This window comes from Ursus maritimus, unplaced genomic scaffold (genome assembly GCF_017311325.1).
Source record: "Ursus maritimus isolate PB19 unplaced genomic scaffold, ASM1731132v1 scaffold_9, whole genome shotgun sequence".
Lineage (NCBI taxonomy): Eukaryota > Metazoa > Chordata > Mammalia > Carnivora > Ursidae > Ursus > Ursus maritimus.
This window is the reverse complement of record NW_024427107.1, coordinates 37,041,428-37,113,516: the sequence shown is the minus strand read 5'-3', so window position 1 is coordinate 37,113,516 and position 72,089 is coordinate 37,041,428. Positions and strand designations below refer to the sequence as shown.

Genomic DNA, 72,089 nt, shown 5'->3' with positions numbered 1-72,089 from the left:
TCTGCTTCATGGAGGAACTGTTATCTTAAACCATTTCAGACAGCCAGGAATCGGTCTTATTTATATTTTAAAAATTCTACAGAAGGTTATTCTCTGGAGCAATGATTCAGAACGCTTTCAGTCAGTTTAGTGGACCTTTTCATTGCTTTGGCAGCCTAAGATCCAAACCTTCCTTATTTAGGGACATGTCCCCAAGGTGAGGATCCTGATTAGGGGCAGGATTCCTGTCTTTGGAGGTGGGAAGATGGCCCCAGGAGACAGGGACAGATCACAGACCTGTCAGAGTGCAGAGACAGATCTAGGCTCACTTGACAGGACACTTTGCTTGGGACTTGAAATCTGGATCTGGAAGGGACTGGAAGGGAACTTTATTAATGGCAATTTATTTACATTTATTACATTTATTAAAAGCAACAGACTGTTGAGGGGCCACAGTGTCAGCAGAGCCCCTGAAGACAACTTGACCATATGGTAAGAGAGCTCTGGCTGTGGTTTCGGCAGCCTTGTCCTCTAAGCGTGATCTCTAGCTTTCCTATCCACTTCCCGATTGACCAGGCATCCTTCAGAGTTTTGTGTTTTTTTTTTTTCTGTTTTACATTGGTCAGTTAGTGTGTAGATGTGAACATTTAAGTTCTAGTCTCAGAAAATTTCAATTATATAGTACAGTGTTATCCACTGTCGTGACTTTGTTTTACGTTAGATCTTCTCTTATTCATCTTGTACACCAGCCTCTCCCTTGCCCCCACTCCCAGGCCACCTTTGTTGCCCATTCTTCTACTGTCCGTTTCTGTGAGTTCAACATTTTTCCTTTTAAAGACTCCAGTATGAGTGATCCTGTGCAGGATTATCTTTCTCTGTCTGGTTTATTTCATTTAGCATAATGCCCTCAAGGCCCAGCTACATTGTCACAAGCGGCAGGGTTTCCTTCTTCTCATGGTGACTAGATCACATCTTCTTTATCCATTCATCCATCAGTGGACACTTAGGTTGTTTCCACATCTTGGCTACTGTGAAAAATGCTGCAATGAACATGGGAGTGCAGATATTTCTTCAAGATCCTATTTTCATTTCTTTTGGATATATACCCAGACGTAGGATGACTGGATCTTTTGGTAGTTCTATTTTTAGTAGTTTGAGCAAGCTCCATACTATTTTCCATAGTAGCTGCACTATGGAAAAGTTTATTAGAAAACTCTGAAAAGGGGCACCTGGGTGGCTCAGTCGTTAAGCGTCTGCCTTTGGCTCAGGGCATGATCCCAGGGTCCTGGGATCGAGCCCCACATCAGGCTCCTCCGCTGGGAGGCTGCTTCTTCCTCTCCTGCCCCCCTGCCTGTGTTCCCTCTCTCGCTGGCTGTCTCTCCATCAAATAAACAAAATCTTTAAAAAAAAAAAAAAAGAAAGAAAGAAAACTCTGAAAAGCTAGTAAGGGTTCATCTTTGATGCTTGAACTATGATAAGTTCAATCTAAATTCCTTCTGTTAAAGAGAGCGAGTTGTTAAGTCCTTGGGGGAAAAATGGTTAGAAAAAATAATTCTATTCAGACATTTGTTTAGTGTCTGCTTCATGCTAAGCAACGACAGGCACAGCTGGGAAAATGTTGAGAAAAACTGGCCCTTGCCCTTGCAAAACATATGCAACTTAAAGAGACACTATTTCAATAGATAATTTTAATGCAGTGAGACAAGAGTTAACACCAGAGGTTTGCCGTGAGCTCAGAGAGAGGACAGTGGAGGGCACAGCTCCCCATTAGTATCTATTCTGCATGGCCATTTATGTAACTAGATGGTCAAATTAGGACTCAGAAATAGTAAGTGCCATGGGCCAAAATGATTAACAAATAATGGCTATTTTCCTACGAGCTATTTTACCCTGGGGATAATTTTTTTTCTGTTATACCATTGTGTGAGTAAAATAAAGTTGCTGTCCAGTGGTTCAGTTGACATACAGCTCTATGATCTTGTAATATCAAGCCTCAAACACCCAGTATCATCCATCAGCCCTATACAGTCCTATAGTCATCTTTTCACGGGCCAGCTTTCTCGTCTGTAAAAACAAGGTTGAGGTATTGTGTGCAAAGGAAATTCCATGTTGACTGTTGAAGGTCACGTTCCCTGGGGGATTCCCTGCAGTTAGATCAGGTATTCAGTCTTGCTTTACTGACACCATTTGAGGCCTGTGGTTTTTTTTTAAACAGGATTCTGGTAAGCAGCGGTGGTCACTGTTTTGAGATTCTTATCTATAGCCTTGGACACCACCCATTGCCCCCTCCTTGAAACTCTTATCCTGGCTTTCTGATCCTGTTCTTCATCCTCTATTTAGTCTTCTTCATGGGATCTTCTAATTCTTCCAAATGTTAATATTTTCTAAATAGTGTCCCTGATTTACATTTTTCTTTCTTGCTCGCTTGCATTCTCACTCCCTTTCTCTCCTCTACTCATTGATATTACCCAATCCCATTGTTCCCACTGGTCTTTATAGGCCGATGACTTTGTAACCAGCAGAACTTTCCCCTCCTGTAGATTCTTATTTCAGTCTGTCTGGTGCACATCTCCTTATGAATGTTTGTTCGGCATTTTGAATTGAACATGTCTAAAAATGAATTCATCATTTTCTCTTCCATATCTTGTTGAAGAATGTCATCCTTCATCAATTCATCCAAAAAAGAAACCTGGGAATAAACTTCAGACTCCTTCCAAAACTGCCTCTCACCCTGCCTCCCTCTTATCCTCACCCCTATCCAATCAGTTGAAAAGGTTTATCTTGGAATCCATCCTCTCCCTCCATCCCCACTGATGAGGGAACAGAAGGCAAGCTGAGGACAAAGCAGAAACTGACACCCGCAACCCCCCCCCCACACACACCATGAGATGTATGTGACATTCCTCAGGCACTCCTGGCTGCCCTAAAGGACAAAGAAATAGTTAACCTATAGATACCACAATCCTGCGAGACTTAAGTCTCCCTCAGTTTGCAAATGTCTTAGCAGTTTACAAGAACGAAGCATTTCTACCAATAACCTAGCTTCCGGAAGGGAACGGTAGATACGATTAAATGTCCTTATAATCTGCAGCCTCCAGGAAGTTCCCAACCATCTTAATGTTAATGCCTTGCTAGAGGGAAAAACAACCTTAACTTGACAATGGCAAGGCCTCTGGTATCTCGTGAGTCTTCTTTAACATATGAAAGTATTTTCTCAACCTCCCTTTTTCCTTACCTCCCCCCAACCCCATGGTATATAATCAGCCACCCCTCACAACCCGGTGCAGCAGCTCTTTCTGCCCGTGGGTCCTGTCCCCTGTCCCCGTGCTTTAATAAACCACCAATTTTGCACCAAAGACACCTCAAGAATTCTTTCTTGGTTGTCAGCTCTGGACTCCACCCCACTGAACCTCACCTATATTCCCCAACCTCATCACCCACTGCCATCACATGAGACCAGGTAACTGGAGCAGTGCCCCAGCCACCAGGTTTCCCTGCCTCCAACCTGTCCTCATGCTTTCCACCTTCTACAGAGCCAGCTGTCTAAAACTCACATATCAGAATAGCACATACCTGCTTAAAATCCTTCAGAGGCGCACTGGAGCCTTCAAGATAAAATCAGCTTTGCCTCAGTCACCTCTTGCCATTCTCCCTCTGCCTCCTCCCCAGCCTCAACATTCTAAGCACGCAGGTTTACTGGAGTGGAATGGAGCGCTTAAGCAGACAAATTCTTATCTAGAAGACCTGGGCTCAAATCCCAGCCTACCTTCTTATTACCGTTGGATCATACTAAGGCACTCAACAGAGCCTCTCTTTTTCTCAACTCATAAATAGAAATAAGAATGCTACCTACTGAGCACAGTTTAGATGAAGATTCAGTTAAATAATGCATGTAAAACACTTAGCATGGTACCTTGCACAAAAATAATGGCACTACTATGTGGCTATTTATCATTACTTGTAGGTCCTTGGATACATATTGCTCTCCCATGCTCCTGGGCTGTTGCCCTTGGCATTCTCTGCCTAGAATAAACATCTTTCTTAATTGGCCCGCCCATCATTTAGTCGGGTTTTAAGAATTAGCTCAGGCATCTTTTCCTCTCTCATCCTTTCCCCCCACCCCACTCCCCAGAGCTGGGGGTTTCCCTCCTCCTTGTTTCCATAGCACTCTCTACATGCCCATGTCATGTCATGTCCCTTATCACATTTTTAAAAAAGCAATTCCTCAGTATCCTCTTTGTTTGCCTCCCTGCCTAAACTCTGAGATGCTAGAGCATAAGGACTGCATTTTTCATCTGTATCTTGTGTCTGATAAATTGCTAGACACATGGCGGGCACTCAATACATGTGGAATGAATGAATAAAAGAAAGAAAGTTTAAATAAATCTTATACTCAACATAGGAATTAGAATAAGAGAATGAAGGATGTTACCTGCTTCCTTGTCATAATATCCAATTACATGAATTGATGATAAAAAGATACAGAGACAAAGCAGAGGGACTCCAAGACCTGGCGGAGGAGGTACCAGCATTGACTGCTAAGCTGGCTGAAGCTGTGCTGAGTCATTAAGTGGCAGAAGAAGGGAAACATAGCAGGGGCTCCCCCACTCCTCAAAATGTTAAATGTTCATGAACTTAGCAACTGTTTCACAAATAGAAAATACAGGAAATAGCTATTATAATGTCATTTCTTTTTATTAAAATTTTAGTTAACATACACTGCAATATTGGTTTCTAGAGTAGAATTCAGTGATTCATCACTTACATACAACACCCAGTGCTCATCACAATAAATGCCCTCTTTAATACCCATCACCCATCCAGCCCATCCCGCACCTGCCTCCCTCCATTAACCCTCAGTTTGTTCTCTATGGTTAAGTCTTTTATGGTTTGACTCCCTCTCCTTTTTCCCCCTTCCCGTATGTTCATCTGTTTTCTTTCTTAAATTCCACATATGAGTGAGATCATATGGTATTTGTCTTTCTCTGACTGATTTTGGCTTGGCACAATACACTCTAGCTCCATCCACATCACTGCAAATGTCAAGATGTCATTTTTTGATGGCTGAGTAGTATTCCATTGTGTGTATATATATACACACCACATCTTCTTTATCCATTCATCAGTCAATGGATATTCGGGCTCTCTCCATAGTTTGGCCATTGTTGATAATGCTGCTATGAACATTGGGGTGCAGGTACCCCTTCGAATCTGTATTTTTGTATCCTTTGCATAAATACCTAGTAGTGCAATTGCTGGATCACAGGGTAGTTCTAATGTTTTGAGGAACGTCCAAACTGCTCTCCAGAGCAGCTGCACCAGTTTGCATTCCCACCAACAGTGCAAGAGGGTTCCCCTTTCTCTGCATCCTCGCCAAAATCTGTTGTTTCTTGTGTTAATCTTGGCCATTCTGACACATGTGAGGTGGTGTTTCGTTGTGGTTTTGACTTGTATTTCCCTGATGATGAGTGATGCTGAGCATCTTTTCATGTGTCTGTTAGCCATCTGGATGTCTTCTTTGGAAAAGTGTCTATTCATGTCTTCTGTCCATTTCTGAACTGGGTTGTTTTTTGGGTGTTGAGTTTGGTAAGTTCTTTATAGATTTGGGTACTAACCCTTTATCTGATAGGTCATTTGCAAGTATCTTCTCCCATTCTGTAGGCTGCCTTTTAGTTTTCTTGATTGTTCCCTTGCTGTGCAGAAGCTTTTTATCTTGATGAAGTCCCAGAAGTTCATTTTTGCTTTTGTTTCCCTTGCCTCCTGCAACATGCTGAGTAAGAAGCTGCTATAGCCAAGGTCGAAGAGGTTTCTGCCTGTGTTCTCCTCTAAAATTTTGATGATCTCCTGTCTCACATTTAGGTCTTTCATCCATTTTGAATTTATTTTTGTGTATGGTGTAAGAAAGTGGTCCAGTTTCATTCTTCTGCAGATTGTTGTCCAGTTTTCCCAACACCATTTGTCGAAGAGACTGTTTTCCATTGGATATTCTTTCCTGCTTTGTCAAAGACTAGTTGACCATATAGTTGTAGCTATTATAATTTTAATAAGCATCTACATTTAAAAACATTCAGGCTTGTAGAGAGGTGGGAGAGGGGACCCAACAACCCTGTGTAGATGCCCCAAGCGTTTTATCCAGGGCCTAGAAATAGGCTTCCTTTCTTCCTAAGGCTCTTCATATAAATGCAGACATTTGGGGATCTCACAATGAGGTCCTGGGGATGTGTCACTGAATTCTGAGGACCCAAGATGCAGGAGGGTGGGATTAGGGGAGCCAGATCAAGCTTTGGAGTTGTGAGCAAGTCACTTAATCTGTCTGAACCTTAACAGCCACTTCGTTAGATTTTTGTGAGGTTATGAGAATGGACATAAATTTGACTGTGAGCACTTTGTGTGGGCAGGCTCCGAATATTCTGCTCATCCCTGTGCCCCCAGCACTTAATGCAGAGGAAGCTTTCATTGATACTGTCTGAATAAGTCAGAAACCAGTGCACGCACGGTCATCATTACATGTGCAATACTATGGATTTTACCAAACTCAAAGAGCTGTTAAGAGATAATGTGAACGTGCCTACACTCTACTCTGGCTAATATGTCCTAGAAAAGACTTTCTCACGTGCTTGAAATTATGGAGAGTCTGAAGTGCCCACTTTCACCCCACTTAGCATTTTCCCCTCTTGGTTGCTCCTTTATGGAAGAAAAGTTGTAACATTTCCTTTAAAAGTGCAGATTAACCTCTAATTAGGGAAATATTAAAAACAGACTACTTGTTTTCTCCAAAACTGAAATGTTTCCTGGTTTGTGAGTGAGCCAATGTTATTAAAAACAGTTTTTCAAAAGTGATTTTCTATTAAATGTATTAAGCTACTTTTCACTGTAGAAGAGTTGGAAACCATAATCTAATCATATAGTTGTTCTAGCGGACATTTCAGAACCTGCAACATACACTTACCATATTTTGTTATGAAACAACGAGTCCGTTTGGGCTATAGCACATTCTTGAGGTGAGCAGACTCAAAGTATTAAGAACCATATAAAATTCAACATTTTATTTACATCTTAGGGAAAGTTTTTGAAAGTGTCTAATTTACTAAAGTAATTTACAGACTGAATTACATTTGGGAAAATTCTCAGAATTTAACAACTGCAATGACTTCCTCCTTCCCATTTTCTTCCCAGGTTCAAATATGCGTGTTAGAAAAAATAGAAGGGCGAGGTTTTGGGTTAAAGGGATAACACTTTTTAAAATGGGAAATATCATTCATATTTCAAGAAGGGAAAATAAAAACAAAAACTGATAAGCAATTATGACATTCTTCCCACTAGCCTTTAATCGACACCTACTTCCTAAGAAACTGGGCTTTAAGAAAATCTTCTGAATAAACTGCTGAGCAAAATTGCTTTAGGTTTAAAAGAATTTCCTAACTTCACTGGGTTCTCTTTCATTTTTGCTAATGGAAGTCATCATAATAATGTTGAGAGAGAAAGAGAGAGAGAAACAGCTTGCACACTGGGTCGTGCACAGGCTCTTCCACTTTTGACCTGTGTGTTCTTAGGCACATATTTAACCTACCTGTGCCTCAGTTTCTTCATCTAAAAATGGGAATGATAATAGCACTCATCTCATGGAGGGTTGTGAGGATTAAGTGAACTATTCCATGTCTGGCTCAAGATAGTTGCTCAATAAAGCTAAATATCATTGATTTATACAACAAGCAGTTACATAAATCTCCTCAAGCTCCTTGTGAATATGAGCAAAAGAGCAGGACATGCTTTGATGGAAATTTTTAATCTTTTTTTAAGAAGAGTGGAACCATCTTAACTCCCTTGACCCCTCACAAATCCAGTCATTCCACCAAGTCTTATGAATTCTGACGTCAGTAGTTCTGACTCCATAGCCCTTCATTTGTCTGCATTCTGCCCTCCACTTCTGAAGCACCTCGCCCCTGAAGCTAGAGCCTCTTCCCAAAACTCCTTGTCTCTTACACATCCTTCCCCTCTTAGTTCTCCAACCCATAGAGCAATGAGCTTAGAAACCTATGATTCCAGTTTCTCTCTGCTCACACAGTGGCCACCACTGACCTTGGGATTGAGTGCAAATGAACCTTTGTGTCCCTTGTGTTGTTCTCAAGACCCTGCAAAATCCAGTTTCATCTCTGCCCATGAGCCCACCATGAGCTCCCTGTGCCCATATCCTTGCATTTACACACACATGTATTGTGTACAAGCACACACACGCACACACAGAGTTCCTTCAGTTCCTGACCTTCATGCTTTTGCCTCCCCAACCCCTATTCATTCTTTAGGTTTCACTTAAGAGTTCACTTCCCCTGAGAAGCCTTAGGGCATTTCCATGACTCCATACTCTTTCTGCCAAAACACTCAAACTGTGCAAGCTGTCCATTGTCATGTCTGTGGACAGGAAACTCAAAAAAGGCAGAGGCCAGTGTATCTTGCGTTCTTTCCACTGTGTATTAAGCACCTGATGCATTGCAGTATATTAGCAAGTATTGTTGAATAAAAATCTGTTACATGATAAATTGCCATGTTTATTCTGCTTTCTTAAAATTTAAAATTCAGCAAATCAGTACCTCATATAAAAAAGGAATATTTAAATTAGATGAGTTTTATATTAGTTTCTTTCATGGGAGCAATGCCTGAGAACAAATGGTAAACAAGAAAAAAAAAATGTTAAAATGTACCATTAAACACTTTTCCCTAGGCTGACCTGCTTTGAGCTATTGAATTTTTCTTTCAGAAACAGCATGAATTTAATGTTCATTTTAGCAAAAGACAAAAAAAGATTAAAGGTGAGAAAAAGAATTCATTTCACAGTCCATCATTTTCAGCCTCAAAAAGAAATTAGCATCCAGTTGATGGGAGGGAGGTAAACTAATTCAGTCTCTGTGGAGGGTAGTTAGGCAACTCTTATTCAAGTTAAAATTGTTTATGCCCTTCAACCCAGTGGTTTACTTCCAGGCATTTTTCTCTAAGGGGATAAGCAGACAACGTCACAAAGAAGATGGCTTCACCCAGGCTGCCCAGAAAAGAGAGTCTGAAGCAAAATTTACATGGTCAAGCTTTGTGGAGAGGTTCAATCCTAGGGCAGTAAAAGTGATGGAAAAGGAAAGTCAGGCAAGAAAGGAAGAAGAAGAAAAAAGTGGTACTTAGTGAGGTGGCCACAATTTCACAAGAAAATAAAGCCAGTCGCTAGCTCGGGCCACATTTCTCTGGGCTGGTTATATAGACCCACTGCACCTGGAAACCCTCTTGGCGTTGAAGAGGGAGGGGAAAAATCCATCTGTCATCTTTCCATCTTCTGTCTCTCCCTGGTCAGTTTAACCTCCCCTCCTACTCACCTGATCCCTCTGGTTATTAGGTATTCCTGCTACTTGGTTCATCCAGGCAGCCCTGGGAAGTCAGTCCCTCCTCCTCCCACGAAACAGAACCCCAGCACTCTGTCTGAGTTGGGAAGTGGTGGGAGGAATCAGAACCATGAGTCCTTTCGAATTTGGCTGGGGCTGGGTCAAAGCTCTCCCACAGGATGCTCATCTTCGGGGGAGCATGAGACAGCCCCCAGAGCTACGAGAGTGGGCCTGCGCAAAGACAGTACAGCTCTCCACTGCGCTTCACTGAGCAGCTGCACGCCTGGCAGGCAGGTGGGGCCAGGAACATTTGGGGAAGCATATAAATTGGATCAATATAGATGTACACTGTACATTCATTGTAACATGGTTTATGAGCCCCAAGTTGTATACAACTCAAATTTTCATGAATAGAGGATTAGTCCAATAAATTTTAATGTATCCAAAATTGTATTAAATCTAGTTAAAAACAATATTTAACATATGATAGAATGTATGCAATTATGTAAAGAGAATGTGATTATGTGTGTGTATGTGTGTGTATAAGCCTAGAGATAGGAGGAAAGATTTCTAAAACATAAAATAGTAGTGGCCATTTTATCTGGGTGGTACTATTTCAAAAGGCTTTAGTTCTTACCTTAATATTTTCTTGTACTTAAAAATTTATAACGATTACATACTGTTTTATAATCAGAAATATTTCAAAGTTATTTATAGTGTTTAAACATTTTACAACAAGAGCAATGTTTAAATGATGCTATCACGGCACTCATTATAAATAAGAGCAGAGGAATTTCCATTCTGGGTCTGCCAGGCTCTGGTCGGTTCACTGTGACTCTAACCTAGAAAGGATTAAGGGGTATATCAATAATCCATAATATTACTTACGGCATTATTGCCATGTATGATGAATTCACTTAATGAAGACTTAACTCTCGAGCAACAAGACAGAAGCAAAGATACATTGAAAGCCCACCATTCAAGGACTTCTATAGATGTGCTTCCTCACTATCCTTATAGTCACGTATTTGGACCATGTTGCAAACTGGACAGTAGGTCCTCACACTAACCCCGCCCTTCCCTTTTCCACACGTTTGCTTGTGTCATCCCCATCTTTGCTCCACATGCAGCTCTCTGCTCGTTCCCAACCCTCGTCTCCACCGGGAGGGAAGTGAAGTCATCCTTCAGGTCCCAGGGCATGTGCTTCCTCTTCTTGGTTACCTCCTTGGAGTAACAAACCCATTTTGCAAATTACTGTGATTCTTAAAATTCTTCTTCAACATCTCAACAGAATTCATAATATTAGATATTGTCAATAATCCCAAGGAAAAAATTTAATTTGCTTACATAAAGCATGAATAACTAGATTTGCAGTTCTAAATGTACAAATTTATCATTTCATGTGACAGGAACAAATCCTGCTTGAAAACGATACTCAGTTGCAAAATGAGACAGCGAAGCAATACAAATATATTCCAAAGCACTGAAGTTGAATAAATGAAATGACAGTGGTTTTGAAGATTCGTACAATCTCAGGCTGGCTCTGGCTTCATAAAGCTATTAGTTCCAAAGCACAGAGAGCCGGTACACTCCATTGCACTCCCTCCAGAGGCAGGTGCACCGCCTGCCAGTGCAGAGTGAGTAGGAGTGAGAAGCAGACAAGACGTGCCTCTGGGAGTGGAGGCCAGTGAGTGGGTCCTAGCATCTAGGAAGTACGACAAGTGGCCCATGTCAGAGGAGACCCTTATGAGGGAGGTTTGTAGGAGAAAACATTGGTTCTCGGCATGCAGACTGAGTAAAGCAGTGGGGAATTTAGTGTTAAAAAGAGACCACAGGCTTAAAATGGTGTTGCTTAGGTTAAGGCCCCAAGTCAGTAAACCAAGACTTAATACCTAAGCTAACTGCAATTTTAACAGACACTCCACGCCCGAAATCTAATGTTTAACCAGTCAACACGGGACTCTCCTGGTCAGCACTAGGAAATAGATTTCCCTTCTCTTCCCCTAAGGAGGGCAACCCTGTCTACAATGGATTTTTTGCTTATTTCCTTCTTTTCCCACTCTCTGTACTTTTAAAAACCTTTCCTTTTCTGTGGCCCTTTGGAGCTCCCCTCTACTTGCTAATCATTCAATAAAGCCAATTAGATCTTTAAAATTTACTTCAAATATCTACAAAGATAACTCATAAAAACAATGTTCTCACAGGCAAAATATATGGGTAGCCTATATATATATGTGTGTATATGTATATATACATATATACACATACATACATACATATATACATATGCAAACACACACAAACTGCCCAATAGACAGGCATGATCCCTTTTCCAATTTTCATTTAGACTTGAATCTGTTCTCAGAACTCTTCAATAAAAAGAGAAGCTACTAAGTCCCCTTGCATAAAGACCTCTGCAGTACCACAGCAAACTATAATTCCTCAGTCCTTTCCCAGATCGACCCACAGATATTTCCTGGTTAATTGTACACTGGGATGCCTCTGGATACAAAGTCTGAGTTGACACTAAACTCGGACACTGAGTGCCTTCATGAGCTCCTCCCCCTATTACAGCTGCATTTAATGGAAGTCAGGTAATGAGTAGAGAACTGTCTTGTGTATATTACATGGTCAGTTCACTAGGTCCACAGACCCATCCAGTGGTCATTTCCCCAGTTCTCAAATGTAAAGTAAGAATGAACATATATGATAAGAGGCAGAATCTTCACATTAATCTCTTAAACTGTGGAAGAAGAGCTACCACAGTAGGAAAGGCCAAGTGAAATCCCATGAAGCTTCCCTTTCCAAGCTAAAATAATAAACCAAAGCCAATATCACAACCTGAGTGGGATAGCAGAGATTAGTGGCACTTTCAAAAACAAAGGATATAGGAGTGGTGGACTCTATCACATACCCATTTAATTCATCAGGCTGGCCCCTGCAAAAACTGAGTAGATTATGGTAGGTAAAATAGACACTATAAATTTAGCCCAACAGCCATCGGTGCCAAATGTTGTCATTAATAAAAGAGATCAGTATAGATTTGGTACGTGGCATGTGGCTATTGATCTAGTAAATGCATCCTTCTCCAGCTATCAAAAAGAAGGAACAAAAACTGTTCACACTCACATGTGATGTGAGTGGGATGCGTGTGGGTATGTATTCATAGCTTTGCTCCACTGCTAGTTAACTGTTCTGATATCTGTTACAATATTGTTCAAGGGAGCCTGGATCATTTGGATATCCCATGGAACATAACATTGGTTTGTTATATTGCTGATATCACTTTATTTGAACCTAATGAGCAGGAAAGGCAAGTATTCCAGATGCCCTGGTAAAACCCATGTTTAAGGATAAGAGCAAAACTCTAAAATATATCAGGAGGCTCTTACAAAGGCAAGTATTCCAGATGCCCTGGTAAAACCCATGTTTAAGGATAAGAGCAAAACTCTAAAATATATCAGGAGGCTCTTACATTGGAAAAACTTTGAGGAGTCAGTGATATAGGGGCATATCAGTCATCTTCTTCATGGTAAAGGACAAGTTATCTTACCCTGTCCCTCCTGCAGCTAAGAAAGCAGCACAACACTAAATTGGATTTTTGCGTTTGGGAAACAGCATATATTGACTTTGTAAATGCTGTTTCAACTCATTCACCAAGTTATATGAAGGCTATCAGTTTTGAGTGGGATTCAGAGCAAGAAAGGGTTTTGTAGCAGATCTAGGCTGTAGTACAAACAACCCTACCAACTGGGCCATGGGGCTCAGCAGATTCCATGGTACCATAGCTATCTGTATGGAGTTTCTAGCAAGTTCCAATAGGAGAATTATGGTATAGACATCTGGGGTTCTGGAAAAAGGCCATGATATCTGGAGCAGATAAGTGTATGGAAAATTGAAAAGCAACTTTTGGTATGCATCATGGGCCCTAGTAAATACTGGCTTCTGATCATGGAACATTAAGTGACCATCCAGCCAGAATTATCTATCATAAGCTGAGACCTTTCAGACTCACTATGTCATACGATCAGCAGAAATCCGTCATAAAGTGAAGGTGAAATATCTGAGACTGGACTTAATCACGCCCAGGAGGCAAGAGCAATATACAAGAATAGGTGATCCATATCCCACACATTCAGAGCTATGGCCTCATGGGGCTCCCTGAGATCAGATGATGGAGGAGGAAAATGCCTAGGCTTGGTTCACAGATAGTTTAGCTCAGTATGTTCTACAAGTTGAAAAGGGACTGATGAGGCAGGGGTGCTCTAGAAGCCAGTGGTGAGAGAAGATCTCCCCAAGGGATAGAGCTTCTGTGCAGAGAACCTCATACTGTATTTGTGTGGAAAGAAAAAATGGCCTGAATTAAGAATGTACATAAAATCATAGGCAGTGGTGAATGGCTTGGCTGATTGGTCAGAGTCCCAGAAGGAGCAGGATGAGAAGATTGAAGAGAAGGAGGCCCAGGAAAGAGGTATGTGAATGTACCTAGGGGAAGGGGCACAAAGTGTCAGTATCCTTGTATTCTACATTAATGTCCACTGGAAAGCATCCAGTGCAGAAGTACCAAGTGCACAGGATTACTTGCCTATCAACTTCTGTCCTTGTCTACTTCTGTGCTTATGCAATGGGCCCATAAAAGAAGGCTATGCATGGTGCAGAAAGTTTAGGTACCCTCTCACCAGCTTGATCTAGCTAATACCACTGCTGAATATCTGACTTCCCAATAAGAAAGAGCAATCCTGAACATCTGATATGACATAATCTCTTAAGGAGACCAATCAGACAGTTGTAACGAGTTGATTACAAAAAACCTTTCTACCCTAAAAAGGACAGAAATTCATCCTGAGGTAGCATAGGGGTTTACTTTTCCTTCCCATGGAGTCTCAACTAGTTTCATAACCAAAGAATGGGATTTTTCTTTACAGGATCCTATATCACACTGACTTGGGACAAGAGACTCACTTCACAGCAAAGGAGGTGCACCAGGGGGCACATGATGATGGGATCCACTGTACCACATTACATGCCAGCTTACGAAAACAAAAAAAAAAAAAAACAAAAAACAAAAAAAAAACCCTTGTGAGTGTGGGACACTCTCCTTTAAGACGCCATATGTACCCTATATCAGCATCTATTACATGGTATTGTACTTCCAATAGACAGAATGCATGGGTCTTGGAACTAAGGTGCAGCAGTAGAAATGACCCAGTCACCATTATTCCCAGTCACCCTCTTGGGAAATCTGTGTTTCCCTCCTCTGTAACTTTAGGCCATGTGGAAGAGAGATCCTGGTTCCCAGAAAGGGAATACTCCACCCAAGGACACAGTAAAAGTCTCACTGAACAAAAGGAATGGCCACCACCTGTTTATTTTGTGGTCATTGTTCCAATAGACCAGCAGACAAAGAAATAAGATACTGTACAAATCATTTCAAGGAAGTATTAGAGAGGCAAAGAGAAATATGCTTGGCACACGTTATCCACTGCGCATCTCTAGGCATACTCCTGTGCCTGATTGTAATTGAAATGGGCAAACACAACAACTATGATCTGATAAGGACATGGTAATCAGAGGCTTAGAGCCTTTGGGACTGTGGGTCTAGGCCAGTTACCAGTCAAGCCACCTAGACCATCAAAAGTATGAACTGAGGATGAGAGAAGCACTGAATAGTGATAAAAGAAGGTGATAATGAGTTTCAGTTTTTTCATCGGGACTGAAAGCAGGAGGGCTATAGTTTGTTGTACTAAGGCTCCTTTTGTTAGTTTACACAGAAATTATGACTAAATAGAAGCCAGAAAAAGCTGTGAGTGTATCATAAAAACTCAATGTAAGAAATAAGTGGATCGGAATGATACAAGGAGGGCTGCTGCAGATGTTGGTAGTGCTCTGCCCAGATGCCTTTCACCACACCAGTTTACCTATCCCCCAGGTACTGTAGGTGTTGACTGCTGAAAAACTTTTTGTAAGGCTAATGAGGGCCACCTCACCTAGAGATGTCCCAGTTATGGACCTGGTCCCTCTTTGAGGGTGACTCGTATCCAATGACTGACTTCTATGGCCATGTACTAGTCTCGCTCCCTTGCCTCTGGAATGAGAATTGCACTCCAGTGGTAAGTAGATCAGGCTGAAACCAGACCTGTTAAACCATATCTTGCACTCATGCTGTCCTGATTTTCTCATTCCCTGTCTCGTTTCTCCTGAAAGCATTCCCTCTATAAATCATTTGCACCAGTGTTCCCTTTCAAAGTCTGTTTCTAAGGAACCTCATCTAAGACACAAGCCTACTTTTCAAGAAGTGTTACTAGACTAACATTCAGTGCTTTACTCAAGAAGATTGAATACTGAACTCAGATTTCTGGGCTAGGGATGCTGAATTATTTCCAGACTGTGGTTGAGAGGAGTGCTAGAGAACAGAACAGGACTGGAAAAGAAGCAGTGAGCAGTGTTACCAGCTATGATGACTAAGACATGCAAACACTGGAGGCTCCATGACAAGTTCAAGGCAATCCATGTTCTGTAGCCAAACCAGAAATCAACTCTGTAGGGTAAAAATGTGAAAAGAAGGAAGAGGAAGCCTCTGCACTTGGATAAACTGCCCTCATGAGACCACTTCTATATCTGGGGCAAAGAGGTCAAGAGGGATTTGTTGTCTGTTCTAAAGAGAACATCACACCCTCATAATCTCTACTGCATTCCACAAGGCAGACATTATCTTACCTCCTGGGGACATCAGCCCCGCAGTTATGGATTTCTAGTAATGACACTAAATAAACATTTGCTTAGTGAATGAGTGAATCCTAATATCCTCAATGTCAGCTTGTGTGTATTTGAAGTGCCTAGAGCCTGCTTATCACAGTATATAATATTCATAAAGCATTTTCAGTCCCATGACAAAGACTCTTTGCAGACAGAGTAGTTATCTCTCACTAAAGGATATGGTAAAGATTAATTAGTTAATTTCATAAAATGCTTCAGGGATGAAAATTGCTTTATAAGAACTAATTATGAATATCACACTGTGTGCATGCCTTACATTTATACCTCTGAAGTGGAATGAAACTTTTTTTTATTGCTATAAGTAAGTTATTGGAATTCATATACCATTACTTTCTTATACTAAGGCTATTTCGTAAGGTTATTTTGCAGTTCAAAATGTAGGTTTTCTGTATCGTACTGCAGAGATAGCTGAGTCTGGTTGTGCAGTCAGGGAATTAACACTAACTACTTGTTTTGGGCTCATTTAAAACTGCAGACAGAGCCCATTATAATTTAAAATACATAAAATGTAGCAGAGTTCATATTCTTCCTCTACTGTATCCAGCTAGGAGACTTTGGGAAAACGAGTAAAACTCTCTGTGCCACAGCTAATCGGTCAAATAGAAGGACATACCCCGTGGAACTAAATGATACAGTTCAGGTAAAGACTTAGCAGTGCAGGTACAGACTTACTTAGTACTCAGTAATTGCTGGTGCAAATACTAAGTTGAACAGTTATGACTATTAAGTATGAAACCAAAATATTTGATTTGTGTCTCTTATTGTCCCTTCAAATAAATTTATTCAGTAGAAGCATTTTCTTAAACTGTGCCACTGCATAAAAACTCTTGGCAAGCCTCATAATTTTTCTGCTTATTGTTGGGTTATGTCACAAGACAGTCTCAACTTGGCAAGTAGAATGGCCGTTGCTGGAATAATAAATTTGAAGGTAAATCCTCTTTTCCAGCTAGAGCACAGTTAGGACTGGACTGCCTATTTTTGGAGCACGGACTCTGGCCTTCCAGTTGTGCAACCAGACTATCTAGGCTTTGGACTGGTCTTTAGGCTTGGAAAAGCATGTATTTTCTATTCATAGGAACCTGGGTCTTAAAGCATGGAATCTGGCCTTGCAAGCATGGAATGAGGCCTTTCCTTCCTTTTACCCCCAGGCATGAAACTTGGCCCCATGCATTGAATGTGTCCCTCTAGTGTGGAAGTGAACCTTCTTTTTTTTTTTTTTTTTTAAGATTTTATTTATTTATTTTGATAGAGACAGTGAGAAAGGTAACACAAGCAGGGGGAGTGGGAGAGGAAGATGCAGGCTCCTAGAGGAGAAGCCTGATGTGGGGCTCGATCCCAGAACGCAGGGATCACGCCCTGAGCCGAAGGCAGATGCTTAACGACTGCGCCACCCAGGCATCCCAGAAGTGAACCTTCTAGGCATGGAAAGTTGCATGGACTTTACAAACATGGACTCAGCCTTTCCAGGCAAGAATTCCATCCCACAATGTATGAAATCTGGTCTTCCAGATATGGTCCTGCAGCCATGTAACCTGCCTTTTTACCACAGAACTATATATAGTATGTGTGGGGAGGTTGGCATACTTAAGGCGTGGGGCCTGGACTTCCAGGCACATAACCCCGCCTTCCTGGCATGAACCATGGACATCCAGTTGTGAAACCTAGCCCTAAACATAGAATTTAACCCTAAAATAAGGAGTTTCGACCTCTCTGTGTAGAACATGCGCCTAGGGAAGGGAAACTCATTTACCTGGTCTTTTTTTTTTTTTTTTTTTAGATTTTGTTGATTTATTTGACAGAAAGAGAAAGAGTACAAGCAGGGCGAGCAGCAGCAGGCAGAGGGAGAGGGAGAAGCTTTCTGAGCAGAGAGCCCAATGTGGGGCTCGGTCCGAGGACCCTGGGACCATGACCTGAGCTGGAGGCAGACGCTTAACCAGCTGAGCCACCCAGGCACCCCTCACCTGGTCTTAATAGTGTGGAACCAAGCACTCCATATACATATTTTCAAACTGCAAGCACAGAACAGTTTTATATGGGTGAAACTTGGCATTTCAGACATTGGTCATGGGTGTGAGTTATACCTATTGGCTTTCTAAGGCAAGGAAACTTTACCCCCAGGCATGGAACATTAAATACACGTAGGTATTCCCAGTATGCAAACATATACTTGGCTCTAAAAACATGGAAAATAACATTTTGTACCTGGAATTTCTATCTCCAAACATGGAGCCAGGCCTTACAAGCATGGAAGCTAGAACCTTGCATGTGGATTATCAATCTCTAGACATGGAATCTCGCCCCCAAAAGAATGGGACCTGATGTTCCATCTGTGGAATTTCAATCTTGAAGCTGGACCTGTCCCTAAAAGCTTTCAACATGGCATTCAATGTTTGGAATCTTAGTCTCCAAATATATAACTTGGCTTCAACTATTTGAAATCTGTGAGTCCTTTCAAGGAACATGGGCTTTCACTATTAGAATTTGTATTTCTGAGACAGGCAAACTTGACTCCCAGCATGGAACTTGTTATTGCTCAAATGGATTTTAAAGATCTATATCTTTAGATGGAATATGGACCTAAAGCATGAGATCTTTCTCATTGTGTGTGGAATATAACATTCATGTATGGAACATGGACCAACAATGATGGAATGTGGCACTCCATGTGTGGATATTTAATTTCCAAATATACAGCTTGGCCACAGAAGTATGGGTTATCGTATCTAAAGTTGCTTGTCACTAATTGACATGTACTCTGTAAATCATGGAACCTGGTCTTCCAGGCATGAAATCTGGAGCTCCAAGTATGTAGTAATATCAATCTCCAAGCATGGAACCTGACACACCAACTATGGAATCTTCATGCTCTTTGTATTAAATATAACCCTTCAAATAGGAAATCTGGATTTCAATGTAAGGAATCTCAAGCTACAAGCATAGAGCATGACTTGATATGTTTGTAGTCCAGAACTCCAGTCATGGAAGTTGGTGTTTCAATCACAGACCTCGAATCTATAAAAGACTGAGACATAGATTCCCAGGCATCATACCTGGCACATCACATGTGGATCTCAATTTCCAAGCATGAAATCTGACACTCCATTGTAGAATTTCAATCTCTGTGCATGTGACCTGGCTCTAAAAGGATGTAATCTGGAACACCACATTTGAAATATGCATCTTTAAGCATGAACCTAAACCTATAAGCATGGAAACTGCACACATACCTGTGGCATCTTAATTTCCACCAATGGAATTTGTAACTATTAGCAGAAAACCTGGTTCTATATGTGCGGAATCCCAGTCTCCATAAATGGAAACTGGATGAATAGTCATGGACACCGTCACTCCTTCTAAGGAGACACAAAATCCATAATGGAACATGATATTCCATGTTAGAATTTCAATCTACTAATATGGAACTTGATCTGTCATGTGAGGAGCCTTACATTCCAGATATGGAACCTCCTATTTTAATTATAGACTTCAGCTTGCCAAGTCATGGAGCCTAATTTCTTAGACTACCCATCCATCATGTATGGAATCTTGTTCTCTAGACACAGAACCCAACTCTATGAGAATGGAAACTGACACTCTAGGTATGGAATTTCAATCCCTGATCATAGAAATTCGCCTTACAAGCAAGGTACATGACATCACATGGGTGAAAATTCTGTCTTCAAGCATAGAACCTGATTCTATAAGCATGAAATATGACACTGCATATGTCAGATCTCAATCTCTAAGAATGGAACTCAACCTTACAAGCATTGATTCTGATATTCCATGTATGAAATCCCAATCCTCAAACATGAAACACTACCTTAAGGTGAGAAATCTGGCATTCCAAACACTTAGAGAATGTCTCCTCAAGATGTGGAACCTGGTTTTCTAGACAGCAAACTTGGCACTTCACCTTTGAAATCTCAGTCTTTAAGCATTAAGCTTGGGTTTATAGGAGTGGAACTTGGTACTCCATCTATGGAATCTCATTCTCCAAGCATGAAACATAGTTTTATAAATATGGAACACGGTAATCCAGACTTCATACCTGGCATTTGAGTCATACAAGTTGATACTCTGAGGACTTATATCTCCCAGGCTTGGAACCTAGCACTTCTTATGTGAAAGCTATACTTTTGGTCATTGATTTAGTTCTAGGTACGAATTATGCCTTTCCAGGCATAAAAGTTGGTTCTCTATATGAGACTTAGGCCTTCTGTCTTGACATCTAAACTTTCATGAGGAACTTAGCCCTCTGAAGAGGATAAACTTTGGCCCTCTAAGTGTTGAATGTAGCTATTCAAACATGGATCCTGACCCTCCAAGAAGAAAATCTAATTTTATAGGCATGGAAAGTCTATTCAAATGTGAATCCATAGAATCACTCCCTCTTTGTATGGAATCTGGGCTTCTATATGTAGAGCAGGGCCTTCTAGCCATGGAATTAGGCCTCCCAGGCAAACCATGGCTTCCTATCTGTTTGATATATCTTTTTTTAGGCTTGGAACATAACCTTTTGGGAGTGAACCCTGACCCTAAAGAAACAGTATCTAATCCATCAAGTATGGAATTTGCTCAACTAGGCCTGAAATACTGAATCTAGACTTCTTAGCATGAAAAACAGCCTTTCAGTCTTGATAATTAACTCTAGACATGGAATTTGATTATCTATGTTTGAAAGTGGCCATCTATGAGTAAAACCTGGATTTCCGAGCATGGAAAGATAGCTCCTTGGGCATTGAGTCTAGTCCTCCTTTATAAAACTGTCCAGGCACTGAATATGACATTCCATGTGTGGAATCTCAATCTCCAAACATGGACCCCTACAAGTATGGAACTTGGCACTTTCAGAGTGGAGTTTCAAATTCCATGCATGTTTCTTGACCCTACATACATGGAATGTGGCAAACTGTATGTGAAAGCTCAATCTCCAAGCATGTAACCTGAACCTACAATTGGGGAACCTGGCACCCCACATAGGATACTGGGCAGTTCAATCTCAGAAAGGTCTACAAGATATGGATCTGGCATTACAAGCAAGGAATCTGGCATTCTATGTCCAGAATGTCTTTTTTCAAACATGGAACATGGTCTCACAAGTGTAGAAACTGGCAATCCAGACACAGTACCTGGATTTCAGTTATAGATACTATGTTACATAAATAACCAAAGATGGCTTCTGTGCATTTGCCCCTAAATTGTTTACTTCTTCACTCCAGGCTAAGAACTGTGAACTCAGAAGCCCAAATGCATCATACTTAAATTTTTACATATCCATTGGGTTGTTTTTGAAATAACCCAAATAAGCAAAATTTTAGCTGTTTAGAGCCTGCCTGCTGAAACTATACTCAGTATCTGCCAGTCATTGATAAGATAGAGCCTTGAGGTTATAAGACTCCAAGCTACCCCTGCCCTTAGGATCTCTGACTCAGAGATTCCCTGCCATGCTGTTGAGTTACATCCCCTAGACTTATAAGCTCCCACTTTGATCTTCCTCTCTCCTAGGTGTTCCTTTACCTTCATCCCCATCTGGATGGTGACTTACTCACTTTAAGTCTCTGAATGGACTTAGGCTATGAGGGACATTCCCCTCTCACAGTTCTGTCCAAGCACTGCACAATAAGCTTGTTATATGTTACTGCCTTTCATAGCCATATCTGTTTCCGTGATCGACCCAAATCCCTTAAATGAACCCCATACATAGTATCCTCTAAAACTTGGAACCTGGTCTCCCAGGCCTGGAACCTGTCACTCCATGTTTGGAATCCCAATCTCTAAGCAAGGAACCTGGCCCTATGACCATAGACTCTATCACTCCATACCTGTAATATCATTCACCAAGAATGGAATCCAGTTTCTTTGACATGAAAATGGGAACTCCATATGTAGAATATCAATCTCCAAATATGGAATATCAATCTCCAAATATGGAACCTAGCTTTACATGCAGAGAACCAGCACTGTGTATGTGAAATTTGTGTATGATTGATTTAGGGCTCCTGGATATGAATCTTGCTGTTCCAGGGACAAACTCTGATCCTCCATAGGAGAACTGGTCCTAAAGGCATAGAACTTGGACCCCAGGCATAAAAACCTAGCCCTCTAAAGCATGTACATTGCTCCCACCCTCCAGGTGTTTATGTGTTCGTTATAGTTGTTTCTGCATTGTGAGTTTTGAGTGGTTTTAATTTTGATGTGTGTGTGTGTGTGTGTGTGTGCACGTGTGTGTGTATGTTTGTTATGTATAAGGAAGTATAAATTTTCACAGGATAAAGAATGCTTCCTTTTATCAGAAAAAAGATAATTGCATAACATATATACTGGTTTACAATGCAATCCTTTAAGAAAGTCCACAATCTCTTGTGTGTAATTTTCCATTGCTATAGCTCTTATGCCATCTTCTGGTCTAAATATAATTCAACTATTTGGGAATGTCTAGCATCAGTGGTTAGTACCTTAATGTTATTTCAGAAACTTTACTCATCCTGTTTACTCGTCCTGCAAAAATCTATCTATACATCAAGTACAAAAATTTTAAGTCATCAACTTAAAATTTATGATCACGTAAAGAAAGTTTAATATGGTGGGAAGAGAACATTGGAAAATCTTGTCAAAATCTAACTTCAGAGATAGACTGAAATAAATACATTCTTGAATAAACCCACATAAGCCTAACACAATATAAATATATTTCTAAATATTGATTTAGATATACTATAGAAAAAGCATAGGATTTAGAGTAAAAAAAAACTGGGTTTGAATACCATCTTTGCCACTAATTTATTATACAATCTTTATAAATTCACTTAACTTCTCATTTACCTTATTTCATCCCTATTAAATGAAGACATTATTATCTGCCTTTCTCTACTGCCTCTATCTAGCTAATTACTATAAATCAGTATGTATTGCTATCTGCACATAAAACCATGAGATTTTAATTCAGAAAAAAGAAAACCAGTAACTTCCCAGGATAGAAAAAAAAAAAGCTGCTCAGAGTTATCTGACATTCTAGTTTATATTCTGGAATTTTGAAAAATATGCTAAGCATGTGCAAAGATTAAAGGGATGAGAGGTAGTAGAATAACACCTTCCTATCCAGCACATATGAGGGATTTTCACAGTTCCAGAAAGAACAAACTCTGAATGCCAAATTTAAAAGAGGTGATGTGGAGACATAAGAAGATACAATATTGAAGTTTAGGTTCACTAACCAGAATAAAGATCACTCGTCTTCTGATGATGGCTTTCAAAGTCAAATCCTTTGAGTGCAAAAGCTGATAGATCCCAGCAGTTGTGTCTGGTCCCAAAAGAGAAGTCTAGAATATCTGCTCAGTAATTCTTACGTCCTGCTCTAACTACACCCCCACTTTCTCCTGTGGACTATAGTGTGATTCATCCCCTTGCTCCCAGCATTCCCTATTCCCTCAGATGAGATCACAGATGTCATTCTCCATTTATTTTGGAATGTGTGCAATAACTGATAAACATCTATCCATTAGTCCAAACACCAACACCACTGGTCAGCATCAGGAGAATGGGGCCCCATGTTGTGGTTCACCATTAAAATCCCAGAACCTAGGGATATTGAACATAGTTGATGCTCAGCAAATACTTTTGTATCAATGATTAAATAAATGCAAAGAAGAAAACAGGTAAAAATACAAAACATAGGAAAGAGGTAAGAATTTCTGCATTTGGTTCATAGTATGTCATTCTGGTGGCCATAATACTGCAAATGTCTCATTTCGCTCTGCTTTTATGGTTAAATAAGGGAATTTTTCTTTTTTTTTTTTTAAAGTAAAAATACATTTTTTTTCTAGGGGAAATTACAGTTAAGAATTAAGGGGAATTTCTAGTTAAGAATTACAAAAAATAGGGGCGCCTGGGTGGCACAGCGGTTAAGCGTCTGCCTTCGGCTCAGGGCGTGATCCCGGCGTTACGGGATCGAGCCCCACATCAGGCTCCTCCGCTAGGAGCCTGCTTCTTCCTCTCCCACTCCCCCTGCTTGTGTTCCCTCTCTCGCTGGCTGTCTCTATCTCTGTTGAATAAATAAATAAATAAAATCTTTAAAAAAAAAAAGAATTACAAAAAATAATGTAATAATTACCACCCTCTAAAATGATTCTCCATAGTATCTTTGCATATTTGATCCCAGTATGTTCTGTGATTATGCTTTAAAAAATAACTATTATTTTAAGAAGAAAAAAGTACTATATGAACACACTATTCTGTTCTTTCCCAAATATCTTAGAAATACGTAATTATTAAAGTACAGATGTACATAAGTCAAATTTAAGAAAGCATTACTTGAGGTCTGTGGTGCCCTTTGGTAAGTTATGGGCCTATATTCTACTTTGTAGCTTCTACGTGTAGAATTATAGACATAGCTTTCTAACAAATACAGTCATAATGGCAACACTCAGTTGTCAAGAAAAGTTTAGTTTGAGATCTATATTCTGTCTCCTATGACAGAAAAGTGTGTACAAACTTTATAGAATAGTCACTGGAAATGTTTAACTATTAACCTTCAGATTTTATCTAAAAACTGGGAACAATGCACTTTCTTATTATATTGTACCAATCACTGAATTACCTGTATATTTTTATGGAGAGGGGAAAGTAGTGACTTATTCAACATAGTGCCAAAAAGTTGACATCAGTGCTACTAACTGGTTGTTTGACCAAAATAAACATTTAATTCACACCTATTAATTAGGATGTTTCACTGAACTGATGAACATTTGGCTGGTTGCCAAGACATTTCAAGACTCTGTAACTCTAGCTGGTTGCATTCAATGCTGTTTCCCCAGAGTCCTTAAAAGCAATATGGTCCATCTTGGTTTGGTGTGGGTGGGGTAGAGGCTCTGGTCCTTCTGACCAGACTGATACAGTCAGCAGCTAAACAAAATCAGTTTTAAAAATGTACTGAGCCAAATGCCCTTCACTTTCTCATGGATAAGTCTCTGATAAATTGTGGCAAACTATTTTTTAAAGAAATTTAAAAATCTGGTGCTATAATACAAATATTTCAATATAACTTTTACCTGTTGCTAGTTGTATAATCTTATTTTGATGCTTTGTCTTATACATTAGTTGTAAGTCATCTACATATTACCTATGAAAACTCTTAGGTAGATTTATCATAATGAAAATAATCTATACAATTTAAGATTTGACTTTTAGGATTGTTCATGTTTATACCCTCATGGAAACTTTATTACCAGAAAGACAGTTTTGAAAACACAGTAGCTGACACTCTATGTATGTTTTGTAATATACATGTATACCCAATTTTTCAATAGCAAGTGTTTTTCATATTATTATTTTCTTTAAAAAATATTGTTTTACACAGATAAGAGATGATCCCCTCCAGCCATTACTAAATCCTCTTTCTATAAGAACATTGCAATTGTAGTTTATCAGAAAACATTTTTCTTTTGCTCAAAATATGTGATGGCTTAAAATTATAATTATTTTGTTTTACCTTTAGGTTAAGGGATATATACAATTTTCCTAAAAATTTTTTTCTGTTAATATCAATGCAGTCTCATTCCTTTTATTCAGAGAAATAAAGAACATCCGTGTCTCTATTTAAAAAAAGTCACGTCACCAAAGTGTGGAGATTTAAAATAAGATCGTAAAATAAGGGACACTGAATAGAGAAGGGAATTAGTCCTGACTGCCCTAGACAGAAAGATAAGAGAGGGTGAGAGAACCATGTGAGGTATTTTATCACCTTCCTCTAGGTCAGCTTGGCCTAAACCCCCAATTCCCACAAACTCCTCTCCATACCCACCTTCTAATGAATCATCACACCCATGCTGATTTATTTCTCTGCTCTGACATTTTCCATGGCATCAAAGCAACCAGAAACAGCCCCTGGTCTGTGATGAAGGCTTATGATAGCAGTGTTTTCATGAGGAAGCAGCATAGACGTATATCTGAATGCCAGTTTGGGACTGAATGAACTAGACTGAGCAGCACCCTCATTTGAAACAAAGTGTACTTGCCTGGACATAATTAAGCCCACTGAGATCCACACTGCTCTTGACTGGACCCCACCCCAGATTCTACAGGACTGGCCCAGGCAGCTGCGTGTATGGACTGAGCCCTTGTCTCTCTCAGAGCAATGAAGCAGGCTCAGCAGCTAGCAGCAACGGACCCCAGACTGCAATAAGGTTCTTTTGCATTTGGGAAACAAGCACCAAAAAAGAAGGTGTCATCATTGTTTTTGTTTTCACAAACCCTTAAGGGTGATACCAACACACATTACCCAGAAGTGGAGTAAAATCATAAACCACACAGTAAATGCGGTTAAAATCTTTGTAGCTACCCCTCCCCCCGGCAAGCAGAGAACTCAGGCTGGTTAAGCAGGTTCAGGCAGCTCTATGGATTCTGAACACTTACCCACCCCTTGGCTATCCTTTCTCTGAGAAGCTAGATTTTGTTTTACAGTTCAGCCAGTTGCTGGCTGAGAGTCTGTTCTAACCTGGGGGGCTTGCTTGAAACATCTGTATCTTGATATCTATGAGACCTGTCATGGCTCACAGGCCTTCCTGTCTTGTGCCATTGATTAAGTCAGTTTTCCTGAATATTGGAAAATAGCGCTAGGCAAAGCTGAATCTGTCTTTCCTCCCCTCGCCCAACCAGGGCATGGCAATTGCTTTTCTTGCCAGTTATGCTTGACTTCTGCTTCTCAACTCCCAACATCCTCAACTAGAGGCTTGCTTGGTCAAAAGGGCCAATCCCCATAGGCATAAGTTAGCCAGGGCATCCTAGTTCCGGCCCTGCCATTCTCAGCTTCTTCTCCGTGGGTCCTGCATGTGGAGTTTTTTCAACCACTTAACAGAACTATAAGAGATGGTAAAACTATTCAATAAGTGACTGAACAGCCTCCCTTCAAAAAAGCACTCACATTATAATGAAAGGATTTCCTTAGGATAGGAAGAGATATATCCACCAGCAAACAAGTACCTTACTAAAAAAATTAGAAGCCAGAAAGCCAAGAGACAGTGATAACTGATACGGCAGTCCAAAGTTGAAACCTAAGCTTGTGTTGGGAGAAGCCAGGATTCAAGCTGAATCAAGGATGTAACTGCAGGGAAGCTTGAGAAGTTACGCTATTGGTAACACTGAGAAGGGGGCGATGCCGATGCAGCTGAGGCTGGAGAAGTAGTAGAAATGTGATTAAGAACTCACTGGGTTCCCAGATCTCCCCCTACCCTTTGCAGCATGCTGACTGCAGGGTAACGACACCACCTTCCTTCCATTTAGGAGAAGCTGGGAGCTTTCTTCTTTGTGAAGAGGTTGAACCAAGGAGGTTCTGAACGCAGGGACACAAGACATAGATGTGGGGAGTGCTGTAATATAAACTGGAGGATGGAGTGAAAAGCCTCCTTCTGAATTATAAAACTCCTCTCTCCTTTTCCCTATTTGGGTCCTAGAATACTATTCTCCAGGCTTATATCTCCCAAACAGGAGAATGGAGGGTTCTTCCCTTAGGCCAAAGTTCTACAGATAATGAAGTTCTTCCCCCTGAAACGGCTCAGCCACTCACCCTTCATAGAAGCCAACTAGACATTAAGCACCCACCCAGATACCCCATCGGCTGTGTAGTGCCTCACTCATAAATATGATCAGTAGCCAAATGTCAGCAGATACTAGAGGAAAGCCCCACAAGCATGAAATGCCAAAGTGATCAGGTTTAAAAAGAAAAAATTTAGAAAACAGACCAAAAAAAAAAAAAAAAAAGTCTAAAAAAGCCAAAAAGCTCTCTGGCCTGATCTCCCTCGGTGTCTGACTGTTTGCTCTGTCCCACACCATGGGGAAACAGAACAATCCAGTGGCCTCTATGAACCCAAGAGCAACGCCCAGATCAAGGGGTCCAAACCAGTGTTTAGGGCCAACGATCACAGATTATCTGAATCGACTAAGGCCTACCAGGGAAGAAGTGAAAGAACAACAAGAAAAGAAAAAGGCTCCAAAGCACTGGCTGAATTTGAAGAAAAAATAAATGAGAACTGGAAGAAAGAACCAGAAAAACACAGGGAGAAATTATTAAGGGGAAGTGAGAACACATCCAAAAAAAAGAAAGAAAAGAGAAAAGAAGAGATTGGTTAGGTATCTTCATCACGCTCTGATTCTTCTGACAATTCTTCAGATTCTGAAGATGAGGATAAAAAACAATGAAAAGGAAAAGGACTGTTCACATAAAGCTTCTGAAACTTCCATGTCAGAAACCGAATCACACAGTCAGGATAGTTTAAAAAAGAAAAAGAAGTCAAAGGATGCAACTGATAAAGAAAAGGACATGCACGGATTCAGCAGAAAAGGAAAGATGTATCTTGAAGATAAACCTTTATCATATGAGTCCCTATTAGAATCAGATTATATGAAGAAGTTATAAGCAAAAAAGAAGAAAAGCAGTGATGAATGTGAAAAAGTAACAGAAAAAAACAAAAAAGGCAAAGAAGTATAAGAAACACAATAAGAAGAAGAAAAATAAAGTTTCTAAGTTCAAGTCCAGACTCGTGGTAGCAGTAAGAAAAATCAGGATTCCCTTATATAGAAAGTGCAATGTCTAAGGAAATTTCAACTGTGAAAATTATGATGTAATTACTAAAATGCATGCACTTCCTTGTTTTTAGAATTACTCCTGGACTATTCAGTAGCCACTCGGATGCCGCTGTGTGAAAGGGCCATAACTGTTGCCAATATCTCTTCTGGTGCTTAACAACTCTGGCAGATAATACATTGCAGTTGTGCTAGTGGTTAAGATACAGGGGATAGAGTTAATACTTTTGACTAGAAATATCTAATGATAAATCAACAAAAATAGAATCTGGATACATCATTAAGATGTAATTAAAAATGACCAGATGACTCTAGTTAACATTTTTGAAATAGGGATTACACTGATATTTCAGAATCCTTACTCTGTAGATAAGTGTATTTTAATTTTTTCCCCTTATCTACTTTCATTTACCTGGGGAGGGAACTTTTAGGGTGGGGGATGGCTTGCCATCTCTTTCGCGAGCAGAATAGCATGTTTTCTATCCTCACACATCCTATTTTTGTGGACACAGTAACCATGCTTCAGGGGAGGTCAGAGCTGGGTATAGCGGTCTTGTCCTTTGATATTCTTGGACTGTTATTTGCTGCTTTCAGTGAACCAGAGAAACAGCCCTTTGCAGCATGACAGAGCCCCAGAAGCTGAGATTCACCTCCACTTCAACAATACTGAATGGTTTTTAGCATTAGAATATGTTATAACATTTCAATTAATTTTGACCACATGATGGCTTTGAAGAGGAATCATTTCAAATAGACACTGGTACTTTTTGAACTTGTTAGCTAAAGATTCTAAAATGCATGTTTTATACTGTTAAGTTTTAGCCAGTCAGGAAGATTTTATGTAACCAGTGATAGTTATTTTATTTTTGTATGAATTTCGTTTAGGCTGCAATGTTTGGGTTTAATTAACTCCTTATTCTTGCTATCTTAAATTCCTTACTATGTCTAACGGCATACTTGCTAAGATACTTAGCATGTAAAAAAAAAAAAAGCAGACTTTTGATTTCTTTTTTAAACAGCTTCATATCGAAGCCGATACTTACCATAAACAAGTTGAGTGGCAGGCCTGGTAGGCTGTGTCTTGTTACATAAAGCTATTGCGAGAGTCTTAGTAAATATAATATTTAAAATATTTGTCTTTGTATAATTCAGAATAAATTATGACAAGTTAAGTGAGAATTACATTATAGCTCTTCCTGAGTCATATTTTACTAAGATTTTGTGCCTCATATCTACTGCTGAGTTATTTACTATTAATGTTAAAAGGAATTGATAAATCATTTTCACTTTATATTTTAATATAATCAGATAACATGAAATATAATTTAATGTACAATTTTGCCTGTTACAGAGGGTGTGCTAATTATAATGGTACATGCACAAAACATTTTGGCATGATAAGAGGCTGAATAGCTATTTTACTTAAAAAAATTAAAAAAACATAAAAAACTCCACTGCTATAATTAGTATCTTTAGAAAGATAAGGTAGTGAATCCATGAAACAGTATGCAATAAAAAAGGAGTATTACTTTAGGCTCAATAAAGAGATTCTAGAAATTAAAAATACGATACAGAAAGGGGATGTCTGATAAAGAGATCAAAGATAAAGTAGAGAAAGTTCCCAAAAACCAGTAATAAAAAAAATGGATTATAGGAGAAAAAAGTAACAACAACAACAACAAAAAGATTAGTTCAAGAGATTCAACATCCAAAGTGTAAGAATTTCCCCCAACACACCAAAAAAAACACAAAAACACACACACACACACACACACACACACACACACACCAAACAAAAATACACCCAGGATGGGAAGAATAGGAAAAATTCATTTGAAGAAAATTGCTCAAAAATGAAGAACCTAAGCATTCAGATTTGAAAGGGCCCAATGATGCCCAGCACAGAGAGTGATGGAGGTCCAGATGAAGGCCTAACATGGTGAAATAATGAGAGAAAAGAGAACAGTGGGGGAAAGAGAAGACACCAAAGGCTTACAATGTTTAAATTAAAAAAAAAAAAAAAAAGAATCAAAATGGCATTAGACTTCTCAAGAGGAACACTGCAAGCCAAAGGCATCATGGCAGTGTCTCCAATATTCTGCGGAAAAAGAACTTGCAGCTTAGAATTCTGTGCTTAGTTATTAAACAACGTACAGATAGAATAAAAAACAAATTTTAGGTATGTGTGATGGCTAATTCTGTATGTCAACTTGGTTGGGCCACAGTGCCTAGATATGTGGTCGGCATTATTCTAGATGTTTCTGTGAGGGTGCTTTTGGCTGAGATTAAAATTTAAATCAGTGTACTCTGAGTAAAGCAGGTAGCTTTGCGTAATGTGGGTGGGTCTCATCCGACCAACTGATGATCTGAATAGAACAAAAGACTGACCTCCCTTGGGCAAGAGGGAATTCTGTAGCAGATGACTGCCTTTTAGACTTGAACTACAACGTTGGGTCCTTCCTGGGTCTCCAGTCTGACAAACCTTGGACTTTTAACGGCAGCATTAGCTCTTCTGTGGGTCTCTATTCTGCCAGCTCACAGAACTTGGACTTGCCAGCCTCCATAATCACATGAACCAATTTCTTAAAATAAATCTCTTTTTATATATACATGCTTCTATTGGTTCTGTTTCTCTAGAGAATCCTAATAAACAGTTTATCAAAAATTTTCACTTTCCACATGCCCTTTCTTGGGAAGCCACTGACGAATGCATTGCACCCAATCATGAGACTAAACAAAGAGAGAAAGACAGGACATCCAGGACATAAGGGACTCAACAGAGCTGAGCACATAAGGAAATTCCCAAGCTAAAGGGGAAGGAAGAGCCCATGATGAGACAGCTGTACCACAAGCCAGAGAACAACTAGTTCATCAGGAGCAGAGGTGAGGGCTCCAGAGAGGATGTCTAAGTCAGAGAGAGAGCAAGAGAGACAGGGAAGAAGCAGAAAAAAACTCATAGCAATGGAAGGCTTGACTGTTTGGAGACGTGGAGAGTTGGGGTAAAATTAGTGATAGATACATAGAAAGTAAGCAACTGAGAAAAAGGATAATGACCTCATGAGAAAATAAAAAGCAATGTAAGAAAGGATAAGTATTTGTAGTATACTACATAGTTGGATCAGTGCTTATATAGTAAATATCAAATTGTAATCTTACCAAAAACTATGCTTGAGAAGTTGGAAAAAATGGGGAAACGGGAAATGGGGAAAATGATCTTTCAAAGTACAAGGTCAATAGATAGTATCTAAAATTTAGAAAAACAAATATTGGTATAAAGTTTGTTTTGTTTTGTTGAGAAATGAAGGCAAATATGAGGGGGAGAAAACAGCTTAAAAAAATAGCTAAAGGAATTGAAAGTGATTGCCTCCTAGAAATAACACCTGAATATCTGTAGGGATGGGACAGAAAACAACCTTTTTAAAATTATAAGTCTCATAGAATTATTTTAGTCTTTAATAAAGATAACATTTATGTATAGCTTTCATAAAAATAAGGCTAATATATAAAATTAAAATTAATTGGAAAAGTAAGAAAAACTTAACTTTCACTACATATGTTGCTACGGTGTCATCTTATAGAAAGAGGCAAAAGTCTGTTTTTGTCTTGCTTGCTGGCCCAATTTTGTAACTGCTTTAGTCTTAAAACAGAATGTTTAGGTTCAATGACAAGATAACAAATTTTAAAATATTTTTAGGAAAGACAATCATTAGGAAACTCTGTCCACATTCATGTAGAGTGGATATTACACATACGCTTCTTCATCCATTGACTGTTCAAATTTAACAAGGCAGAAAAATTTTTAAAGTAGACAGTAGCCCACTGGTCAGATCTGATTTGCAGACATTATTTATGTGGCTTGCACAGGTTTCTAGAAAAAAAATTAAAATTAGTACCTTGGGGCACCTGGGTGGCACAGTGGTTAAGCGTCTGCCTTCGGCTCAGGGCATGATCCCGGCGTTGTGGGATCGAGCCCTACATCAGGTTCCTCTGCTATGAGCCTGCTTCTTCCTCTCCCACTTCCCCTGCTTGTGTTCCCTCTCTCGCTGGCTGTCTCTATCTCTATCAAATAAATAAATAAAATCTTAAAAAAAAAATTAGTACCTGTATTTAACATGTGGAAAATTAAGCATAAAAATTTTAACCATTGGCTTCTCCTAGAGAATTGTAAGATTTGACTACTCTGGGTCCACATTCCCTCATGGCCACACTGGCATAAGCTGAATGAGGGACACAGTAAATCAAGATTCACTCACATGCCATCGTATAAAAGAGTAATGAAGCTCTTTATGCAATAAAAAAATATACACAAACATATATTAATATGTTAAGAAAACCCATGAAGACAGAGAATATTGCATGTAGTATGCTACCATTGGGTAAAAAGGGAAAATATTTAGGTTTATATATCTACTGCAACATGCACAGAAGAGCTCTGCATGCACACCCAGTAACATGTTACATCTGAAGACAGGATGTGGTATCTGGGACACAGGATGAAGGGAGATGTTTTTACTTTTTGTAACTGTTGAATACTGAACTATATAAATACACCTTCAAAAAAAATAAAAGTACTTAAAAAAAATTCAGAATTTCTTAGCTCCAGAAATATAAATAAGTATATACATGAATATGAGTATATAACTTAAAAATGTGAATATATTTTTATTTAATATATTCTTTATAGTATATATTCATATGACTACGCTACCCTCCTGACAGAATGTTTTCTCATTCCACCATTAGAAGACAGAAAATATATAAAATTAATTCTGTCTTGCACTTAAAAACATAATCCTGAAAACCCCCAACTCTTTCACCAAGATTTCCCCTGTTCTTTTTTGGATCTTTATATTTGCTGCTGAAGAGATTCCTTCCATGCCTATACAATTAAATCACCCAAAGAAATGTTAGAGACACCAAATTACTGAATCTACACAGTGCTAGTTCCTGAGAAACTGAGAGTTAAAAATATCTATTTTCAAAGGCAAATACAAAACAGTTTAATGATCTAATGAAAGAATTTTTAGTATCCCCTCTACTTGCATTTAAGTATATCTTTGTTATACCAGATTACCAATTATTTTTTTCCACTTGTATGTACTATGTTGGTAACTAGAAAGCCTCTTCTTTGGACTGAGATGCTCAAAGATGTCATACAGAATGATGATCTTAATTTCCTTCTGCTGATGTTTGACCTTTTCCTAATCCTTTTAATTCTTTAATTTCAATTCCAATTAAATGGAACTCTTGCATATCTCCAAGGTGAGTGAGTGGCTGGATCTTCTCTACCTACTGAATCAGTCTTATTTTATACAAGTCCAGAAGTTGGGCAGACGTGCACACAAGTACTTTCCAGAAACCAGTGCTAAGGTGGCTGAACAACACAGCCATCTGCTCAGTGAACTGGAGTACCATTGCAGTATAAGAAGAGATCCCAGTAGTAGATATGGGCAGAGTCCATTTTGGCAGAAGATCTGATGAGCCCCACAGAGAAAAGTAGATAAAGACTAAATGAAGCTAAAGAGTTTCATCTTCACCTAATTCTTTGGTTTGTTTGTCCCTTATAGCAAGGTTAAGGTCTCCATTTTTAATTTTTATTTCTTCCATGTCACAGTTTAATTTCTGTTAAAAAGACATCAAAGAATGAAGAGGCAGAACAATATTTACCTGAATGGAATGATGATTTTTAAAACTGAAATGACAGTGATAATAGCTATACTAGTTTTCTGAAACTTTTAGGTTTGCAACATTTTTCTTGATGAAGACCATAATAGTATCATAATTGTATTTTTACAAGAAACTATTATGAAGAATGACCCTAATATTTTAACACTTGATATGATCAGTGAAAAGGAATAGCAAAGTATTACCAGAGACAGATGTTCAGAACAGCTAAATGTGTTTACAGTGTCTTTTAAAATCAAAGTTGTAAAGGAGATAGATGAGCATATAGAAGCCATTAAAGTATGCTGGGTCATTGATGATTATTAAAACCAGTACCTTTTCCCTACCTCTTACCTAACTTTTTTTAGCTTCTAAACTTCTATACAATAAGCTGTTGCTTTTGACCAGAACACTTTCTGTCCTAGATGGAAACGAGCATAGCATAGCAATTATTTAACAATCTGGGTTCCGGAGAAAAACTGCCCAGGTCCTAATTTTAGCAGCACCTTACAAGCTCTGCGACTTTGGGAAATATCCCCATTCACCCTCTCAGGGGCTGTTTCCTCATGGGTGAAGTGGGGATGAAAACAGTAACTACCTAACAGATTAGAAGGATTAAGTATAATAACAACTAAAATTAAAATGGTATATTGTAATTACTCAAAAAATATTAGACATTGTTATTCCAGCTGCACCCAAAAGAGTTCTTTAATTTTTGTGGTGTACTGTATAGTAAAGATGTGCCCAACTTCCCACCATCTGAAGGGCAGAACAAAGGTGATTAAGTTGTTAAAAAAAAAAAAAAAAGTTAATCTGCTGCCTTATAACCATACTGATGCGAGAACAATTAGCCCCCATAGATAATTTCTGTGGCTGATAAAATTCTAGTGTCAGAGTTTCTTTTCTTTTTTCTTTTTTTTTTTTTTTTTAAGATTTTATTTATTTGACAGAGAGACAGCCAGCGAGAGAGAGGACACAAGCAGAGGGAGTGGGAGAGGAAGAGGCAGGCTCCCAGCGGAGCAGGGAGCCGGATGCGGGCCTCGATCCCACTCATGACCTGAGCCAAAGGCAGACGCTTAACGACTGAGCCACCCAGGTGCCCTGAATGTCAGAGTTTCTATGGCAAAGATCTTTTTTACAGAAGTGATGTTGATTTTGCTTCTTTCACAAATGTTACTTCTGTATACCCCAGGGAATTTTGGTTATATTGAGTTTGCAATAACATTAACAGTCCAGGGCTAGAGTGTAATAGTTGTCGACAAGCAAGAAAAGTTGTGCTTTTGTAGACCATCTAGTTTTACTCATTATTTGGGTAGGAGCCATATTCTTTTGTGACTTTCTACATCTTAAACAGAAGCAGAACTAACTTGGAAATTATTTTGTTGAATAATTTTTATGCTCCAGTGTCTCTCTCCTTTAATACTAGAAGTCTTATTGTCTCACATGTGTTGGTTCAATTTTTTTCAATCTTTTTCTCTTTGTTCTTCTGTTTGGATAAATTTCTACTAGTTTATGGACCCTTTCTTCTGTAATCAGCTATTAAGGCCAGCCAGTAATTTTTTCATATTATATAATGTACTTTTTAGTTCTAGAATTTCCATTTGGTTCTTTTTCAGTAGATTCTGTTTCTTTGCTTACATTTTAAACATGTTTATCTATTATACACATATTTTCCTTAATGTTCTTTGGCATAGTTAAAGCAACTGCTTTAAAATCCTTGTCTGCCAATCTCAGTATATGGGTCAACCTAGGTCAGAATCCATTGAAAGTATTCTCTCTTGTGTATGATCACACTTGCCTCTTTCTTTATATGTCTAAGAATTATAGATAGTATCCTAGACATTGTGAATTGAAAAGACTCTGGATTGTCTTTTATTCCTCTAAAAAGTATTCATTTTGTTGTTTCAACAGGCAGTTAATTTGAACTAAATTCTGCAACCAAATTCTGAACTAAATCTGCAAACTTTGTAATTCCTGCATAGGCAACAAGTGAATTCCAATTGTGCATACATAGTTCAGGGAATCAGCCATAATTTTGGACTAATTTTAGACACAAAATTTGAAATTCCTTCCTGTATGTCTCCTCTTTTCTGAATATCCTTCCTCATTTTCCAGTTACATGGTCACACCAAATTCTATCTTCTGGATTTCTAAGCTAGAAAGACTGTTTTTTTTTTTTTACTGAAGATTTAGTTACCTTTCTTGGAGTCTTTTGGAGCCTGCCCTCTGGCAAAATTAAGTATAGAAATTAAAATTTTTAAATAAAACAAGTATAAAAAATGAAAAACTGGAGTTCTGGTTCAAGATAATGATGTAGAAGGATCCTGAATTCATCCCCCTCAACAAACACTGAATTTACAGCTACACGTGGGCCACTTTCTTATGAAAAAAATCCCCAAACTAGCTGATTGACACCTACATATAGGGTGAATGAGGAAAAAACCCTCATCAAAGTGGATAGGAGAAGCTGAGATACAATCTTTGTTTCTTTTTTTTTAATTGAAGTATAGTTGACACACAATGTTATATTAGTTTCAGGTGTACAACATAGTGATTTGACAAGTTTATATGTTATTACGTAGCTATGCTATGCTCACCACAAGTGTAGCTACCATCTGTCACCATATAACACTACTATAATGCCATTGACTATATTCCCTATGTTGTAACTTTTATCCCCGTGACTTATTCATTCCATAACTGGAAGCCTATAGTTGAGACACAATTGCTATAAACCCCATCTCCAGAGCATCAACCCACAATTGGGAGGGAACTCACAACATCAAATTCTCCCTAAAGAGTAAAGGGCTGAAACCTTACATCTGGCACTTTTAAGACCTGCAGCTGAGAGACAAACCCCCAAATATCTAGCTTTGCAAACCAAAGGGACTTGTGTCCACAAGCCCCACAAGGCTATAGCAAACTGAGAAACAGTTCTTAAAAGTCCCCAAGGACTTGCCCATCTCAGGGCCCAACACAGAAGCAAGCAATCAAAAACTGCCCAAACGTTCTGTGAAAAGGCCTATTTGCTTATCTTAAAGCACTGAGCTGGGAAGTAGGCATCTAATTTAATATACATCTAGAGGCCTACTGAGGTGCTTTCTGGGTACAGAGGCCAGTGAGTACCATTTTTGCACTCTCTTTCTGCTTTGCTCCAACTTGAGAGTATCTGTAGAAGTTTGTACACTCCTAGAAGAAAACACAGGAGGTAAGCTATGAACATTGTTCTTGGTGATAATTTTTTAGATTTGACAATAAAAGCAAAGTAACAATATCAAAAATAAACAAGTGTGACTACAACAAATAAAATAACTTCTCAACAGCAAAAGAAATGATAACTAGAATGAGGACAACCTATGGAATGGGAAAAATATATGTAAACCACATATCTGGTAAGGGGCTAATATCCAAAATACAAAAAGAACTCCTAAAACTCAATAGCAAAAAACCAATTTGATTAAAAAATGAGCAGAGGATCTGCATAGACATTTTTCCAAAGAAGACACATAGATGACCAACAGGTACATGGAATGGTGCTCAGCATCACTAATGATCAGGAAAATGCAAATCAAAGCCACAGTGAAATATCGCTTCACACCACTTAGAATAGCTACTATCAAAAAAGGTAAGAAATAACAAGTGTTAGGAAAGATGTAGGAAAAGAGAACCTTCACACATTGTTGTGGATTTACAGGCACACCTTGGAGACATTATGGGTTCAGTTCCTGACCACTGCAATAAAGCAATGAAGTTTTGGTTTCCCAGCATACACAAAAGTTATGTTTACGCTATACTGTAGTCTATTAAGTCTGCAATAGCATGTCTAAAAATTATATATATACCTTAATTAAAAATAATTTATTACTAAAAACTGCTAACCATCATCAGAATTTTCAGCAAGTCGTAATCTTTTTGCTGGTGGAGGATTTTGCCTTCATGTTAATGACTGCTGACTCATCAGTTTGCTGGTTGCTGAAGGTTGGGGTGGCTCTGGCAATTTCTTAAGACAACAATGCTGTTTACTGACTCTTCTTTTCATAAACCATTTCTCTGTAGCTATAACATTTTACCCACAGTAGAAGTTCTTTCCAATATGGAGTCATTCCTCTCAAAAACACTGCCACTGTTTTATCAACTAAGTTTATGGAGTATTCTAAATCCTTTGTTGTCATTTCTATAATCTTCACAGGATCCTCCCCATGAGCAGATTCCATTTTAAGAAACCACTTTCTTATAGGTGACTAATGGTACACTTATCATGATGAGTACTGCGTAATTTGTAGAATTGGTCAATCATTATATTGTACACCTGAAACCAATATAACATCTATATTAATTATACTTCAATAAAAAAAAGGAACCACTTTCTTTGCTCACCCATAAGAAGCAACTCTTCATCCGTTCAAGTTTTATCACAAGGTTGCAGCAATTCAGTCCCATCTTCAGGCTCCAGTTATAAGTCAAGTTCTCTTGCTATTTCTATCACATCTGCTGTTACTTCCTCCACTGAAGCCTTGAACCCCTCAACGTCATGCATGGGGGTTGGAATCAACTTCTTCCACACTCCTGTTAATGTTGGTATTTGGACCTCTTCCCATAAATTTCAAATGTTCTTAAACATCTAGAATGGTGACGCCTTTCCAGAAGGTATTCAATTTACTTTGCCCAGATCCATCACAGGAATTGCTAACTATGGTAGCTTTGCCTTAAAAATGTATTTCTTAAATAACAGGACTTGAAAGATGAAATTACTCCTTGATCCATGGGCTACAGAATGATTGTTGTATTAGCAGGTATGAAAACAACATGATCTTTTAGATCTCCATCAGAGCTCCTGGATGATCAGGTACATTGTCAGGGAGCAGCCATATTTGAAAGGAATCCTTTTTTTTTGAGCAGTAGAACTCAACAGTGGGCTTAAAATGTTAAGTAAACCAGGGGCGCCTGGGTGGCTCAGTCATTAAGCGTCTGCCTTCGGCTCAGGGCGTGGTCCCGGTGTTCTGGTTCTGGAATCGAGCCCCACATCAGGCTTCTCCACAGGGAGCCTGTTTCTTCCTCTCCCACTCCCCCTGCTTGTGTTCCCTCTTTACTGGCTCTCTCTCTCTCTCTGTCAAATAAATAAATAAAATCTTAAAAAAAAAATGTTAAGTAAACCATACTGTAGACAGATGTGCTGTCACCCAGGCTTTGTGGATCCATTTATAGAGCACAGGCAGAGTAGATCTAGCATAATTCTTAAGGGCTCTAGGATTTTCATAACTGTCAATGAGCATTGGTTTCAACTTAGAGTCACCAGTTGCATTAGCCCCTAAAAAGAGAGTTGGTCTGAAGCTTTGAAGCCAGGCATTGACTTATATCCCCTTAGCTGTGAAAACCCAAGATGGCATCTTCTTCTAATAGAAGGCTGTTCCAACTCCACTGAATATATGTTGTTTAGTGTAGCCACCCTTGTTAATTATCTTAGCTGGATCTTCTGGAGAACTTGCTGAAGCTTCCACATCAACACTTGCGGCTTCACCTTGCACTTGAATGTTACGGAGACAGTCTTTTTCCTTAAACCTCATGAACCAACCTCTGCTACCTTCAAACTTTTCTTCTGCAGCTTCTTCACCTCTCTCAGCCTTCAAAGAATTAAAGAGAGTTAGGGCCTTCCTCTGGATTACACTTTGGTTTAAGGAAATGTGGCTGGTTTGATCTTCTATCCAGACCACTCAAACTGTCTCCGTATCGGCAGTAACACAGTTTTGCTTTCTTATCATTACTGTGTTCACTGGAGTAGCACTCTTAATTTCCTTCAAGAACTTTTCCTTTGCATTCACAACTTGGCTAATGGGTGCAAGAGGCCTAGCTTTTGACCTATCTTGGCTTTTGATATGCTTTTCTCACCAAGCTTAATCATTTCTAGCTTTTGACCTAACGTGTGACTCTCCCTTTCACCTCAACACCTAGAGGTCACTGCAGGGTTATTAAGTGGCCTAATTTCAATATTGTCATGTCTCAGGAAATAGGGAGGCTAGAGGAGCAGAAGAGAGATGGGGAAACAGCCAGTTGATGGAGCAGTCAGAACGCATGTACCATTTCTTAACTTCACTGTCTTATATGGGTGCAATTCAGGGTGCCTTAAAACAATTACAATAGTAACATCAAAGACCACTGATCACAGATCACCATAACGAATAATAATGAAAAAATTTTAACCATTGTGAGAATTCCCAAAATGTGACACAGAGACATAAAGTGAGCAAATGCTGTTGGAAAAATGGCTGCAATAGACTTGCTCAACATAGGGTTGCCATAAACCTTTAATTTGAAAAAAAAAATGTGCTATCTGTGAAGCACAATAAAGTGAAGTGGATTAAAATCAAGTGTGCCTATACCAGTGAATTTTACTCATTTGTATGTTTGTACAATGCTAATTTGCATCCTTTTATCTCAGCTTCAAGAGTGCCCTTAGCATTTCTTGTGAGCAAATGTAGTGGAGATGAACCCCCTCAGCTTTTTTTGTTTGGGAAAGGCTTTCTCTTTCATTTCTGAAGAACAGTTTTCTGGGTATAGAATTTTGTTGATAGTTTTTTTTTTTTTTCAATACTTTGAATATATCTTCCTACCCTCTCCTGGCTTGCAAAGTTTCTGTTGAGAAATACACTTACAGTCTTATGGGGGCAAACTTGAATTGTTCCTTTATAGTTCTGTTTGTCTGTGACTTTTGACAGTTATAATAGGTCTCTGTGTAGCCCTTATTGGCTTCAACCTACTTGAAAACCTTTGGGCCTCATAAATCTGGATGTCCATCTCTCTCCCCAAGTTTGGGAAGTTTTCAGCCATTATTTCTTTCACTAAACCTTCTGTTCCTTTCTCTTTCTCTTCTTCTGGGACTCAAATAATGAATAGATTGCTTCTTTTAATGGTATGGCATAATTCATGTACAGTTCATTTTTTTCATTCTTTTTTTCCTTTTTGCTCCTCTGCCCAGATACTTTCAAATGACCTACCTTTTAGTTCATTGATTCTTCTGCTTGGCCATGTCTGTTGTTGAAGATCTCTTTAGAATTACTCAGTTCAGTCATTGTATTCTTTGGCTCTAGGATTTTCAGTTCTGTTTTTGGTAATTTCGTTTCTTTGTTGATCTTATTTTTCTCATGCATTGTTTTCCTAATTTTGTTTAGTTGTCTGTGTGTTCTTGTAGTTGTAAGAGTATCATTCCGAATTCTTTGACAGTTCATAGATCTCCATTTCTTTATGGTCAGTTATTGGAGCTTTATTAATTTCCTTTGGTGGTACAGTTCAATTTTTCATGTTCCTTGTGCCCTTACATTGGTGCCTACACATTTAAGGAAGTGCGCCTCTTTCAGTCTTTACAGATTGGCTTCAGCAGGCAAATCCCTTCAACAATCTGTTTTTCTAGAGACGACTCTGGGTGGGTCTGGGGGTATCTATGGTTAGGCTTGATGCTGGATTGCTTGAGCTCTCAAGTCTTGTGCCTCAACGAGAAGGTGGACATGCCTGGTGCTTGGAGACATGGGGACCAGCCTGGTGGCTGGGTCAGTGGTGATGGGCCTAGGACCTGGGTCTGTATAGGCAGACCTGTAACCTGTGTCCATAGGGGCTAATCAGGAACTAAGGACAATTGGGGTGGGTGCAGTATGTGACTCCACAGGAACTGGTCTGATACTGAGAGGGGCTAGCTTGGAGGCTGGGGTTATGGAGGCTGGCCTCATGAAGGCTGGCCTGGCACTAGGGAAAGCCTGGAGCCTGGGGCTGCAGGAGTAGGCCTATAGCCTGAGGCCTTGGAGACTGACTTGGAGGTGGTTCTTTTGGGGTTGGTCTGTCACTGGGTGGGCTGGGACCCTAGGTCTATAAGGACTAGCCTGATGCTGGGTGAACCTGGGGTCTGGTGCTGTGGGTGCTGGCCTGGTGCTGATGTTAGTTGAATTCCTGTGTCCATGGTAGTTGGCACTGGGTCTGGCTGACAGCTGAAGTTCATGGATCCTGGCCTGGAGTCTGGGTTCACATGGGCTAATTGGGACCTAGGATAACAGGAGCTGCTTAGCACTGAGATACACTTGGAACCTGGGTTAGTGGAAGCCTGGTGCCATGAGAGCTACCTGAGGCAGTGGGAAGCAGTAGGTGATGGTTTGATCTGGCAGCCTGGTTCCATGGAAGCTACTTGGGGCCACTGGATCTGGTCAGTGCCTGAGTTGACTAGACCAGGTGCCTGGGACCACAGGAGTCACCTGGGGCTGCTGTAACCAGCTGGTACTAGGTTGGATGAGGAGCCTGGGTTTGCTGAACCTTCTGGGAGCTTGGTGCCATGGAAGCCATCTAGGGTTGCAAGAGCCACTGGGGATGCTAAATCTTGCAGGTGCCAGGCAAGCTGAGAGCCTAGTTCTTGGGAACCCTCAGGGAGTCACTTACAGCCATGGGAATGGGCTTGGTGCCAGAGTGAGCTGACTTAGGTCCATGGTGAAGTCAGAACTCACTTCACTCTCTTCTCATGGGGAGGGTCTCTCTCATCATGCTGGTCAATTTGAGCTTGTGGAAAGGGTGATGGGGGTAATGTAAATCTATCTTTTCTAATTGCCACAATGCATCTTTTTCTTATTCTGTGTTTCACTCAAGTGCTGTAATCCTTCACCAGGAGTCCTTAGTTCTTGTGAAGGTATTTCTACCTGCAGACAGTTGTTCAAATTGATGTTGGTGGGGAGGGACATTGCTGCTATTTTGCTGTCTTCACTCCCAAACTTTTTACTTTTATTGTAAAAGTATTTACTTTTATTTAAAGAACCATTATGAAAGATTCTAAGTGCACAAAACCAAATTGCAGTGCCACCGGAAAAAATGCAGAGGAGAAATCTAACTCTAGGGGCGCCTGGGTGGCGCAGTCGTTAAGCGTCTGCCTTCAGCTCAGGGCATGATCCCGGTGTTCTGGGACCAAGCCCCACATCAGGCTTCTCCACTGGGAGCCTGCTTCTTCCTCTCCCACTCCCCCTGCTTGTGTTACCTCTCTCGCTGGCTGTCTCTCTCTCTGATAAATAAATAAATAAATAAATAAATAAATAAATAAATAAATAAATCTTTAAAAAAAAAAAGAAATCTAACTCTAAAAAGAAACCATCACTTCCTGTTAAAGGGAAACTTTATTTTTCTGAAACATAAATCCCTCCACAGGGTTGGACACCACAGCTGTGAGCTGTGAGCTTCTAATGTCCCACCAATCTCTGAAGACCAGGAGAGTAAGATACAGGGTAAATAAAAATAAGATTGATTTTGATATAATTTACCTCTCCTTATCTACATAATTGAATCTTATTACTGCCCCAGTATTTTACGTCTTTCACCTCTAGTAGAAGTTTGCTTCCCATTCTCTGACCATTTCATTTGTTCATAACTTCAAACACACTGTTTCCTCCTACCTAGAATGCCCTCCAGACACTCAGTATAATTCACTTTCTATAATACCCAGGGTACTCACATTCCACCCATTCAGATCAATAATAATTCCACTCTGTTAACAATTTGTGTAATTTATGCTAATTATCCAGTATGAACCCTATTAACACTGGAAAATTTCATAGACCCCACATGATAGTAGTTGTACTTCTAGTTTTTCTTGATTGGGAAGATAATGATATTCATTGATAAGTAAATTAGTAAAAGGACCCCATGAAATACCTTTGTGGTTCTTCAGGGTCCTGGATCTATAGGTTAGAAAATGGTTTGAACATTTATGCCACATATTTTTTTTTAGTGTTTTCCTGTGAAGATATAACCTCTCAATTAGATTTTATTTCCACAAAATAATAATTGTAGTTTGGACTATTTTATTACCTATATTCTCAGTATGCTATAGATACTTATTTGCTGAACAAGGGAATAGAGGACAATTCAACTGAATTTCTTGTATTGCTATAGTACATACATATTACTTGTAGACAGTAATACACTTAACTAGTAACGTTATGTGGGCTAAAAACACTTTATAGAAGCTAATATAACATGTAACCTGACAGACTTGAGGTAAGGAAGTCTTTGACAAGGCACAAGAATAAACTGTCAGTACTTTTCAAATTTTAAGAGGCATACAAATCACTTGGAACTTTTGTTGAAATGCTGACTCTCAGTCAATGTGGAGAGAGACAATTCTCAGAAGATATTGCTGGTCTGTGGACTACACTTTGAGTAGCAAGGCTCTAGTCCACCTGAATTCAGGTGACTTCATACAGTTCTTTATTGAGATATCAGGGGGAAAAATGTCAAGAGTCAAATGCCAATCTAGGTTGCTATATAGATTAGTTAACAGTTAACAGTGTTTCAGTTGACTAGCAAATCTAAGTAATTTCTCCTGATGATTTAATGACTTTATTTTTTCATTCTTCTCCATTATTCTCTTTTGCATTGTTCTCTTCTGTCCAGAGTTTTCTGCACCTTTCCTCCCTCCCTCTCCCTCCCACCCTCCTTCCCTTTCTTTTCTTGTCTTTTCTTTCACAGCATGTTGTGAGCAGATGTTTTCAGCAGATGTTAGCTAGAAACATCACATTTTTGCCTAAACAAGAAATGACTCCCCTCTGTGTATGAGAGGAGATAATATATTTGCTCTATGATTTTTGATAAAAAGACTAGTTTCTGAGATGCTGTTTAGAAAATCATCACCTCTCAAAACCCAAAGATACCATTCTCACATTGGCTATCCTCATTTCTACTGTAAAATACTCCAGTAAAATCAAACTGCTTCTTACTGACAGCTGTTTATGGGGCACTGGCAGAGGAAAGCATTTATCTCATCTTGGTCCTCCAGATGAAATGAATTCTCCTCTAGTTTAAGTCTCTCTTGATTAGATACTTCTTTACCATCTTTCCTGTTCATATTTATAATTAGTGTATCATATAACACAACATCTGAAAACTTTGCAAGGAGAGGAGGCATCTGTCCTCCACATTCACACAATACACTGTGGTTTACACTGTGAACCCTGCTTACTGCTTTATGTTGAAGTTTTCTGATACTTACACATTTCCTCCAAACATACCATACCATGCCATGCTATATTATACCATACAATACCAAGGATGGGAATAATTTTTTATTTACCTCTACATATGTAGTTCATGGGCACTGCATAATTTTTGGTGAAAGAAACATGATCTGCCACTCTCTTGGCCATTTGTATATTTTTGTAAGCACTGAAGACCTAAACAGGATCGTCAAGAACATGGAATATTTTTTCAATCAGAAAAAGAATGCACAGTTATAATGGGATAAAACCCTCTAGGAATTCACCTTGTACTCTGACCACACATCCTTGGCCTTTCTCCCAGACTTTCTTTCTACCACTAGTCAACTCTTTAATATTGATGAACCCAATGCTCTGTCCTTAATCTCATTTTCTTCTCTCTCTGTACTCTTTCCCTGCTCAAGTTCATGCAGTCATGATTGAAACTACAGTGATGACTCCTCTTTACCTGGCCCCGATCTCCTTTCTGGGCCTCAGGCCTATATATCTTATTGACTACTAGATGGCTCCACTTGAATGTACTATACATGTCACAAATAAAACACATTCAAAGTTTATGAAGCAAGCCCTCTTTATTTTTTTTTTTTTTTGGAGTATTTTTATTTTCTAGCTGACACACTACGTTACATTAGTTTCAGGTATACGACTTACTGATTTGATAAGTTTATACATTATGCTGCCTTCACCACAAGTGCAGCTACCATCTGTTCTGCTGTGTAGCTGTTATAATATCACTGACTGTATTCCTTATGGTGTGATTTTTATTCCTGTGACTTATTCCTTCCATAACTGGAGGCCTGTATCTCCCACTCCCCTTCACCCATTTTGCCCAAACCCTCTGTCTCCCCTCCCCTCGGGCAACCATCAGTCTGTTCTCTGTATTTATAGGTCTGATTCTGCTTTTTTGTTCATTCATTTTTGTTTTTGTTTGGATTCCACTTCTGAGTGCAATCATATGGTATTTGTCTTTCTCAGTCTGACTTATTTCACTTAGCAATATACCCTCTAGGTCTATCCATGTTGTCTCAAATGGCATGATCTCATTCTATTTTTATGGTTGCATAACATTCCACTGTGTGTGTATGTGTGTGTGTGTGTGTGTGTGTGTGTGTGTACACGCCACATTTTCCTTATCCATTTGTCTACTGATGGACACAAACTCTCTTACGGCCTCCAAGCTGACTAGTGAAATCAAATCCTTCCTGACTGTATTCCAGGAGATATTCTAAACTCTTTTATCTCCATCAGCTCTAATATCCAGTCATCAAGTCATATTGCTTAGATTCCTGAATATTTAAAAATGTATCAATTTTCTTTGTATCCACTACAACTATTTTAATCCAGACATGCATAATTTCTTTCCTGGGTTTTTGCAATATGCTTTTTACTATTCTCACTACCTTCAGGGTTAACATTCTAAATCATCTTCCACACTGCTTCAAGAGTAATCTTCTAAAGCACAACTCTGATTTTGTCATTATATAGCCTTAAACCATTAGATGGCTCACTAGCTATTAAATGGCATCCAAATGGCTGTCTTCTTCTTTAACTTTATCCCGTTTCTTCCCAATTTGCATTTCTTTCTCTAATTATTTATAGATCTCAATTTTTTTGGCCTCCATTCCTATTATGCACTCTTCTGTCTACCTTCAATCCTCCCCTAGCCACTTGAGAAATATTACTCATACATCAAGACTCTGCTTAATTATCATCTTTCTGTGGAGTAATAACTGGATCTCCTCCTGTTTTCATCCCCCTTTGCATGCAGTTCTATTATAATCTCGGTGCTATAAATTTACTTGTCTGCTTCTCACATAGGACCCTGAGTACTTGGCCTCACAGGCTGCCTGGCACAGAACATCTGCTTAATAAATATCTCAAAACTATTTATGTGATTGTTTGCCTAGTCCTTTTTAGCAACTTACTTTCTGCACCACATTTAATGTGTCTGGTCTCCTTTTGGTCAAAAATAAATCCATCTCATTCCACTCTATATGTTCATCAAACAAGTTCCTGAATAAGAACCCCTAGTAGAATTTTTTTCTCCAATATAAATACCAAGAACAGCTGTGCATCTCCTAAACAATTGGTTTGTGAATGTACAATTATTTGCAGTACTGTGAATTTTGAAACTGATTGTATTTCCCTTTTTGCTCTTGTACTAAAAGAAATTTGAGTCAAAAGGGTGGCTTACCTCTAAAAATGGTATGGAAACGTAAAAAAAGGGGGTTTTGTACACTAATCTTAGCTCTTTTTTTCATTTTCTACCATTATTTTTATCTCTTACCAGATGTTCTCATCATTTTATCTTTTCCACATCTTTGTGTTTTTTGTAAGAGATAGTAACTTTTCTTAAAATGCATAAAATTAATAAGTGATATTGAATTATTTTGCCCAAATTGAAACCTCCCTCCTTTTTTTGATATTCAACTTCTTTACCCTAATTCTAGTTGAAAAAGTATTAGAAACAATATAATCAATTTTTTACTTCTTTTAATTATCCATGCTGTATGTTTATTTTCAACCTCAATCAGTAAACTATCTCAGATATTATTTTGCCCCAGCTAAGAAAAATTTACACTCTACTTTAGAATAAATTTCTTGAGATATAAATCTATCATTTCTATGTAAGTTATCACTTGTTTAGTTTCTATGTGTCTATCATTATCATTAAGATCGTTATATTTTATTGGGTTATAACAATCATTGCTGTGAGATAGCAGTAAAGTTTCCTAGAGTCAGATAATTTTAATTTTGCTTAAAATTAAAAGATACAACCTTAGTGGTAGTTACACTCAATATTCACTTTATAATAATTAGTTAAGTTGTACCTATATTTTATATGAGTTTTTCTAAATGTATTATATTTCATAATTTTAAAAGTTTTTCAGAACTAGTATTACTGAAAGACTAGGAAGGCATTAAATAATTATTGGTCTAACCCTAGGGAGGCATATAAATAAAGGTTGGACAAAATGTTTTTTTAAAAAATATGAAAGCATTGGAGAGCTACAAAGGCATAAAACAAATCCCTAGACCAAAAGCCAAGAGAAGAAGAAAATCCAGAAAGGCAAGCCTAGTATTTGGACTACTCCTTCAGGACATAATTCTGCAAGAGATGGTTAAAAAGCTGAGAAGCTAAGCTGGGCTTTCCTTGCAAATTTAGGACAAAACTGGAACGTAGAGCCTGCAAGGAGAAGGGGTTCCCGGCAAATCCTCAGGCTTTAGGTTGGGAGCCCTGAGAGCTGCATCTGAGGAGTAAGGGTAACATAAAATAGCCCAGCTCTCACAAAGACTGAAGCTGTTTGAACCATTCGATCCCTGCTTGGATTAAGGTGATCTGTATTGTTTTTGTCCCCCAAGTTATCTGCCAGAAACAGCTATAAATCTTATTTGGGATGAAGGTACCTATCTTAGGCATCAAATTGTCTCTATAATTTTTTAAATTCGACAACTGGCAATGAATTTAAAAGATCAGGCACACAGAGACAAAACTATGGGATTGAAACCAAGGAAAACAATAGACAATATAACAGATGCACGGATCATCCAGATGGTGAAATTTCAGATACAGACACAGACTGCTCAAAGTACAAATAATAACAATGTATTTTGGGGCTTATATCACATGTTAAAGTAAAATATATGACAATAATAGAACAAAGTACAGGAAGGGTATAAATCAAATTATTAAGAAGGTTCTTACATTGTAGGGAAATGTTATAATATTAAGACAGATTGTCATAATACATATTATAAGAACTGGAACAACTACTAAAAATAAAAGAGCCATAGATAATTCAGAAAAGGAGAAAAAATGGAATACTAAAAAAAATTATTAGTTAAAAAGAAGATAAAAAAGGAGTAATAGAGTCTTAAAACAGAATAGAAAATAAGCAAGATTTTCTTAAACCCAACAATACTGATAATCATATTAAAGGTAAATGAACTAGATGTCCCAATTAAAAAGCAGGAATAAGTTAGGGTAGGGAAACAAGGCATCCAGGAGCTACTTTATGAATGACAGAATTTTGGCTTCACATGTAGTAAATTAGATAGTTTGAGGGGGTAAAATTTCAAGAATTATTTATCATTTAAAAACTGTTGTGCTATTTTAATGCTTTCAAGGAGAGAAACAGAAATTCAATACATTCCATAGATAGGGCTTTAGTTTTCAGTCTTTAAAAATATGAGTTCTCAATATGAATAGTGTCTGTTTTTGAAGTATAATTTGAAATTGTTTAGCAATATATAAAGAAGGGAAGTTGTAGAATTTGTTCCACTTTTGTTTTCCATCTCTGTTCACTGTCTAATTTTAATCAGGTGACAGAAAGTTTGCTTTGTACATAGAAAACCCCACTTTCAGAAGCAGGTTCTGTGCATGACGAAGCCCCAGGATGCTGCAGAATGGGCTACATCCTAAGGATGAAAAGCAATGCCATTTCCAGGCAGCCTCAGATCCCTGAGATGAACCTGTCCTGTCTACCGGAGTCCTGAATCCGCTAGGCTTATGCTTTTTTGGAAAGGGTGGAACCATAAAGGAAGGGTAAGACATCAGGCAAAAAGTCACAGAAATGCAGCCTACTTAATGGATCAAGACCTTTGCTGTCCTCTTAAGGTGGATAATGGAGATGTGAATGTCAATTTATTGGCAATGGCATATGTTTAGTGTCACCCTAAATTAAAAAAAAAAAGAGTTCTATTGATTATTGCTCTGCTAAACTGTATTTCATTGTAATGCAAAAATTAAAAATTTGATCTTTGGTATTAGATAACCCGAGTTCAGCCACTGATTAGATATGTGTGACATTATATTAACCAAAGATAGCTTATAATAGTAACTCCCATCCTATGTTTTCTTTTGTGATAAGAATTTGTCACAACCCTAGCAAAGGGCAGAATCCAAATCTCCAGCTCCCAAATCTGGGGGGGTCCTGTGACTGCTTTGACCAATAGAATATGGTGGAAGTGATGTTCTGCGGGTTTCAGGCATTTTCCTTAACTGGTCTGGCATCCCTGCTTCTTGTCTTTTGGAAGCTAGCCTCCATTTAAGTAATGCAAATGCTCTGAGGCCACCAAACTGTGAGAAGCCTAAGCCATATGGGTAGGCTATGGAGGATATGAGACCCTGTGGAGAATGAGAAAGGTCAAGGAAAAAGAAGCTGCCAGGCATATATGAAGAAACAATCTTGAAAGTGAGGGTTTCTCTGGTCCCAGTTGCCCAGTTGCCCAGTTGATACCATTTGAATCAGTGACAAAACATTTAGCCAGGCTCTTCCTGAATTCTTGACTCCAAGAAGTTTGAGCAAAATAAAACCCATGTTTCACGTCACAAACTTTAGGGTTGGTTTGTTAAGCAGCGATGATTACCAAAACAATGTCTTAGCTTGGGTATTCCATTTAGCTCTTCTGAGCCTCAATACTGTGTTTAGCCAAGTCACCATGACTTCTAAGTTTACAGTGATCACCAACCAACGTTATCATTACCTTAGCTATCAAAGGATGGAAAATACATTACTGGAGGGCTGTATATACATGTACTTTTGCAGTTATAGGTTGTCAGCATTTAGAATTTTGTATTTAAATCCTTATTCTCTCATTTAACATTTGTGTGACATTGGGCAAATCACATAGTTTCTCTAAGATTCAATGTACTTATTTGTAGAATAGGGAGAATGTGGTGCCTATTTACAGAGTTGTGATGAGTTTCTTAAATTTTTTTTGTGGTAATAGCAGAACACAGCAAGAGATTAGCTCTCCTAACAAATTGTTAAGTGTTCAATACATTACTGTTGAGGACAGGTGCCATGTTGTACAGTAGATTTCTAGAGCTTATTAGTAATGGGGAGTTACTAATCAATGAGCATAAAGTTTCAGTTAAGCATAATGATGATTTAACAAAATACTACATTGCATTATATCATTTTGATATCTTGCAAAACATTTCCTGCTGGGACTAGACTGTGCTTCCCTGGGCATGCCAGTTCTCAGAGATAGCAAAGGACCAGCCAGGAGCAGGCCTCTAATATGAAAACTCACTAATCCAGAGCCATACCCCTCTTCTCAGCCTGTGCTCCAAGAGGAAATATTCTGCCTTAATCATCCCAGGGGTAGGTGTCAGACAACTAGGGACCACTCGTAAAATTTAGAGTCTGCTGAAATTATTCAAACAAGCCAACACCAAACTGTCTATCCTGTCCTATCTTGCCTTTCCCACAGAAACTGCAGTAAAAGCTCAGGCCTAAACCTAACTCTCTCTCCGGCTTCTGCTTCCTGATCAAAACCTGGTGTTTCTCCAAGAGACCAGCCATGTTTCTTGCTTCTAGGGGACTGTGAATGATATTAAGCTTCTCTTTGAACAGCACTGACCTCTCCATGTCATCATTTAGTCACATGATAAATAAATCAAGGCCCAGGCACAAAGGTTACATGTGAAGTACTTAACACAGTATTTGATACAATAACAGTTATTGCAATTAGGAATATAATCTATGAAATAACTTAATAAAATTCTAAACACTCTAACTTGAAAGTTACCTGCTTTCAAAATACTAGCTGAATTTATACTGAAATCATTTTATATTTTCTTATGATCTTTCTTTAGATTCATTTTAGGTAGAACCATAAGCTGTGAGTTGATATCTTTTTTTTTTTTCAAAGATTTTTATTTATTTATTTGACAGAGAGAGAGACAGCCAGCAAGAGCAGGAATACAAGCAGGGGGAGCGGGAAAGGAAGAAGCAGGCTCCCAGTGTAGGAGCCTGATGTGGGGCTCGATCCCAGAACGCCAGGATCACGCCCTGAGCCAAAGGCAGACGCTTAACAACTGAGCCACCCAGGCGCCCCTGTGAATTGATATCTTGACACCAAACATGCTAACACTAGTATTTAAATGTTTCTTATGCTCATATATTGCAATACAGTTTTAAAATATTCTCAGTTACATTATCTCAGTTTGACCTCACAACTCTCTGGTGAAATGTCAGGGTAGTATTATCCAATCTATAAACAACAAAAATAGCACAGGAGGACCTATGGCTAGAAAGTGAGCGAGGCAGAATTAGAAGATATGGTCTCACTCTGCTTTTTTCACTAGTACTCATCAGAGGAATAATGAGAACTTTCTTTCCTATTTTACTTATAAAAATTCTACTGATTCCAGGTTAACTTTAAATATTATCTCCTCATCAGATTGTCCTTTGACGACTCCAATTCAGAAGAGACTTTCCATCTGAACCCCTGTCCTTTCTTTGTGAATGTTCATACCCCTCATGACATTTGACATTGTATGGTGGATGTATTGCTGTTGGCACAGCAAGAAACAGGAAAAAGCCTCAGGGTTTAAACATGATGTCCAACATGGTGCAGGCAGGGAACGATCCAAAACCAACACCATGCTGAGGGTTTAGTTTAGAAGCCAGAGTGATATTTAAAGGAGGAAACCCTCTTTCAAAAGATTCCTACCAACGTTATAATCATGTTCTAATCAATCATATAATCATGACTAGGGTGGAGAATACCCAAATTCCTTTTTATTTTCAACGTCTTATTCTAATTGAATCTCAACTACATTTGAATAAATAAAAAATGAATGATAGATAAAATTTTATTTTGGGACAGCTACAATTGTTAAAAAAAAAGAATCTTGGTAGATCTAATTAGAGGCTGGTTATGAAACATCAATAGTAAGGAAAAGAGTTTATGCACTGGGTGTTATACACAAGTGATGAATCATGGAACTTTACATCAAAATCTAGGGATGTACTGTATGGTGACTAACAAAATATAATAAAAAATTATTATTAAAAAAAGGAAAAAGAAAAAGAAAAAGAGTTTATGGACTTCATGTCTACAATGCTACCTACCGTGAATTAACATCTACACAGGCGACTTTTTAGAAGCAGAGAAACAAGCTTCCAGCACGGAAATCAGATAAGGTTCCATAGGAAACTTTATAATGGATTTTTAATGTGTCTGGGTTCTACAGATAGGAACTTACTCTAAGGAAATAGTTTTATGAAAATGGATACTGACAGCAGCATTTTTATAATAACAAAAGTAAATGAATAGTCTACTCAAAAATAGGAATTTGTGACATAAATTATAACTTACACAAACAACTAAATATGGTGCTATATAATATATAAAAATAAAATAATAGTTATTATATTATAAAAGTATACTCAAGAGAGATAATCTTCATTTATTTTAGAGTTTCCCAAGGGTTGTAATATTATATATGTAAATAATGTCTCAGAGTCCACACCAAATGTAATCAGTGGTTATCTCTGATTCATAAATTTATGGATAGTCTTCCTTCTTTTAAAAACCTGTATTTTCTAATCCTTTTATAATGAACACACAGTACTTATGTAGTAAAAAAAAATCATCAAAGTTTAAAGAAAAACCAATAATGTGCTTGGATTGTGCTTATGCTGCATGATTCAAGATGAAATATACATTTTGTTTCCAAGATTCATAAAAAAGAAATATTAAAAATTAACCTTTGAAAGTAATGTAAAAACACAAACTAATTTGGGTTAAATATTTGATGAACCAAATACAACGTTCATTAGCATTACCATGTTAGGGCTTGAATTAGAAATGAAATTTTATTTAATGAATATGACTTTTCTTCTCTATCCATACATTTTTTTTATACTATGAAAAGATTAGATCAGAAACAAAAGCATGTTGTAAAGGGAAGCTATGTAAAAAGAAATATATAATACTTAAACACATATAGGAAACCAAAAAACACATTTCTTTTTTTTTTTTAAGATTTTATTTATTTGTCAGAGAAAGAGAGAGGGAGAGAGCACAAGCAGGGAGAGAGGCAGGCAGAGGGAGAAGGAGGCTCCCAGGTCCCTGGAATTATGACCTGAGCCAAAGGCAGATGCTTAACCAACTGAGCCACCCAGGTGTCCCCAAAAAACATGTTTCTGTTCAGGGTTCAGGAATGTTTTCAGTCAAACTGTGTAAAGGGACTAGAATTGACATTTTTCTCAGTGTGCATTGTAAACTCGGTATTTTATAAACACTGCTCAACTCATAACAATTTTAATGAAGTGGATATGTTTTTTCCTACTTTACAGAGGAGGAGAATAAAGCTTGGAGAGATTAGTCAGCCTGAGAAAGGCCACATAGATGGTGAGTGGCAAAACCAATAATCCTATATGTCTCTGATTCTAAGCCCCCTGAGTGTTTTGCTATATCTCCCCCTGTAACTGATTTTCTCCTTGGAACACTTTTATAATTTGGCTCTACATTCCTGAGTAAGAGATATAACTTTTATATAAATAGCTGAAAACATCTCTAATTAATTATTTATTAGATACCAGTATATCATATAAAGCTCTCTTATTTATATAGAACCCATTGTTAATTTTAGTAATTTTATTTGAATCATATATGACCCCAGCCCACATCCTTTTTTAATACACATAAATTTACTGTATTGCTTTCCATTATAGAAAGCCTTTATTTTTGCTCTATTCAAAGGCTACCCCCCCCAAAAAAGATTTTAACATTAGAAATTAAGAGTATAAGAAAGGCAAACTTCATGATTATTTCTATGCTCTTGGCAAAATTACTTCTAACATAAAATAAAGCCTCAAGTAAAAACATGCCATTAGCAAATAATTTTTTTCTCTTGAGGTACCCACATGTCCTCTGAAACAACAAAAATGTTTGGCTTGGTTACAGTATAGGAAAAAAAATATCCTATTTATATTCAGAAACTAAAATGACAGAGTTATGTGTTATGTTACTTGTTACAGACATATAATTAAAAATATCTCTTGGGGCGCCTGGTGGCGCAGTTGGTTAAGCCTCCAAGACTCCGGTTTCAGCTCAGGTTGTGATCTCAGGGTCCTGAGATCAAGCCCCGCATGGAGCTCTGCACTCTGCATGGAGTCTGCTTCAGTTTCTCTCTCCATCTCCCTCTGCCCCCACCCTCAAATAAAAAGAAAGAAATCTTTAAAAAAACGCATCTCCTAAGTTAAATGCAAGGTCTCAGGTCAGTGGAGGTAGTAAAATCCAGTAAATAGATAAGAGGTATATGGACGTAGTTGTGACATTTATAGAACCTGCTCTTGAGCTCTGGCAGGTGGATTTTGTCCTGGAGCTATACCAGCAACCACACGATTCGGTCAAAAGGAATCCATGCCCTGGTGTCCTCACCACTTGACTGGATGACCACCTGTACCAGGGTCACGGGCACTGCTGGTTAAACAGCATAATAAGGAAACACAACCCAGAACTAACAGCATCTTTGAAGCCCATAAATCTGTAATTGTAGAAAGCTAAAAGCTACGCAGGTTATCCTTAGGTCTCTAGGTTTAAGAACCCTGCTCTGATTCTCTAAGAATAGCATCCTTTCTGAATAAGCTAAGAAGAATGTTCTGTCAATGATTACAACAAACTTAACAAAACTCCCAAGAAATTTATATTTCATTGTTCTGGACTTTGGGGAAAGGATATCAAATATTTAAATTCATTCCTTGTTTAGCAAATAAACAAAACCCCCTTTCTTGGAACAGAATATTTCTTCTTCCTAGAAAAGTAACAAAAAAGGCCAAGATACAGCAAATCACTCCTATTCTAGTGTTCTCTCCTAGATCTACTCAAAATTACTCTCAAAATTACTCTCTGACATGTACTAAGAGCCAATGTTCTTTCTGATAAATCACATGCAGAATGAGTGTGCACATTTCAGTGATGCAGGGTGAATAAAAAATCCCTGTTGACACTTGCTTCTCAACTTCCATACTTTCTATGCTCTTAGAACTTGTATTCCTGGTGGCCACTGTATGTTTTATACTCTCTCATAGGATGGTGCTTCTCAATCCCCAGATTCTGTGACAAGTCTGCAGATCACACTGTCAAGGCATCTGGATTTTGCACTGTGTTTGATGATACAGTGTTTGTCATTAAACTTTCCAAATAGTTCCCAAGGGTAAACTTGGTGGTTAATAACTTCTTGGGTGAGCAAAGTGATTTCAAGTTTCTCTGGATGAGGTATGTACTACAAACTCTCTTTAACTGACACCAAATTTCTTAGTATGATACCAATGGAACTAAGTTCTATTTTCTTTTCCACTAGAACAAGGTTCAGCAAAGTATGGCCCAGAGGTCAAATCTGGCCAGTCACCCATTTTTGTAAATATGATTTCATTGGAATAGAGCCACAAGTATTTATTAGATATTGTTTATGTTTGCTTTCATAATACAATGGTAGAGTTGGGTATCTGCAAAAGAGGTGGTATGACCTGCAAAGCCAGAATTATTTATTATCTGGCTCTTTACACATGTTCTTTGATGTATGTCAAAGTTCTACTGGTTCTTCAAATATCACGTCCACTTTCACAAGAGTGGGTAATTCCCGGTTGATACTGAGAAGATACCCACGTGCCTGTGAAGCTTGCCAAGACCATCAACATTCTACTTCAAAATATCTACTTCCCCTACAAAGCGTTCATGGAATTCAAATATTTTCTCCCAGCAGCTTTGATGATTGCATATCATGGATGGCCAAACACACACTCTGAGCTCCAAGTGTTCATCCATATAAGCCCAGACACCAAGGGCAGAGAGTGGTCCCACATGGAGCTTAAATGCCCAGGTACCCACTCACTGATTACTAACCTGGGCATCCCCACCAGGAGCCCACCCCCCTGCCAAGCCCATCATTCACCCAGCCTGAGGGAGTAAGGATGCTGGCACAGGAATTTATGTTTTACTGCATTCATTTAAAGATTTCCTGCAGTAAGCATGGCTGTTCAAATTGTAACTCTGTATCAATCAGCTTTCATTAGGTTATACTGAAGTAAAAATACAATTCCCAAATCATAGTGTTTACAACAACAAAGATTTACTTCCTGTTTCTGTTACAAATTAGCTAGGGACTGTCTCAGAGACTGCTCCGAATGTCATCTTTATTTCAGAATCCAAAGGATTCAATCCAAAGGATTGAAGGAGCAGTGTGTCTTTGCCACGGGCTATTTTGGGTGTAGAGGGGAATGATGGCACAACTTTGTGACAGCTCTTAAAACTTCTGCTCAGACATCCCATATGTTTATTCCACTCTCATTCCACTGACCAAAACCAGTCACAGGTTCAAGCCTGAAAGAAATGGAATGGAGAAATATAATCCTTCCATAAAGAAGGCCCACTTCAAGTTCCATGGCAATGCACAGGATTACAACCGTGTTATGGGGAAGACTGAGAAAAATTTGGAACAATCATATAATTTATAGCATATTCTTTGTGTGTTTAGAAGTGGAATGCATTTCTGATTTCATAAAGTGTCCTCTCCTCAGGACCAGGAACTTAATTTGGCCTCTGATATATTTCAATGCATGAATCCAATCTGGACATACACTGTATTTGCCATCCGCAAGGAGTTAGAGCCTTAGAGCCCTGTCTTGTCTGGTAGCCAAACCGATCCTGAAACCACAACCTCAAATATTTGCCTGTCTCAATTCAAGTCTTACAAGTCTCTTTAAAACTACAAATCTAAATAGAACACTGTGTTTTGTTTTTTATAATTTTCAAGGATTTTTATGGACTGGATAAATGGTACGTGCTATGATGATAAAGTTAAAATCCTGTTCTCATACCCACATCCACCTACTCACTTCTGGGGGAAAAGAGAAGTTTAAATAGAACTTTTTGTATCACTGATGACTTTTAAGCTAATGGCTCTTGCTCAAATCATTCTGGGAACTTGTTTCAGGGTGCATTTAGAGCAAGTTTATCAGATGTAGATGAAAAAATCAATCTCACTGTACAGAGGAGGGGCACATACATTTATACCACTACTTTTTGGGTCTCCTGCCCCCCCTTTTTTGCTCTTTTTGGCTTACCCATTCAGAGAGTATTAGAAAACTTTTATGTGCTGTTCATTGGGTAAATCCCTTCCTCCTTTCTGCTCCAGATTTCTTAAGCCTTAATATGCTGGCCTTGGTGACAGACACGACAGACAGGACCTTCTGGGCTAGCCTGGACTGGGCTACAAGGTCTGTCAGTGAGCAGGCTGACTGAGGCCATCTCCTTGGCGTGTTGCTTGCTTCCCAGCTGCATGCTGATGCAGGTTGCAAAGCACCATATGGAGAAATCACCTGAAGTCATTATCCTACAATGAGATCCTCTTGGCACCCCAAACATGAATCTGTGATTGCAGACTATATTAACTGGGAGGTAAGTTATCTATTACAAGACTGTTACTTGCTTCAGAAGGATTCATTATAAGGTTTTTACCACTTAAAAAAATTTACTTTTAAAATTGGTTATGTATTCACCCAGCGCAAAAATCGGAAGCCACAAGGGAGGCTTGTAGTGAAGAGTCTTCCATCCTTGTTCTCAGCTACTTGGAGGCCCTCTCCAAGTGATTCATTAGTTGCATATAACACCCAGTGCTCATCAGATCACATGCCCTCCTTAAAGCCCATCACCCAGTTACCCCATCCACCCACCCCCTCCCTTCTGCAACCCTCAATTTGTTTCCTGGAGTCCAGAATCTGTCATGGTTTGTCTCCCTCTCTGATTTCTTCCCATTCAGTTTTCCCTCCTTTTCCCTATGGTCCCCTGAGCTATTCCTTGTATTCCACATATTAGTGAAACCATACGATAACTCTTTCTCTGTTTGACTTATTTCACTTAGCATAATACCCTCCAGTTCCATCCACGTGGATGTAAATAGTAGGTATTCATCCTTTCTGATGGCTGAGTAATATTTCATTGTAGTGAAAAGAAGGGGCACATGCATCCCAATGTTCATAGCAGCAATGTCCACAATAGCCAAACTGTGGAAGGAGCTGAGATGACCTTCAACAGATGAGTGGATAAAGAAGATGCATGCACGTTTCTATTTAGATTTCCTTTTCTTACTTTCTGCCTCCTTTCTTTTTGGGGATGGTACCCCTTCTGCACTTCATAATATGTTTTTGAGAGTTTTCCTTTCCACTACATATAGAGCCATTTTATTCATTCTGACTGTTGAAAAAACCAGTGTTATGTGTGGAGACTAAGGACCAAACCACCTGGGTCCAAATCCCAAAGCCATCACTCATTAGTTCTGAGGCTTTGGGAAATTATTTAACCTCTCTGTTCTTTAGTTCCCTCAGAGGGGCGTTATAATAATTAAGCAATTTAATGTATAAATAATGAATTTATAGTTATCCCTGGCACCCAGTAAGTTCTGAAAAAGGTTTCTTATTGTCATTATTTATTGCTATATATTGTTACATATGTATAGAAATATCATAACTTATTTAATTTGTAACATACTGATATTTATATTATTTCTAATTTTTAAATATCACACAGTGTTGAATGAAGATTTATTTTTATAAGGCTCTTCAAATAGATACCTTGGGGCACTTGAATTACATGGGAAGACAGGGATAGGTTATGGGAAACAAAACATTAATAATTTACATTGGTACAGCACTTTATATCTTGAAATAATGTTTACTTGCTATATCTCATTTCAACTTAGAACTGCACAGTACGTTCATCAACTTCTCTCCATCTTCACCTGCATCATCCCCTTCCAGAGTGCTATCAGTGTGTTCTCAGCACATAACACTGAATATGGCATGTTGTAGGTGTAAAAGAAAATGTACTGAATGACTGAGAAAAATGAATGAAAATGAGATAATATATGTAAAATAAGGAAGCAGAGAGCAGAAAGTGGCTAAATTTAGTTACTACGGTCTAATGGTTGGGAATTACTGAAGCCAAATCTCAAGGCTGTACCTTCTCACGCCATCTGGTGCTCTCCCGGCAAACACCTCTCTGCTTGTCTGAACGATGACCGTGCAGAGCTACGACCAGCTGAAGATCACCAGAAGAGAAGGTAACCCTTTCACCATCCAGTTACTATTGAGACCAATGGCACAATAATATTCTCTTTACACAATCTCCTTTAAAAGAAACTTATCCATGAATGGATCTGTAGTTGTGTGTGTATTACAAGGACAACTCTTCCATAATTTGGAAAACTGTCCCAATTTCAAACAACTTGATATTATGTCTTCTTCAGTGTCTTTGGAAGGGAAGTTCTAATATGAGATGATATATTGAAGGAAAAACAGATAATGAAAATAAACATATAAAAATGTGAAACATGGTGGTCAAGGTAATTTCCTAACAGTTGGATTTGCATAGCTTGTTATCTATCTATCTATCTATCTGGCCATATATCTATCTATATAGCCATATATATATATATCTATATATCCATATCTATCTATATATATATCCATATATCTATCTATAGATATATATATATCCATATGTATATCCATAGATTTTTGGAGGGAGAGAGAGCATTTTTAGCAGGCTCCACACCCAGCACAGAGCCCCACACAGGCCTCAATCTCATAACTCTGAGACCACAGCCTGAGCTGAAATCAAGAGTCCAACATTTAACAGACTGGGCCACCCAGGTGCCCCTATTTATATATTTTTTAAAGGCTTATAGACCCCAAAGACGAGAAAGTGTGAAAATTACTTAAGGTATCATCAGAGGAGCCTGTGGAATTTCCAAAACAGAAACAAGAGCGCAGCCAGAATAACTATGGTAGGAGCACAATATTGCTGATTATCTACTTCCTCATTTCCATCTTTAAATGGATCACCTACACCTGCTCACCACCTGGCAGCTCTGCACTGACATAAACACTGGGCTGCTGGGCAAAGTGGAAATTCTCCATGGTTTAGCCACTCCCAGGAAACCTATCAATTGCTTCCCTCAAAAGATTTCTTAAATGTCAGCTTACTCTGTACTCCTGCATTTCTCAAAGTGTGACCTATGGACCACCTGTATCTGAATCATTTGGAGTAGTTCATTAAAAGGCAGAGGCCTACCCCAGACCTACTGAAATCAAAGTACAGAAGGTGGAACCTGGAAATTTAGGGTTTAATTAGCAACCTGAGTGGTTGCTATCCACACAAAAATTTAAGAACCACAACTCAGTGAGTTAGCCAAATTAGTCCCCAAGTTGTTATAAGTTATAAATGGATCCACTTTTCCAGGAAAGCTTTGAATTTTTATATCAACTCTGGAACAAGGTCCTTAAATCTCGGAAAATTACAGGAAGCTGCTATTGCCTAGCAGAATTTTGTGTTCTTCATTAAAGTAATTTGTGGTCTAATTTTAGTTTCCAGAAGACTAGAATATAAAAGCCAGAATCAGTCTTAAAGAAGAAATTAACTGCTTGCATTGTTATCTTTCTCAACAGAGGGCAAAGTGCTTATTAAGTGGAATTTAGAATACTAGTAGTCTGACAGAGGGCAAAGTAACAATCAAGGTTAATGTCTATAACAGATATTTAAAAAATACATTAGGCAAATTCTGGATTTATTTTTAAGATAGTAGATAAAGGGAACAAAATATAATGGGTCATAAAAAATAAACACCTCTGAACTTCCTGCACACCTTTCTATAATCACCTGTTTTCCTTGTATTTCTTTCCAGGGACTTTAATATCACCTTTCTGGTGAACTAAGAATAATAAATAATAAATAATAATAAATATTTTTACTTAAATAACACAAGTATCCACAGTGGTTTAGAACAAGAAAGATATGAATGTACTAAGTAGAAATCATTTCTGGAATGGTGGGTATAGGTGACAACAACACTTTCATGCATAGACAAGCTGTGATTTCAAACTTGTCTTCTTCAAGCCAGGTCAGTAGTCAGCCAACTGCTTTGACAAATCAAAGATCAGGTTTCCCCTGTACTTTTAGCCATGCTAGAGTTTACCTTGCTACTCCATAGACAGAGTGAGTATAGTTCTCCCAGCTACAACTATCCCAACTGAGTTCAAGCTGAAGCCTGTAGGGAGATGTGTGGGAGCTCAGCTTGCAGAGGCCAAGGGAGAAGAAAAGTTCCTGCTACCATCCCCATTTCAGCCAGAGCATCTTCTCTTGCCTGTTTTGTACATCAGACTGTCCACAGATGCCCTTTGAATAAAGAGTCCTGTGGCTAACAAAAACATAATAGAAATCAGTGTCCAACTGAGTCTGACAGGGGACTGAAAAATATGGGACACTAGAGACTGGAAGTTTTTCTATCCTGTACTGTCTCCAAATTCTCTGCTGGTTTACCAGTTCTTTGTTCTAAAATTCTTTAAATGTGGTGGCTTCTCGGGACTCAGTCCTTTGTCCTCTGCTTCCCATTCTTACCCCTTCCACACTGGAGAAGTAATCCAGTTTGACAGCTTTGCAATCATCTCTCCATAGACAACCATCATATCTACCTCATTTATAAGCATGTGTCAAAATTGGGGCTTAGAGAAATTGGATAATCTGCTCAAGCTCACGGAGCCTTAAGTGGCAAAATGGACACTTCATCACTCCAAAGCTCATGCTTTAACCCCTGTGCATCTTTTGCTCAGAGCCCTCTCTTACCTGAACCAAATTACATGTGTCTATTTTTTTTAGATATTTAATAATTAGAAATCTTGACATCGTGTCAAATTTGACATGTTTACAAATGAACTGTTTTCCCCCAGAAGGAAAAATATCCTTCCTGAATCCACTATTTCTACAGCGGCATCTCCTCTAACAACCTCCCGAATTCAAACTCAATAGAATAAATGCTCAAAAAAAAAAACCAAACAAACAAACCACACTATCAACTTTTACCTTGAAATAGATTACAGCTGTCTGTGTTTGTATCACTACCACTACCTTTATTTAGACCCTAGTGCTTCAGGCCTAGTCTGTGCAGGATTCTCTTCATGTGTACTTATGTTTCCACACCAGAGGCTCTCAACCCCAGAAAGCTTGCTTGAAATGCACATTTCTGGGTCCCACCCCCAAAGGTGCTGATTGAGTAATTCTGATAAAGTGGACCAAGAAACACTGAAATACTGCTTTAGACTTTCTTCACAAGATTACACCTATCTGAAATTGTCAAAACTACCCATCATAACTCTGAAACACAATGTGGGGGATACATGTGGGGGTGGGGGTGAAGATAATGACTGAGGAACTAGGAACAAACTGTTGGCTCTCAGAGGGGGGAGGGGTTGGGGGGCCTGCTAAATAGGTGAAGTTCTGGGATTATGAGGCACAAACTCCCAGTTATAAAGTTAAATAAGTCATGGTGATGTAATGTACAGCATAGAGAATACGGTTAATATCCTATAATAACTTTGGTGACAGATGGTAACTAGACTTATCATGGGGATCATTTTGCAATGTATAAAAATATTAAATCACTATGATGTACACCTGGAATGAACAGGACATTGTAGATCAGTTATACTTCAATAAAAAACTGACTCAAATTCATCTGGGAAAAAAAAATAAATTGGAAAATCTAGCTATTTTCTAAGAGTCAGGCTCAGGGTCAGATACTGCTGATACTTCCCCCATCCTGAACAAAATAAACAGTCACAAAAAGAAAAATAAAACATAATTGGTACTGTATAAAAACTAACCCTTGTATAAAATTACTCACATTAACAGGGATGGAATAAATTAACCAATAAATAGAATTGGTAAAACGGTTGTTTATAAAATAACTAAATACATCCTTACACCATATTCCAAAAATTTTTCAGATGGATTAAAGAATTAAAATCAATAAAGAAGAAATTATATAAAACTAAGGAAAAGTACAGGCAGCTTTTCTCCTGGATGGTAAGAGACTTTTCTCCAAATAAATAATTTTTTTAAATTATTTTTATTTTTATTTTTTTAAAGATTTTATTTATTTATTCAACAGAGATAGAGACAGCCAGCGAGAGAGGGAACACAAGCAGGGGGAGTGGGAGAGGAAGAAGCAGGCTCATAGCAGAAGAGCCTGATGTGGGGCTCGATCCCATCACGCCAGGACCACGCCCTGAGCCGAAGGCAGCCGCTTAACCGCTGTGCCACCCAGGCGCCCCACTCTCCAAATAAAAATTGTGAAAGAAATCACAAAAGAAAAATCAGATTTGACTACATATTTAAAAATATTTAAGATGTCAAAAAGCATAAGAAAGTTATAAGGCAAATGATAAACTGAAATTCTTTGCCATAAAAATGGCATTTTTTATCGCTAAAGCCTGCAATGATTGGACTGGGTCTAGCTTGTGAAGGAGAAGAACTTTTTGAATGTATTTCTTTAGCAGAGTTTATTTTTCAAATAATAACATAGGCATTACTCCGATTCAGTAAACATTTGGTGGAGGAGTTGCAGCGGTTAAAAAGGGCAGCAGGCTGTAAGGGCTCTAAGCCTCCCTGAACAGTCTCACCTCTTATGCGCAGCAGTCCACGAGACATGGCTCAGGGACCCAGCAGTTCAGAGAACCCACCATTAAACCATAATTGTAGGGCATTTACAAAAGCACACAACTTGGAGCCCTGTGGGCAGTTCACGAGTGAACCCGTGTACTGCCAGTGCCAGCACTTGGCCCCTGCACCTTGGTGCAGCAGCAGGAGACACTGCCATGGCCAGGATATAGACTCAATTTTAACTTTGACGTATTTCATTCCAAACTGTACACAGAAAATGATCCCCACTTATAAGATACGTCCAGGAAAATAAAACTAGGAGGACAATCAAAATGTTAGAGATAGAACATTTTTAAATGGAAAGCAAAATAATTATTTTCAATCATATAGTATCTCAACCATTTTGGGTTGTCAAGAGATTGATTTCAAACTTCTAAGCCAGGCGTTTAAGCTACTCACCACTGGTGTTCCAACACCTGTACCTGCAAACACTTCTCTAAATGTACGCTGTCCCCCAAAGCCTGCTCCAGCCACCTGAGTCTCCTCCTTACTTTCTAAACACATGTTGTGCATTCCTGCTGCTCCACTTGGTACATATCCTTCCCTCCTTTTCTCCCTATTTAAATTCATGTTTCAACATTCAGTTCAAGCTTTCTTGCCCCCATGAATATTTTTCTGAGCTCTTCAGGACACAGCAAATTCTTCCCCTTTGAAATTGCAGCACTGACTTTCTGTACCAATTACCTGGCAAACTGGCCTTGCAACATCTCCCTTCAGTATTGTTATTTACCTTCAGCTGTCTCCTTAAGAGTCAAGAGTACATATTACCTTCAATCCATTGTCCCTAACTTAGTTCTACGTTCACAACGTGTGAATAAAATATGTTTGTCCAATGATATTCAGTAAAAGAATTAGGCTTGATGTCAGACTGATCTGGGTGGGGTATAGTCCTAACTCTGTAATTCAATTTTCTCATTTGTAAAATATGATAAGACATACGCCTTAGGATTAAATGAAATGTGAAATACCATGTACAAATTTATAGTGTAGTCCTTGGCACAAAGAAGGAATTCAATAAATCATAGCTATTACTTATCACCATCATCATCGTCACATCATCACAAGGTCCTTCAGATCAGAGATGATTTGGACCTATGATGTATACTCACATCATATTTATTCAACAAATACTTATCATGGTGCCTGTTGCATGCCAGGCATTAGAGACACTATGGTAAAAATGACAAATTAGTTCTTGCCTTCATTGTACTTATAGTCTAGTGGGAATTGGGTCTCATCACAGGAACCAAATCTTAAACTGTTAGGGCAAGAAAGCATCTATAACTTTTGTTTGGTTTTGTTTTGAGAGAGAGAGAGAGAGTGCACAAGCTGGGGGAGATACAGGGGGAGAGAGAATCTCAAGCAGACTCCCACTGAGGGTGGAGCCAAACGCAGCATTCAATCCCACCACCCTGGGATCATGACCTGAGCTGAAATCAGGAGCTGGACACTCAACCGACTGAGCCATGTGGGCGGCCCACATTTACAATAATTCTTTTTTTTTTCCATTGGCTGAACGTATTTTATTTTTTGAAGGTTTAAAAATAATTTTGTTCATTAAATTCCAGTTAGCTAACATACAGTGTAATATTAGTTTCAGGTGTACAATATAGTGATTCAATACTTGCCTACACCACGTAGGGCTCATTACCATAAGTGCCCGCCTTAACCCCCATCACCTATTTAACCCATTCCCCCCACCAACCTCCCCTCTGGTGACCAACAGTTTGTTCTCTATAGTTAAGAGGGCACGCATTGCATGGTGCACTGGGTGTTATACGCAACTAATGAATCACCGAACTTTACATCAAAAAACAGGGATGTACTGTATGGTGACTAACATAATATAATAAAAAAATATTATTATAAAAAATATTTTAAAAAAAGAGTCTGTTTCTTGGTTTGCCTCGCTTTTTTTCCCCCATGCTCATTTGTTTTGTTTCTTAAATTCACATATGAGTGAAAGCATATGGCATTTGTCTTTCTCCATTTATAATAATTCTAAGTAAGGTACACTATATTGTTTCATCAATTCATTGGTCTTCATAAAAGCAAAAACAACAATTACAAAAATAAAACAAAAAACACAAAAAACCCTTCCTATCTTAACATATCCACTAACCACATTTGAATTCTTTATTTTGCATGTGATACGATTTATGCTTTTGTTACACCTCTGATGCTCACTGGGATAGCAGAAAGGCAGATGACTGACTCTTCTCCTTACACACACACACACACACACACTCTTATGGCCTGTGCACAATACTGCAACAGTGCCTGGCATATCAAATCCACTGGCCTCACCGTGAAACTGGATGTCTTCCTTTCCTCTCATTTCCAAAACCTCTACTCACCCACCACTTTCTCCAAAGCAGGCTCTTTGACTCTATTAACAGCTGTTGTTGAAGTATCTCCTTACCATCCGCTAAGTAAACATTTAAAATCATGATGATTTTTAAGAAGGCTGGCATGTGCACACATCATCTCTTAGACTAGTGCTTAGAACTCTGACATATAAATTTAGGGCCTTATTTTTTCATAGCACCTGTTAAAAATGCTTCTTCTGTAAATGACTCATCTGATGGCTTAATATTTTCCATATGAAAAAATATTACATATGGACTGGTATGTGACCTCTGCATAAGGGTGAATCACAAGAATGAAATGAGTATCACTAGGAAAGAAGTAGCAGTTAGCACAGGAATGGGATGAAGAAGGGGAATGCTTTATTTTGCTCCTTGCATTTGAAAAAGAACCTTACTTTTGGCTAATTTATTATTTATATATTATATAATGTAATAAATTGAGCCTCCTCAGTGACACACTTAGAGGGCTAATAGATGGCTGTGGATTTGGCTTGGTGCTGTTTTGTTTTGCTTTTGTCTAGCTAATTGTAATATGCAAGCACATTTGGAACTTCGTAAAGGAAAGAAGGGGAAGAGAGTAGCATTTTACTGGAAATGCTGAAAGGATTTTTCTGGAAGAAAGAAAAGAGATACATGAATGCTTCCATGAAGGATGGAATCCCAGAGAAAGAAAGATATTCAAAGAGGATTTTAAAGAAGTTTGCTAGTGCTATATGTTTGAACTCTCCCCTCTGTTGGCGTTCCCCACAGACAATTCCAGAGTTGTGTTTGTGTGTGAGAAAAGCCGGCTACAAGATGAAAGCTGAGTGAAAGCCTTATCGGCAGCTTGAGAATGATATTGCTCAAAAAGGGGATCATGTCATTCTTCCATTTACTTTTTCGACATAATTTTTCTTCCATGTAAAGAACACCTGAGTCTTAATAAAAAATCATAGAGTACCTTATGGTGTTCAAACTAATTCCCTAACTAGTCATCCAATATTTACATAGCTCAGATAAGCCACCTTAACTTGGGGACATATTCTCAAGCAAACAACTCTGTATTCATGATTTTATTTTTTTCTAAATAATGCATGTCTACTGTCAAAATTGCATAAGTTTAGAGAAGCGTATATCGTTAATAGTCAGCCAAGGGTAACAGGTAACCTATGTAAGAAATTTAGTGTTAGATCACCTAGAGTTTTTCTCTGTATTTACACATCAATCTCTTTAGTCATTGTTACCTCCATACTTGCTGCAATGATTTTACAATTATTGCCTAATAGTGCACAATTTTAACCTTTGTCATTTTACACATTTTGTGCTTAATTTATTTTCTGGAGTCACAGTTATCCAGTAGAATTTGTATTTGGAAAGTACCCATTGACAGAACAGGGCTTCTAAATATTTTTAAAAATTCTTTTGCATTTCATAATTGTTAGGCACTTAATTCTTGGGTTTATTTTTCAGGGGAAGTTTTAAATCCCTACTTCATTTCTCCCTGAAAACTCAGTATTTCTGAAACTCCACCTCAGGCTATTTCTTGATTGTCTGTTTTGTGTTTTGTGAGAATGTGAACTTCCTTCACCATAATTTTAGCAAAATGAAATTAGAAAAAGAATTATCTGTCCTCATGTACTCCAAAACACCAGATACAATTTTAAAGTCAAAAAAAGTATGGTTTTGGACTTTCTGTGTTATTGTTTCCTAGATGGCATAATTTAGAATTAACAACAGTCAAATTTGAAATTCCTTAGACCTCATACTTATTGGGAAAAAATTAATTTGAATTCTGACTATTAAAGAAATGAAGAAAAGAAAAAATAAAAATGAGAATCTTAGAAGTTGGGAAGAAAAATGAATTATGCTATATTCTTTTCATATTCAAAATGACTTTCTAACAAGGAGGATTCTTCTCCCCCCATCACCCCACAATAGTTCCTCCAATGCTTCCTTCTGCATTGTGTCTATGGCCAATCATTTATCCAGGCGGAAGATGAATGAAGCCTCCTCTCTTTCCCACTTCCTGCCTTTGGTCTCTTGCTACATCCTGATCAGCACAAAAGGCTGTAACTAAATAGGAGAAACAAGGACTACATCATCCCCTCTCTCTGAGTTTTGACGATTCCTTATTGCTTTTTGCATACATTCAAATTACCTAACCAGACCAGAGGTCTCCAATCTCGTTCGATTCCCACTGGATAATCTGAATTCAAAGGAATGTTTAGCTCTATTTTTCTTTCTCTTTTTATTTCCTTTACTATGACTTTTTCACGTTGCTCTTTATATACAGAATCACTTACTCTTTTATATCTTTTAGGTCAGTCTTCTTATTCCTATTCAAACTCAAAACTGTACAAAAATATATTTGTATTTCTTCAAGAAGCCATCCTGAATAACTGAGCTAAGGTAAAGATGAGGATAAAGTAAACAGTTCCTAAGCTCAGCTCCTATAAGACATAACTCACTCAAGGATTCACCACCTGGGCAGTGTTCCGTTTATTCATTATTCATTCATTAACTCATTTATGAAATATCTGTTGACTTTCCTATACCTCCAAAACTAGGGGTAAAATTTATAGCAACATGATTAAAACCATAGGCTTAGAGGTTAAATCATGACTCTGCCATTTATTAAATGTCTGACAGACTCTGGCAAGTTATTTAACATTCAGTTTCCTCATCTGCAAAATGGACATAATGATAGTTCCCAAGGGTTGTTGTGAAGATTGCATAAAATAATCTATGTAAAATGCTTTAGCCCATGATGGGCCCATGCCAGTTATTTGTAATTATCTAGAGATAAGATTACATAGTTAGCATGAATTGGACATAATACATAAGTTTAATTTTTATGCTCAGGAATAATTTTATCTTTCAGAGTAAGGGAAGAGAGCTGAGCCCCACCTGCTTCTCTCATTGAGTCTTAGGAATACTTAAGCCAATAGGAAATATGGCCATACTTCAGATATAATAGAAACATGTCCTTCTAAGAAGCAGGACCTCTTATGATAGAAAGAATCCCATGCTTAAGGTCTGGGATCAAGGTGAGATAAGGGAAATCTATAATACTTGAGAGGATCTGCCAAGTCATTAGAAGCTTCTCATGTATGCAGAGCTTGCTTTCACCAGTGATATGTTAAGATCCAACTCAACCCTTCAAGCATGCAGTGGAAATTCAAGGGACTTACCAGCATTTAAAAGCTATAATTATATGGCTACCATTGCCTCTCACAGTGTGCCCAGAGAAAATACCCATCTGTTGCAGTGCCTTGCCTTGGGACCAACAGAAGAAGAACAGTGAAGAATTAGAGCTTTCTTCTTTTCCAGCCACAAGACTCCTGCCTAGATATAACTGTGTGGTGAGTTAGGAAGGATTTTCAATAAGCTCTTATGCCCCTATGACTTCTAGGCTAATTCAGAGCATCCATTTGTATCAGTATGAATAGATTTTTTAAAACCAATTTTTCATACAATTAAAATACCTATTGTATAAAGCAAGCTGTAACAATAGTTTAAATAAATACCCTAAAAGGAAGGAAATGTGAATAAAGTTTGGACTTAAGTTAATAATAATGTGTCATCATTTGTTCAGTTAGTGCCATACTAACACAAGATGTTAACGAGAAGGGAAACTGGATGCAGGGTATATGGGAATTTTGTACTATTTGTACAACTTTTTAAAATAATTCCAAAAGTATCCTGACATTGTTTGTTTAAACAGACAACACAAATACATTGGTGCAGCCCTATTCTCAAATTTGGTTCTTTTTGTTTGTTTATTGGCTAAAGAGAATTCTGTTATTGTTCAAATGGAGAATCCATGTTTTGTTTTCATTTTAGGAAGTCAACTGTTCTTTCATAGTCAACTGAATGTTGAGAATGGAAGTAAGCCAAGCACCTGCAACCCCAGTCAGTTCAAGTTCAAGGAAAAATAAACTTAAGGGAAATAATTAAATAGAAGCAAAAGATTATATATACTAGCCCTACACTGAATTCCCACCCCTGTTCCTCAGCAAAAAAAGAAAAACAAGACGTCTGTCATTAGGTCACGATTCTAACAAATTATGGCACAGAAACATAACAGAATATTCTGTACCATTTTGAAATAAAAGGATGACTGGAAGAATTTGAGAATTCTTAATTATGCAGTGGTTGGTGGGAATAGCAAAATATGTGAGAGTCTATATCCAAAAAATGCAAAAATGTAAAGAGAAGTGTGTGCATGTTGTACATCTTGGAAGAGTGAGATCTGTTGATATGTTCACTAATACATCAATATTATCTTTAATAAAAACAAATGCTATTGCAGTGAAGCAGTTAATCTTTTTTGTGTGCTAAAACTCTCCTAGTGAATCTGTTAAAAAAGAAACAAATAAGCATGTCATTCTTTTCCATACCTTCTAAATCCAAATGTGTTGACCTAACAGCCCCAATCTCTGGACTGGCAGGACCGCCGCCTTTCTTCCTCTTTTCAAGGGTCCTATTCCTCAGGATAGATGACCTGGGAGAGGGGGTTTAGGAAAGAGAGGAAGGAAGCTGTTTGTCTTCCATATGCATCTCTCATGTCATTTAGTTCCAGAGTAAATTTTGCTTTCTACTCCGTTTATTTTGCTGTTAGTTTTGGGATCACCGTCCTCCACTGCAGAAAGTGACATCAAATGGAAGAGGAGGCCACATTGCTCCATGCTGTTCTTTCCCTTATAATTTTGATTTGTGCCTGTCAAAATTTAGTCACTGGCGTTCCTGTGCAGAAATGTACCTTTTTTTCTTTCTAGTTGATAACTGAACTTCACTCAAAATCTTCCATTTCTTCACAGTTGTAAATTTACAATCTTAGACTCAATCTACTTTCATCAAATAAAATACACATAAAATTCCATGTTCTAAATCCCTGATATTAAAAAGAAACTTCTGAAGTTTGAAAATATAAGCAACTGGGTCTTGCACTTGAAAATAAGGCTGTCAAAACTACCATTTATATTGCGCTATTTCAAAGTCCATTTATAAAATCAATTTCTCTGCTTCTCTATGTCCCTTGGTCTCTGTTCTTTGGGGTAATAAGTCATGGA

The 72,089-nt window shown here is 38.4% G+C and overlaps 1 pseudogene; it reads left to right on the top strand.

Moving 5' to 3' along the window:
* Positions 1 to 25,626: 25,626 nt before the first annotated feature.
* On the top strand, positions 25,627 to 29,704 carry LOC103661417 (annotated as a pseudogene).
* Positions 29,705 to 72,089: the final 42,385 nt, after the last annotated feature.